Raw genomic sequence first — 72089 nt, 5'->3', positions numbered from 1 at the left:
TGCTGCTGATGTTTTTGCACCAAATAATGATCATGGAGAAAGTGAATATGTACAACTACCTGATAACGCTGTGATCGTGATACACAGAAAAGAGGAGGACTTCTTGGATCATGAAAACGACGGCTTGCTCAAAATATCGGAAGCCACTCTAAATCCTACAATTAATTCTCCAAAGGACTTCACACAAAAGCATCAAGATATTCTTAATGGAGAGGTTGAATCCAATAATGGAGAGATTTATGCACCAAACAGTAATGATGAATACGACGATGACGTTAAAGGTACTCGACTGCCACACGTTTCATCAAATAACCCTAAAAAGCAATCTTTATTTCACCACGCCACAACAGAAAACGCTTTGAAGACGCAAAGATCTGAATTAACCACTTCTCCAGACGATTACCGAAAATATTCTAAAACAGGTGGCGATCCCTACGCCCCAAATGGTGACCATGAATCGGATGGTCACGATGTTGGACTATTTGACTTGGTTGAAGTTACCAGCATTCCAAATGCCACCGTAACACTGAATACAAAGAAAGATAATGACAAAACATTAACGAGATTCGAATTCTCCACTGTGGAACCTTATTCTCAACCTGATCACCATGACAGTAGAGATACCACAACAAAAATGTCAAATGAGACTGATTATGCGTCAAAGGTTGACAATAGCAACGAACATATTAGCAATAGTAAGGTCATACAAGGGACTCAAACATCAAGGGCAGGCGACAAGCATGAAGATAAGGAAAGGACATATGGACTATATGGTGAAGAAACTGATGCTATCAACACACAGGAAAAAGAATCCGATATCTATCACGTCACATATACTACTCCGACAATAGATCCAGCTCCAACATTACCACCAGAACCCCACAGAACTACATCACATTCCAAAATAGATCCAAATATAATAGTACCAACAGCTCTAACACTAGATCCAGCTGTAACAATACCACCAGAATTCCGCAGAACTACATCACATCCAAAAATAGATCCATCTATAACAGTACCAACAGCTGTAACAATAGATCCAGATGTAACAGTTCCTCCAGAATTCCGCAGAACTAAATCACATCTAAAAGTAGATCCAACTGTAACAGTACTACCAGAATTCCGCAGAACTGCATTACATCCAAAAATAGATCCAGCTGTAACAGTATCACCAAAGTTCCTTAGAACTACATCACATCCTACAACAGATCCAGCTGTAACAGTACTACCAGCTGAAACACTAGATCCAGCTGTAACAGTACCACTAGAATTCCGCAGAACTACTTCACACCCAAAAGTAGACTCAAATTCAAATTTTGATCAAAGTGAAATGTCTTTAGAAAACGTTAACAGTGTTTTCAAATCTCCAACAGTTTTAGGCCTTGCAGAATCGGACACATTTGGAACAATAGCCAGTATTCCAAAGGAATCGGACACTGAAAATAATCCCACGAAAACCAGTCGAGAGGAATCATCAAATGATGGAAACACTCAACTAATTGGACAATTGGATGGCCACGATTCTTTAAACCCCCCACCAGAACATGAAGCAACAGTTATTGCCCTCACAAGGACAGAGACTATTGTCATAAATCGTGGTCAGCCGCACCATGTTTTACCTGATATCAACGATCAGAATGTGCCAAGAAGAGAACACCAAATTGCCATTCCTGACGATACAACACAATTAGATACTGAATATGATAACACTAGGTTATCAGCTAACAAGGATGATATCGGTAAAGAAACAGATCTAAATGAAATGAACCCGGGGGGGCCACTCAAATATAATGATGTAAGCATGCGTGACCAAAAAAACGCGTGAAAAGGGGTGTTTTTCTTGGTTGGGCACGTTACGCGCGTGACGCGTTAAGGGGGTAAAAAACGGTGATTTTCATGAAAAGGGGTAGTTTTAAAATCATTTGTAACGCATTTAGGGTACCATTTTAATCCGCCGCTTTTCAAATCTGCTGAAACTCTGATTCCGAAAACGTTTATTCCAGTGCCGGCATTCCCCGTTCGTACATGTATGTTAAATGTTTACAGCATACTCCAAACCTAAAGTGTCACTATGTTATGCAAATATATTTCATGACGTATTACATGTGATTTAACCATGGCCTCGTACGTCTATGTAAAATACCGTTCATATAAAAATTTATTAATTATAATTAATGACGTCATATAAAATTATGATGGGTATATAGTTCAGTGGACAAACGGGGAGACGAAAATCCGGGACGAAAATATCATGTATTTCAACTTGAAAAGATTTTCAGGACCTATTACAGATTCCTCACATTATTTACTACTCCTGCTGGTAGATTTGTGAGTTCCCCTTCTCTGGATTACATTAGGAAATTATATCATTTCAGTAGAAAGCATGAAAAGGGGCACACGATACAGGGACACGATATTCAACTTTAGGTGCCGAATTCGGAATCAACTACGATGTGAATAACGTTGCCTCTGGATAAATTACGTTGTATATTGGTATTTTATATTCTCAAAAACTACTTTACGAGAATCCAATCAGATTCATGTAACAAGTTACGAATCTGAAGACCTCATATGGTAGGCCTACACTCTGAATTCATTGTGTCAGTATTTATATTTTAACGAAAGTGGTATGGTATACCTGAGGGGGTATATCCAGGAGGGGTAGACTTTTAGTGTTCAATGACAAGTTAGTATGCTTACAAAAAATTGTTCAATTTGTCAAAATCCACCAAAACTTGTAAAGTGGGTCAAATTTAGACAAAAACTTGTTTAGCGGGTCAAATTTAGACAAAACTTGTTTAGGGGATCAAAATTAGACAAAAACTTGTTTAGGGGGTCAAAATTAGACAAAAACTTGTTTAGGGGGTCAAATTTTTGGGGAAAGCGCGCTAAAAACTTGCTTAGGGGGTCATTTTGCTCACAGAGGAAAACTTGTTTAGGGGGTGTTCAAAAAATTTGGTCACGCATGCGTACACTCTCATATTTGAGTGGCCCCCCCGGGGAAATGAACAACGACAAAGCAACTTTTGTCACCAAACACGGTCAGCTTACGTCCACGCAATACCAACAGCCACAAAACGTGTCCCCAACATCAACAGAAAAAGTGGTCAAGCTGGTGGTCACAGAGTTACATGACTCATTGCCGACATCAGATGATGTAGTGATGACAAAAGCTACCGACTTAGAAGATCTAGACCTTAAATCTAGAACCCGAATGGTAGATATAGACATCAACAACGAGAATGACGATACTGATAATATCAACCAATTCAGACCAACGACACTACAGGCTACAAACCAGTACACGGAGAGTCAGCAGTACCCATCTAGTACCACTCGTTCTCCACAATCACCAATCTTGATGACGACTATACATGCTACTGTGACCCAACCGCAAACATCTATGTTAACAACAATTAGCGCCGATGTTAGTGACAGTAAGGGAATTCAACAACCCCTTGAAGGCGAGCCAATCATGGAAAAAGACACGTTGATTCATACAAGCAAAGAAATTGAAAGAATTGTGACAACTCCATTGAATACTCAAGTTGATAACATTATCCCTACTGATGGTGCACGTGAAACCATGTCTACATTCGAAAACCATATTCCCTCACTTCAGACAGTAACTACTGAGTCAGTTCGTCAATCTCACCATCGTGGAGATGTTACACAAGATAGTTCTCAAGACATTTACGCGTCGTCTAAATTAGTGCAGTCCAGTATTCATCCAGATTCGGCAGGAATCACCTTAAGTACAGATAAAACTGAACGCGTTGTCAATGTAAGTCATTATAGATTGGTGAATGAACCCGAAGCGGCATCATCACATCTGGATAATTCTCATGATCCCGAAGATGTGACGAATGTTAATGACAGTGACGAGGGGGTAAACCCAGTGAGAGACATTATAACACCAGATACTCTTACAAACACATCGTCGTCTGTCTCATCCGGAAAGCAACAAACAGACACAAAAAATATCATATTACAAAGCAAACTTCCCGTGTCAACTAAAAGTCCTTCCAGAACTCTATCAAGTAATGTTCCCATTGTAACTAATAACGAGATGATAGCGAATATTACAGATCGTGAGCGGATACCAGACACGACCAGTCAACCTAAACATGATGAAGGTGATATAGAAATTGTCCCAATTGAGAGGTTATCGCATGCGCTTTTAGCTAATCAAAGTACAGGTATGGCTGACATTGTTCATCAAAACAAACGTCCAGATTCAGCTCAAAATATAACAGGAATTGAATCCACTAATGCCCCCATTGGTATTGGTGAAGGTCAAATACATATTCCCGAAAATAATGCAATGCCAGAGACGACCGATCTACCTGGGAAACCTAAACTTGTCATAGACACGCCAGTTGAAAGTCCATCGGATACGCTTTTGGCAAATCACAGTATGGATAGTATCGGTATTGTTCAAAAAGACAACGCTCAAAAAGTAACAAAAAATTCTGAAAACAAACAATTGACATCAGCTTCATCATACGATGTTGCTTCATCAGTACAAACTACAGCACAAGTGTACCATAAACATGAAGGGTTATTAGTTGACCAGGGTGGTGTTCATATAGGTGATTATGGTGATGAAGATGATGGTGCTCACGATATCGACGATAATGATAATACTGAATATGATGATGATAAAGACGTCAGTCAGGAAAAACAAGATGACCGTGATGATTACAATGACGATGACGAATTCCAAAATCAAGACGTTAACAAAAGTCAACCAGAAGAAAATGAGGACCAGATGTCTCAATTTTCAATTGAACTAGTGGGAGGGGAATCCGATTTCACAGATTGGGAGGATATCTTGCAATCTTCTGATTACACGCAAACAGTCACTGATTATACCACACCAACAAGACATACAAGTACATTATCTACAAAAACGTCGAGACCTTTACTTGAAGGTGAAGAACATGGGATGTATTCTGAAGAGAAGCCGCGATGGAAAAATTTAAAGTTGCAATTGTATCCTGACGGGTCTTTACCGGTTAAACCTGATCGACCAACTCCACTAGCGAAGGCTGAGAACTGTATGGACGGGTGTTCCTGCTTATATAATAAAGGCTTTACTAAGAATGGTGTGTACTCCATTCCTAATCCGCCATTATCAGGAAAGCGTGGAAGAAGGTTTTCTGTTTCTTGTGAAATGAAAAAGGATGGTTCTGCCTGGACAGTAATTCAAAGACGAGTGGTAAGATAATACTGTAACAATAATTTGAGTTATTCAGTAGAGCTCCCAGCCATTTTATTGGCCAGACCTGATTCTACCCCTTATTATTCTTTTTTAATCCTAATTAAGATACAAATATCTTATTTTCTTAACTCTAATCCTAATCTAATAAATACCTTGCTGCTGTTGGCTTTCATGGTGCAGTGTCGTGAACCATCAACGGGTACCTGCTACGAACAGTTAAGAAATCATAATAGCCTATAGCCTAGATGTACACTAACAAAGGGTAATTCCGCGATAGTTAAAGCCATTTGGTAGTTGCGATTTGCTGAATCAGAACACCAAAACATTCATCCAATCAAAATTGCCCATTTTTGGAACAATAGATGTGATAATGAACCGAACAAAATAATGGTAATCGTGTGAAAACAACCCGTGAAAGACAAGATCTGACATTCAAAATGTAACGTGAGATGGTATGATCAAATTGGCCTATATACATGTTAGAGGAACAGTTGGAAAAAACATTTCGTCTTTGTTTTATTTATTCTTATAATACAATTTACTAGGATGCTTCGACCAATTTCTTCAGACCGTGGGACCGATATGCCCATGGCTTTGGTGTTCCTGGCAGTAACTTCTGGATTGGAAACAACTTCCTGCACGCATTAACACGTCGTTTTCCCTATCAACTTAGGGTCGGTAAGGAATCAACTTGTTCTTGTCAGAAAAATACCGTATTGAAAACTTGATCATTTTTAATTACAATTACATCATTTTGTAAATTAAATCATCAAGTAACCATTATGAACTCGGAAACCTGTTATACCGTCAGCCTGCTACGCTAATTGCCTAAGTCATTTTTGTACTTTTGAGAACAATGAACAAAATGTGGTTCAAACATGCATCTGTTACGTAATCACCCTAATTATTTTGGATTATTCCCTTTCATTTGTATCATTATCATTTGTTCTCGTGAAAGGACTTGTGAATAAATATGTTTAAAAGCGTGCTTAAAACATTTTTTGTACTTTCTTCACACAATTACAAAAAATGACTTAGGCAAAAAGCGTTGCAGGCTGACGATACGCTGTTTTATATTCCTATTATCTCTATCCAAATCTACATTATGTTCCGAATCCAAAACATTCTACCCCAAAATTTAAATCTAACTTTTCATCAATGATGGTACAAAGGGGTTTCGAAATTAGGCAGCTTTGTGATCTTCATTAAATTGGGAGCAAGTAACTAGAGTAACCTGTGCAGTAATACCACCTTATGAGGAACACAGAGAGCTCTAACCATTTTAATTGCAGTGCATCCTCAAACAAGAAGGAAAATATTTCACTCCAATTATGCAAAACATATTTAACAACATGTTTAAAAGACACACAGGTTTTTACACCAATTTCGTGTGATAATGTGATTCTTATAATTATATTTTTCCACAATTCAATATTTGTTTCTTTCAGAATTCACTGATTGGAAGGACAAGTTTGGTTATGCTGTTTACGATAAATTTGAAGTTTTAGATCAATCTCGTAATTATCGCTTAATTCTTGGTACTTACATCAAAGGAAATCGAGGTGATGCGTTATCCTACCACAACAACACAGAATTTAGTACAAAGGTAAACATTTTCTGAAACTATCAGTGAAATAAATAAATAAATAAATAAATAAATAAATAAATAAATAAATAAATAAATAAATAAATAAATAAATAAATAAATAAATAAATAAAAAATTAAAAATATATTGTTCCTATTGCTTTCACACTTAGATATTCACCATACACAGGGTGTCCCAGAATTATTTATACTGGGAAAGTTAAAAATTTTTAGGTATGAAGAGCATTAGGAATTTTAGATTTTAGAAATTCGAAGTTTCTAATAGAAGTTACAGGATATTGCGTAAAAATGGTGAATTCCAAGTTTTGACAAAACTACCTATTTTGAAAACCTGTAAAATTACTAACCGTTCAGCACAAAGTTATTTGGAAATGTTATGCAGTATAATTATTTGCTGTGTCCTGTTCTTACTTCTACTAAATAGTTGACATCTATCGACTATTTATGATGTTACGAAGCAATCCTTGTATGGAATAAAGGGTTTGTTACGCTTGAGTGACCTTAAATTATTCTTTCTTTGGTGGCAGTTTTGAAGACAATTATTGCGGCGTGTGAGTTTCATCATTTGATGATTTGTCATAAAAGTATAGACGAATCCAATTTCACGCATTCCTATACCTCAATGGCAGCCATTAGCTGGGTCCCCGTCGGCTCTATCTCACCTAAAATGTGAAATGATGCGGCTTTGGAGGGTATTTTAAACTGCATTCTATCACCCGTGTTACACGTAGACAAAAAAATGATGACAGTTTACAACACAAAAGAATCTAACATCGAATTTTAAGCGGGTTTAATCCACCCAATTTGGCACTCACAACACCAGTTTGGTGCATGCGGGGACCCAATAATGGCCGACCAAATCCTGACCATGAATTGGCTCGTTGGATTCGTCTATAGACAAGGTTCTTCCTTAGTGTCACAGCATGTATTTATGTCCACAGTATATTTGCAAACCTACAGCTACGTAATGGGGAAGATTAAAATTTACTGCGGAGGATCCTTGAGGAAGTTATATCCTCTCTAATAATGACATTTTGAGGTAAAATTGTGGTAAAATCACATAAAAAGTATTTTTTCAACCTAAATATCTGAAGTCATATTGAAATGTTTCGATTAACCCCATATTATTCAGCATTGTAAGCTCCACATCTGTGCCAAATTTGGTGTATTTCCTACAACAGAATGTAGGATTTCTCTAATATATTGCACAGTAAATATTACACACATGCAGTTTTCGTCCATTTTCAGTAATAGCAATGTCAGGCCAAAACGAATCAAGCTATTTCCACGACAGTCACAAAATAAGTAGGAGACACGTGTGTCATTGTATTGCACTTATTAAAATGAGCTAGACTGTTGACTATATATTTTTGATATTTTGTTCAAACACGGTATAAATCACTCTGGGACACCCTGTATGGCAAGAACTTGGAAGCTGTCATTAGGGTTTGTTTGCACCATTGCATATCATTAAACTTATGCTAGATGTAACATCAATGAATGCTTATTGCTCCTGACCTTACGACAATGTTTTAATTAGGTGATGAGTAAGCCTCACATTTTCAAGATATGACAACATTTGATTGACAAGACCTTTCAGGAACACTGTAAAAATAGTTTACTCACCATTGAGTAAAAAGGTCGTTTGAGTTGTGACCTATGAGCTCAATGTTGCGTAATTTTTTACTCAACTGTTGAGCTGTGACCTTTTTACTGTTGAGTAAAATATTTTTTACAGTGAAGAAAGAAAATCTATCACGAGTAAATTGTAATACAAGTAGTAAAGTACTAAGTAATATCGGTGATCACTGTGATGGTATAAAGGCCATCAAAAATAATTTGCGTTATTAAAAATAATAAAGAACATGTGTCACAATCGGCGACGACATCATTTGCTATGGACAGACCTTTGTTTGATTGGTGTATTCTTCGCATTTAGGTTTTGCAGTTCCTGTTAAAAAGTGAAAAGTTGTCTTCATATTGTGACGCATATTTTAAGAACCACAATATCAGTGACCTTGAAGTGACCGTACAACCATCTGCTACTTTCCACACAGCTTCTGTGATTTTCACAAACACAAAATAAATGTCTCACATACTAACTTTTGACTAGCTTTTTGAAATATTTTTATCGAAGTTTATCTTTGATCAGGTTTATCATGAATAATAATTTAATGATCTCTTTTTTTTCAGGATCGTGATAACGATTTATTGCGTAATATAAATTGTGCTGAATTACGACAGAGTGGTTTCTGGTTTAAAGCATGTAATAAGGCAAATCCAAACGGAAGATGGATTGGTACGCACGAAGCTAGGGGTCTTAAAGGAGGTGTTATAACATGGGGAACCTGGCCACATCATGGATTTACATACGCTCTTAAAAGTTTCAAAATGATGATAAGACCGGTATCTGAGTACGTGCCGTCATGATTGGTAATGATAAGGAAGGCGTGATGGAACTACGTGGTCCGTTCACACAAAACACGGAACATGTGAATTTGTTGCCTATTGAGGTTTTGATAACGTTAAGAAAATAAGCTTTATAAAGTTAAGAAAAATAAGCTTTAAAATGACACCAAGTGTTTGAATCATGTATTCAACTTTGTCAAAGATGTTTTTATGTGAATGCAATTCTAAAACTACATGGGAATTAATGTATCATTTCCTTTAATACTTGTGTTTTTCCATAGATAAATATGGGTATCACATTAGATTTTCAGCTGAAATTGACATAATTTAAAAATTATAGTATGTGGTTATCGCAAGCGCAAACGTAGTTTTGCCAACATCATCATCAACAGCTATCAACATGTTCTATGATTTGCGATAACGGCTCGCAAATTTCATTCTTGACATACTTGAGGTGCAAATCAAGATAATGAAATATTCAGTGAATGACGGAAGCTCTACGTTGATTAAGTTTTACCGAAGATGTTGTCCTGTAGAACTTTACATGAAGGTTGGGACTGAAACATATCAATGTATCGCGGGGTGATGTAGAGGCTTCATGTGGCCATGTGTAATTGGCATGGAAGAGACCAGATTCCGCTACACACAATAGAAAGAAAACAGAATACTCAGCATTCTTACACACAAATATTACACCATATATGTTGCAATATTAAAACCGCATTAGCTTGATGCACATTAAAGGGACATTCTGATTATATAATATAAATATGAAAACGGTTTTGGTCAAATTTGACAAAATCATCAAAATAATAATTACCCTCTAAATATACTTGATCGCATCAAATTTAATTTAATTTATAGTTTACAGCAATCTAATGATATTGTTATCATGGCGCAAACCTTTACAAATTACGGCGTTAACTTTAAAGTTGTGACGTTTTAGCTATACTCATGAAGCATTACCATGATTACTAAACTTTGTAAAAAGTTAAAACTTCCAACAACTTCGTCGAAAATATGCTTCTCTTTGTCTTATTATGTTATTTCTTATTTCTCTGTTTCTTTCTTACTTGAAAATGTGTAGTGGATAATGGAATTGTACAATCTAGTCGAATTGGACTACAGATTAAATAATAAATTCGACCAGAATTCGTGTAAAATTTGACAAATCAAATGAAATTTGACATCATTTTTGATTTTCTGGTCAAATTTGATTAAACATTGTGGGTCAGAATCTAGTCAAATGAGACAAGTGAACACGTGTTTGGACGTATAGGTCTGAATGAGTATTATGTCCAGCAATGGGTTTTATTGTTGTGCACATACACTTTTGGGTGTATGTTCTAATTCTCCCGACGATGATGGTATTATTATTGTACAGCTGCTATTTCTGTTGCTAATAAAATGACATAATAGTCGATATGATGTGGTTAGCATATTGTTGTTATTATTGCATACGTTAAATTGTCGTGTCATCGTTTCTATTTGAAGCTATTTTGTAATATTTGCTGTTAGGGGAGGACGCCCTCAATATTTTTCAAAATTGTGTTTTTTTACACGATTGTAATTTACTTCGTCAAGACTTTAGGTGCTGTAGTTGTTTTGAATAAACGACTGAATAAGACCTTTAATTATTACAACCGAAATATTAGCGAGTATAGTCGAACACGTACGCGATGTTCACAACACTGTACGTACATGGCGTATAACATGAAAAGAACCGTACGCCATGTACGTACAGTGTTCTGAACATCGCGTACGTGTTCGACTCTAAATACTCGCTAATATTTCGGTTGTAATAATTAAAGGTCTTATTCAGTCGTTTTATTCAAAAACAAAAACGACGTTAGTCACGTTCGGCGGAGTGACTCGCATTGCCGACATATGCGCCGCGCTGGTATACAATTTTTTTATTGATTTTCTTTGTATTGCCTCATCTGTTCGGGCAAAAATTAAATGGGGGCATATCTGACATTGAAAACTAATATTTTGTTGAAAAGAAATACAATTCTATTTCATATGGAAATGTTATGGCTTTAACATTGCAGTTGCTACGTGACCAGTGTTAGTGACTGTGCCGATTTCTGATTCATGACCCATGATCCTAACAATATGTCATAACTCAAACTAATCATATTTATCATACATTTCTTGGTAACATTATTTTATAACAAAACCCAAAACAAAAAACAGTATCTACAATATTAAAGAATGGAATACTGAATTTTCATCAGTTTCATTTATTTATTAGCTTTTATTTTTTGCGAGTAAAAGTACAAAAGAATTCCCACCACATATAAACCTTATTGAATTTATTTACAAATTGGTGTATGAAAATAGGCTGATACGCAATGTTCACCCCCTTGCATCACGGGAACCAGATAGGTAAACACGCCTGATATTTACAACAAAATATTCAAATTGCCGACTTTGACTTGACCACAACATTGGAGCAGTGTGTAATGACGCGGGCCGTATCCCTGATTATTGCCCTGGGATTATGGCTTTGCCTAGTTACGATGTGGAAAATGGCAAGCATCGATGGCCTCTGTCAGCTCGGGTTCTTACTTTACGTACTTATTATACATAATGCAATCTAAAATTAGATTATAAAAAGTGGAATATAAAAAAATACTTTTATATACACCATACTATCCGTTGAAAATACTTTAATTTACTTAACTCCTCAAAAAAGTTTGGAAACTTTAAAAAACGGCCGTATATCAGAAATTGTTGAAATCTATCTCCATATTGTTTCATATCAGTGAGACCATTGTTTTTTCCTCATTTGTGACAATAACTTATTCCACGGCTTAGTAACTTTCTTTGAAAGACAGAGAGGTCTCAAAGAAAATGTGCCAAACAACCATTGTCTGCGCTCATCTTGTTGCTTTGAATGAATGAACGAGTGGTTTAATATAGAAGAACCAAGAAAAACAACGTCTGCAGAAGACCGGTACATCAGACTGGCAGCACTTTGAAACCGTTTTTAATGAAATAGTGTGATATTCCTTATTCATCTTTACTGATGCAAATGGCGCAGACGATGACAGATCTGGCACATTTTGTTTGAGACCTCTTTGTCTTTCAAAGACAGTTACTCAACCATGGAATAAGTTATGGTCACAAATTTGGTATCATTTTTGACAGGAAAGAACAATGTTTGTATTGATATGAAACAATCTGAAAATAGACCTCAAATATTTCTGATATAAAGCCGTTTTGGAAAGTTTCCAAACCTTTTTGTAGAGTTTATCTACTTTTACTATCCACAAGAAAGAACACTGATTTTTTTTGCAAAGTGTAATTATTTAACTGTGTAAAATATTATCGCAAATAATACGGTCCTCCTCTTTGTTCGTACGGGGGAGCCACTGCTGGAGTGAGTTCGTATGGTCTAGGTGCAGGTGCCAAGTATTGTCTAGATCTACTTAGTCTGTTTGCATTTGATATGCGCATACAAATACAGACGCCTGCTACCAAAGCAACCAATGCCAGCAATCCAAAGCCAGCTCCAAGACCAATGAATACGATGGCAGTAGAACCTATTGGAAGAAAAGACACAAAACAATAAGCACGTGAAAATATATAGTATTGTGGCAAACATGATTCAAAAATGACTCCCTCCGTGAAGTAGAATCAATATGTCTACTCGATCTGTTGATTGCCCCTTCCCCATTATTAGGTTAGTCAAATTGAAAAATCTTTCAAAAATCCATCATTGCACTCATCATAAAGATTCAGAAAAAGTATGACATGTCTCCGACATACAGTTCTCGAGTTATAGGCAAAAAGGTTAAGGGTCATATTTCCAACTGGTCTCAAATTGTTCAATTGGGAAAAATACATCAAATTGAGAAAGCTGCATTGTTTTGGATGTTCCGTTTCAAAAGGTAACGTCACAAATAGGTCAAGGTCAACTGGGATCAACGGATTTGGATCTTTTTTGCTGAGATATGAGATATGACAAACTATTCTTTAAAAAAAAAATGTTCTTGCAAGTGGAGTAAATCAAAATCAGAGATTTTCCTACTTTGTCCTCTGTGGAATCGAGATTTTGATATTTGACCCTTTCCCCTTTTAATAGTCAAGAACTGTACACCAGATATAGGTCGAACTATACTTTTCCGAATCCTTATGACGAGAGAAATATATTGGTTTTTATCAAGATTTAACCAACTTTGAAGTTTCACCCGTGGCGTAAGCGGCCATTGTGGATTTATGCAAATTAGGCACTGTTCCGCTACGGGGATTTTCAGGGACTTTTGATTTATTGTTAAGTATGCTTTTCTGAAATGAATGATGATTAAATGGATTCTGCTGCAATTAGTGGTGGGTGATTTCATACTCTGACTGTCATGCACCTATGATGTAAAGATCTCACAAAAAGTAACTCGGTCGTTACTAATACGCCTACAGCTTTCGAACTATTAATCGTACTTGCGATATTTTAACATACAAAGAAAGGAGGTTTATGTATGCACATAATGATTATGATGATACCCTATTCGCCAATATCGTTCATTATTAACAACGCAGCAGTACACTTTTAAAGAAAAAACCCGAATTCAAAAGTTGTACTTTGGTTATTAAACGCAAGCATTGTGGCATGTAAAACCCGCCATCACTGGCCATTATCTTCGCGCTGAATTCAAATCAATACAATTTACTTCAACTTCATTGAACGATATTTTGCGAACGGGGTATCAAACATGTCAAATGCGCGTATATAAACCGCCATTCTTTGTATGTTGACAATTATGAATACGATTAATAGCTCTGAAGTTATAGGCATATTGGCAACGGCTTGGTAACATTTTGTGAGATCTTTGTGATATATGCTGTACGTACATTATATAGCCTACTTTTGAAAGATTAACAACCTATATTGGTAAGATCGCACCTAAGTAATCTGTGCATCAAATTTTTTAGCCTGAATAACAAGAAGAAGCCCAATTTATATTCTGCACGTTGTGATATCTCATTTGTTCTAAAAAGGTTAGCATTGCTACTCTTTGAATGGCCAGAGATGCACAGCATAATTCCAAGATTTGCTGATTTGTACATAAATCGTACAATTGTACCTAAATCCAATTAAATCAAAATTCTACACAAAGTAGTTCCAAACAAAGGCTCCCCATGTTAATAATACTAGTAATCCTGACACCAAACAAATGCCTACATGCATGCCATGTCAATAATAAAGACACAAATGAGCTATTAAAAGTATGAAGCACGTGATTTGTTCAGTCTTTTTGCTACTGTACTTCAGTCCGAAATTTTGATGCAAAGACGTTAATGTCATACCTAATGAATTTCCACTTCCATCAGTTTCATCCTCTTCATCGTTATCAAAGATAACACCTGATGTCATTGATGGTTCCACTACCTGCCCATTGGATGGAGCTACCAGTTCTAAGTTAAACGACTCAGTAGTAGCTTCATCGATATCATCATCAACGATAGTGATTCGCAAAAATACTTCTGATTCTCCTTGACCAAATGTGATAGTGTCTGGAGCATAGTAATCCACACCCTCCTCTGCACTACCGGGATTATCTGAGGAGACTATGGCATCTGAATATGAAATGTGTGGTACATAAAAAAAATAAGAATGCTTTAAGAAGATATGATCTGCAAGAACAAGGTAGCAAATTAAGTATGAAGCTACATTGACTTGTGTATCTGGGTATTAAGCTATTACCATGGTTACTTTGGTAATGTTTAGGCAAAGTTACAGTGATATGCAGGTTGAAACTAATTGTAAATTATGCACAATATTTCAATTTCTTTACAAGTGTATAATTAGGCTTTCACTTACCAACCGAGATAGGACCCATATACCCTGCACGTCGGACGGGTATATTAAGAACACCAACTCCTTCAAGAGTAGCATATCGGGTATCTACGAAGGAAAGTGTCACTGACAAAAAAAAAAGATTTTAGTAAAATATGTTAGCATTCTGAGGAATGCTTTTTTTAATTTTATGTGAAGAACATTATAAATATAATAAACCAAATGCATTGTGGAAGCGAAGCACCTGTTAACATTAAACAGGCCACATACTAACTCCAGATGCTGTAATGTTGTATTATATTCCCACAGACTTCATTTGGAACATCCAGAAAAGCTATTTCTTCCATCATTTATACCAAACTAGTACAACTGGAAAGTCACAGTTCTATTTAAAAATATCGCATTATCTTACATTCACATTTATAGCAACAGAGATTTTATACTCATTACGATGCAATGCAATGATCAAATCGTTATGAATTCGGCAGAGGGCCGAATCCGGATTCGGCTTTTGGTAAATTCATTTTACGCATGCATTACTTTTGAATTTGAGAACAAGGGATCAATGCTGTACATAATAGAGGGCAGCATATCAATTTTATAACGGAGATCAGATGGTAACAGCACAGTAAGTATTCAAAAGAGGGCAGCATATAGGGTAAGCTAATGGTGCATCGCAGTACGGTCAACGACGATAACCGTTAAAAAATCGATATGCTGTCCTCTATAGGTAAAGCATTGATCCCTTGTTCTCAAATTCAAAAGTAATGCATGCGTAAAATTAATTTACCAAAAGCCGAATCCAGATTTGGCCATCTGCCGAATTCATAACGACATTATCATTTATGTTACTTGGGAATTCCTAAGATAATAATAGATCTACATTGTAACTGACTTTGTTATTGTGATTACAAGAGAGGGAAGTCCCATTTCTCATGAAATAGTCATGATAGTTTAAAGGTAAACAAAGTGAATGATCAAATAACTCAGGGTACATCACAACATGCTCGCAGAAACACAGGCAATAATTGTTGATAGGTGGGAGTAAAATTGCGGTGAGCGCAGATTCACAAGAAAGACTCTAAATGGATGGAGTTTCTATCAGACAAGGCTGCTTATTCTCTCCGTTATATATATACTCTAAAATCATGATGGATATGTTCTGGGAAGGAACATTGTCAATTGCAAGATTTGCAGATGTCATTGACCTATTGGCATATCAATGGAAGTGATTTAATATAAAGACTAAATAATATGGAATGGAGATAAGCAAAAGAGTGACAATGGAAAAGACATCTAAAACCTACTCTCAAGAAGTAACAGTCAAAGGAGAGAAGCTAGAAGAAGTGACATCCTTCAAATAACTAAGTACCATAACAGTTGATGGCAAGTTGTACCAAGAAATAAAAACAGAAACTACCGTGGCCTTATACGACATGTTCGACGAGAGCAAAAATATTTCCACGAGAACAAAGATTTGCGCCAAATTGACCAATTCAGCATCGATTCTGCGCACCTCCAAGCGATGAAAGTCAAAATTTTCACGCGCTTCACGCGCATTTCAGCACAAAATCAATTGAAAGAACATTTTAAGACCGATATTCGAGTTCTAGTAACCAAAATTAATTAGTGGTATGTCTTATTAATTTTGTCAAACATTTCGAGCGCTCCGCGCGCAATTGTTTCAAGAATTGCCTGCGTCTAAGATATTCTCGGGGGGAGGAGGTAGGGGCGCCAATTTTGTTTCTTGCCCCGGGCGGGTGCTACCAACCCTAGTTAAGCCACTGATCCACCTGCCGCGTGTTGATGTTTTCTGTACTTGAGATGAAATGCTATCGTGCGTGCTTACCATCGTCATCAATGATATTGATGATTGCTGATTCTGGTGTTCCAATCTTTCCACCCAATGGGAAGAACAAATCTACGTGAAATTTCTTGGGACCTTCAATGACATTGTCGTCTCCGATGATTTGAACGGTTGCTGTCTTTGACGTCTCCCCTGGTGAAAATTCTAGCTTCTCATTGAGCTGAACGTAATCCTCAGATGCCCTGGCGTCACCAGGAGTAGAAAAGTAACCAGTAGATAGTACTGAGGAATAAAGGTAAGACAGTATTTCCCTGGATTATTGCCCGACATTATAGTCATGTAATATTTAGTTATGTTCAACTGCTTGTGTGTGGGGAGGCAAGTGAGGTATGTATGCGTGTTGCATGTGTGTATTATGTATTTGCGCATGCTTCTATCTTTAAAATATAGATTTAAGTTGCTCCGGTAGTACAAGAAAGGGCCAACCCGGGGGCCAACCTATAAATATAATACGTTTTCTGCCTTTGCTTGTCACGTGGTAGGCCTATGTTGAAGTTGCGATTATATGTTCAAATAAGTTTCACATGGATATAACAACAAGACGAGTGGCCGAGTGGTCTAAGGTACGGAAAGCCATATCGGATATTGTTGTATGATGATGAAATTTTGCACACAAGTCTATGGAGAGTTACATCATCATACAACATTTGTGTTGTACGATGAAAAATGTGTTGTATGATGATGAAATTTGGAAAACTACGCACGACGTGAAAAAAATGTTGCACGATGATTTCACACTCTTCGTCAAATTTTCATTGGCTCATCATTATTGTATGTCTGATGATGAAGGTGTACGATGAACAGTGTTACGCACGACGTAGTGTCGAACGCTTTCACATCATCATACACACGCCACACGTTCGTCATGCGTGGCGAAAATCCACATCGTGCATCACCGATTTTTTTCATCGGACATCCACCTGCACAGCTTCCTCATACAACATGATTCACTTCGTCAGACATACTTCAAGTTCGTTATGCGTGGGGAAAAGTCCACATCGTTCCCGGGCATCGTTCATCTTCATCATACATACATTTGAAAAAACATGCAATGTGCATCATCGTACACTTCACCATCATCGTATCGTACACTCAAGTATCGTTAAATAGTAATTTCAGAAAGCATGTTTCACAAACTACAAAGTACGGCGTGCTATTTCCTACAAACCTGTTTCAATTAAAATTTTCTTTAAGCTGAAATTTGTGTCATTTACACTCAATTTTGGCCCTTAATTGTAATTAAATTGCATAAAAATGGGCAGATACCTATTTCAGTTTATTGTTTGCACTCACAAAACGGAGTAATCCCAATCATTAGTCGAGAGGGGTTAGTCTACTGAATGTCAATGTTTTGTTTCTTAAATAGCGTATAGTATTTTATGAACTAGTAAGATGTTGAAACAACTTCCAGTTGAGATGCTTTCTAGCCTATAAAAGAAACACTTTAGGAAGGTTTTGTGATCATAAGGGGAGGCTCAATTTTCGGTTGTTTCTGTCATTTCTGCCTTGAGTTGCTGAATTTTCAGTGCAGTAGTTGTAGTCCTTGCCCTATAATATACATATCTTATTTGTCACCAATCTGCTATAATTTTTAAGAAAAATGCAAAAATAGGCACAAAATTTGCCAGGGGTGTAGTACCCACTTAACACTACAGAGATTCTAGAAGGAAGTAGATAGGCCTAATACGCATACTCCACAGTGGTACGCACGAAGGATACTTTTTTTTAGGAGCACACCATTTGATTTCCACTGAGGGGGGGCGGGGCATGGGCACTTCACCCACTAGTGAGACGAAAAAAGAACTGCGCCTCCCTCACTGATCCCACCCAACTCTGTATAGACCCAAACTCACATGCCCCCCCCCCCAGAATCTATGGTGCGTCCCTTATCATGTTTATGCTGAAAACATAATTTATGGTGTCCTTTACTATTATGTAACACTTTTTTAAACATGTTTGGACCTTCAAAGTGATGTAATCCCACAATGGCCCTACAGAAAAAGGATACTTGACCTGTACGACCTTGTGTAATTGTTTCTGGTGCTCAAGAGAACATGCATTAGCATCATCACTGGTATAGCTCAATATCTTCAAGTGATGATGAGGGGAAAACATCTGTTATCTTCAATTGCTTGATATTTTAGCTTTATATTAAAAATAAAGAAGTTTTCACAACTGTTACAGTCTGTAATTTTCCAACAAGCTTAAGGGCTGTATGCATTCGGCCCTTCTCGGAGCTTCTCGGCCTGCCAAAAATCTTTGCCCTTTGCACATGCCAGATTTATGGGAGCCCAATGAGCTATTCCAGATATTATCCACCCCCCAGATGACACTGGGATTATCCTTCTCGGAGCTTCTTGGCCTGCCAAAAATCTTTGCCCCCCCACCCTTTGCACATGCCAGATTTTTGGGAGCCCAATGAGCTATTCCAGATATTATCTACACCCTAAGATGACAATGGATTTCCCATTCCTTGTTCTCGCAATATTACATGGGAATTCCCATTTGTAAAATGTTTACATTCTACAATTTCTCCCCCTTTCTCTCGTCCCTTCCCGCACATCCCCCGCCCAATTTTGTTGGTCATTCGCGTGACATCAGTCATTCGGGGGGGGGGGGAGTTGGAAGGTCCCTTTTTGGAAGCAAAAATCTCTGAGAAAGTAGGATTCCTTGCCCTTTAAAAACGCTAAAACCCCAGAGCTTCCACTGGACTCCACCAGGGACCCCAAGCCGCTAGCAGTGCCCGCACCCTAACCACACTCCATTCGGGGGAACTGAACAACCTGGCCCCGCCACTTTGAATCCTGGCTTTGAATGTGCTGCACGCCACTGCCACGGTTCCTTTAAATTACTTCCCCCTAAATTACTTTCCCTTCTCGTCCTTAAGTTTCCCTTCCTTCTCTTTAACTTCTTCATTATATTTATATTATATTCCAATTTCTTCCCCTGTCTCTCATTCCTTCCCCCTTCGATTACACTCACTTAAATTACTTCCCCTCAAATCACTTCCCCTGTTTTTTCTAAGTTACCAGACTATACTCAGTTCAGACTCGGGGGGGCACTTAACACAAATGACCATGCGGGTATGTTCCCCCGGAAAGAACCCCCTTTTTGGATTTCGTAGCTCTGAAAGACCCCCTCTATTTGACTAAAATAGAGCTCTGAAAGGCCCTTGATGTTATAATTTCATAGTAAAAGACCCCAAAATTGCTCATTCGTCGTACATTGTCGTATGTCTGTTTTTTGTCAGCAGATTTTCTACAAAACAAAAAAAAAGAAAGACCTTGATTTAGATTGTTCGCAGCTCCAAAAGAACCCCTTTTACCGGTACGCCGTCAGCTCCCAAAGACCCACCACCTCAAAATACCGGGGGAACACACCCACCAAAAATTTTGATGAGCCCCCCAGCAGCCCTCCCCCCCCGGGTTCAGACTATGATCACTACGGTATCTCACATGGTGCAAGAAAACGAATCGCGAAAGTCTAGTGACTTGGGCCCGATCTTGGGTCATGTCCCTGTCTGCTTGAAATGTCCATCAACAGATAAATTCAAAAAGTCCCCCTCCCACGTCACATCATCCATTGTGAGGTGTTGGGTCTTTGGGAGCTGACGGCGTACCGAAAAAGGGTAAAAATCAAGGGTCTTTCTTGGTTTCTGGAAAAGACCAGAAATGTGAGGAATGGGCAATTTTGAAGGTATTTAAGGCAGCTGTGTACTCACAGACATGCACATGAGGTGACGGTGGGAAAAGGGTAGCTATGAGTGGCGTAGCGTGGGTCATCCGATGGGGGGGGGGGGGGACACCGACCATATTTAGGTGGCACCGGGTCTGATTGGGGGGCACAAGTCGTTTTTGGCAATTCTCTTGTGGGATTTTCTAAAATTTGCAGTCGATGGGGGCACGTGCCCCCGTGCCCCTATGACGCTACGCCACTGGTCGGTATCCCCTCCCGCAGTGGCGTAGCCAGCACTTTTTCAGCGGGTGGGCAAAGAGAACAAGGGGGGGGGGGGCAAACCAACTTTTAAGGGGGGAACTTTGACCCGGGAACTTTGACGAAAATAGTCAAAAATTGGCTAAAAATCTTACATATCAGTATGATCAGGGCGGCCAGCATCCCACTGTTGGGGGAGGGCAAGACATCTCACCGGGGGAGCTGCCCCCTTCCCCCGCCCTCCCCGCTCCTTGACTACGCCACGCCACTGCCCTCCCGTGCTATTAACTTTAACAAAATTATTTATATTTTATGCAAAATGCTTGAAATTATGTTAAACGCCCCGGAACAATTGTCAGTGATGGGGGATAAACTTATGGCGACCAACCCAAGGGAAAACGAATGTTTCAGGTAACAAACATGTCGATGTCGAATATTGTGCATATTCGATTCTTTCCCTCAAAATTGGAAACTTTTCCTCAGGCATGTCAAGACTACAAATGCCCATTCGTGTTGCCCCTATTTAAATGAGGACACAGGCGGCAAGTCCATAAATGAGGGACAAATACCCAGTGGCAGCGCCACGGGGGGGGGGGGGATGGGGGAAAAATTATATCCCCGTCAGAATTCTTGTCCCCTGTTAATGTTGCCCCCAGTAAAAACCCCAAATTAGGAAAATTTCCACTTTTTACGGCATTTTTGCGCAAAATTGGTTGATTTACCCCCCATTCACTTTTTCCCCAATGCCCCCCCGACAAATTCCTGGCGCCGGCGCCACTGCAAATACCCCGCTGTCTCCTTCATGCCGCCCTTGATAGGGTGCAGGCAACTGGGGGAGCCCAATGAGGGGCAACTGGCGGCAAAGCCCACGACCGCGGTGGGGGTGGGGGATAACCCAGGGATACCCCGATGCCCCTTAGTGTTATTTTTCTTTCATGTCCTTTGATAGTTGTTGGGGCAGTAGGACCCTATCTGCATCCCTGCAGTTGTAAATAGGCCTACGTATATCACTAACATTCCGTCGTACCATGATATCTGAGCATTCCAAATACTCATGATATTGATAATAGAGAACAATTATTAAATTCGATACTAAACGACTGGTAATAAAGACTAAGTACTACTCAAATACTGAAATTCAGTAATTGTAAGTGTGCAGAAAAGTTGTAAGATGTTTAAAATGGTTCACTTCGCATAATCGCATCTTCCTGCTTGCCGTTATTCATGGTTAACAAATGCTAATTTGCTTTATTCGTGGGGTGGTGGGGGGAAAGGAGCCTGGGCACATAAAAAAAAATGATGGGTTTGTTCCCTCGGAATTTCAGGTGGTGGTCTTCGGGAGCTGGCGGTGTACCGGTAAAAGGATGTCTTTTGGAGCTGCGAACAAAATGAGAACTTTTGGAGCTGTAAACAGTCAAAATCAAGGGTCTTTCTCGGCTTTCTGGTTGAAAATCGTTTGAAATTTAAAAAAAACCAGAAATATAAGGAATGAGCAATTTTGGGGTCTTTTAGAGCTGAAATTATCAAAATCATGGGTCTTTTGGAGCTCTATTTTGGTCAAATATAGGGGGTCTTTAGGAGCTGCGAAATTAAAAAAAGGGGGGATGGTCTTTCCGAAGACGTATGGTCATTTGTATTAGGTGCCCCCACCCCACATCATGCAGTTATTGTTGCCTACATGTATGCACACAACACAGGTGACAGGGACACTCACAATAGGCAATTGACCCCTACTGGTAGCGCTGTGTTGTAGATATAGGAGATGAACTAGTTAGCGTCATTTATATCAAAAAGTATAAAAGCTATGATTTTAGTACTTGCCCTATCATGTCTATGTTTCAATTACTTATTCTTTTCAAAATATCTGAATTTTCTACCCGGTACAAGCTTTAATACCGGGGAAGCATGTACATTTTATGAGAAAGAAATCCTATCATCTATCCAAACTCCCGTGTTATTCCAATGTACATTTTACTCCCGGGGGGTGGGTCACTCCCATTGTGGCCTGTACACCATCCGCGATAATGAAAACGCGTAAAAAGGGTCGTTTTCCGCATAGACATACGTTTGTCTGGGGTTTTTCGTGGGTAGGCACGTTTTAGGGTGTCAAAAACATGAAAAATTGGGAAAAAGGGTAGCAAAATTGCAATTGCTAAATACGCGGAAATGAAATTTAGGGTATGAAATTTGATGTTAGGAATGAAATCCCTGTTTAGGGTGTCGTTTTAGCCAAGGGTTAAATCCTTGTTTAGGGTGCTTTTCAAAAGTTGATTATCGCGGATGGTGTACGGGCCACAATGGGAGTGACCCCCCCCGGGATTTTACTTCACCGGGCAGCCCTGGCTTGGTCGTATTTGGAAGATTGGTGTCACGAAACCGTAATAGGTACAAATTTAGTACTCTCTGTCAATCAAGTATGGTTTATTCTGTACATGTCAATCCTTAAATCATTAGCAATTTTTAGAGTTTTGACTTGAACAGAGGGAGATGCGTTGGGCACAGCAAAAAGTTGCCAAGAGGAGGGGGGGGGGTCAATTTTTGGCAAGCCGGGAGGGAGAGGGACAAGGAATATTTGGCACAATGCTTACAAAACACTAAAAACCGTTCAAATATTTCAGATCGGGGGGGCAAGCAATTTGGGCAGACCGAGTCGGATGTGGGGGCCGTTCTTGGCACACCATTTGAAAAATTAAACGGGGAGGGTCTAATAATTATTGCACAGCCCCTTGGCTACACTAAAGTTAAGAAATAATTAGGCCATAGATTAAAATAAGAAATCATGCTTGATAAAATAAGAAAAAAGAAAAGGGAGCCAAACAACCACCTCAGAACATACGGGGTGGTGTTGAATTCCCAAAATGAAAAAAACAAAACAATGTGCCGCCACCCCTCCCCCCCCATTAACCACGGGGTGTGGGCACAATCCGGCACATGACTAGTATGACCACCCCTAAGCACACTTCTCATGTCAAACAGCCCAGCAAACACAAAACGTTTTCGACATCATTCGCAAAAGGTTATAAAAGGTTGTCAGAAAACGTTTAAATGTCGGGTTATAATAAAGGGTACATTAATGGTATAAAACGTTTTCATAACATTAAATAACATTAATTTTTTGTTGGTAATTTACTGCACAGCAAACACAAATGTTGTTTTACAGAAAACATTTAAATGTCGGGTTACATAAAGGGTATAAAAACGTTTTAATAACATTCCAAAAACATTTTTGAAAACTTGGTACAAATCATTCTAAACAGAATGTTATTTTGGAGTTGAAAAAATATTTTGCAAAAAATGTTTACAATAACGTTTTTAAAATGTTTTCACGACCTTTATATAACCCGGCATTTAAAGGGCATTTCGTGATCCACAGCCTCATCCCCCACTTTTCCCAAAAAAGTTGAGATTTTTACACCACTGGATACCTCAGGCTACATAATGTTTATGTACCAAATATTTCTTGCAGATTAATTCGTTTAGCAAAAATATCGCCAAATTTGAATTTCGTTCTGGTGCACCAGAACGAAATTACAACGCACTGTCTATGGAGCAGTGTAATACACATAATCATGCATAACTCGTAAACGCAAAATCGGAATCAACTGAAATTTTGGAAATAAGCTTTTTTCGTGGATATCTACTGAAAAATGTCATAAAAAGAGGATGCTAGGATCACGAAATCCTCCTTTAAATGTTATTAAAACGTTTTGTAAAAAACATTTCTGTGTTTGCTGGGTGCAAATATTTTAACACAATGTTATTTTTAAATAACATTATGTTAAAATATTTGCACCCAGCAAACAACACTTAGAAGTGTTGACAAAATATTTGGCCAAAAATGTTTGCAAAAATAATTTACAATGACATTTCGAAAACATTTTAAAAATATTGCTGTAGTGTGTTTTCATACAAAACGTAACGATTTCATGACCTTTATAACCCGACATTTTAATGTTATTAAAACGTTTTTACCTAAACCAAAACCAAAATATAACTTATTTAAAATGTTTTAAAAACGTTTTTGTGTTTGCTGGGAGGGTGGCCATAATCAAATAAAACATTTTCATAACTAAAATTACTATTAACGTATCCAAGATTAATGCTTTTTGGCTTTCTCTTCATCATTTAGCGCCTTCATCATCATACATACAATTTTTCATGTCTCACATCATTCTTCAACATATCCGAAATGGCTTTCTGATGTACGACGTGGAGTGTAGTATCTGTGGTCATACATACATCGTTTTCTCATCATACGTTTTTTTTTCACGTCGCACGTACACTCTTCATCATCATGCGGCGAAGCATCTCGCATCGCACCACACCAATTTCCACGTCGTGCGTACACTCACTCTTCGTTATACGTCGCCACAATCCACATCGTACGTCGACGCATAACGTGACCATTCATCATTCTTCATGAAATCAAAGGTGTTTCATCATACAACGTTTTACGGAAAGCAATGTCGGATATGACGTCCGTGGATTCTTCATTATACAACATTTTATTTTCATCATTCAACGTCTTCATCATCATACATACAATTTTTCACTGTTCCACATCATCCTTCAACATATCCGATATGGCTTTCCGTACTAAGGCGCTAGGCTCATAGAGTACTAAGCGGTGCGCCGTGATATTTGGGAAAATGTAACTGGGAGAATTTATGTATGGCGTGGAGTGGTGTGCTAGTGCCCAGTTCTAGATATTCACCGATATGTTTTGTTCTCCCGTGCATTATATTTTACTACTCTTCATAGCAATGTTATCTGAAACCAGCACGATAAACAATAACAAATAACATGCACGTTAAACAATAGATTTGAATGCCCCGGCGGGAGCCTCAGAGGGAGCAATAGTAAGTCTATACGCTCAAATACTACTAAAGATACTAATCACATAACTTGTTTTTTTTTTCTTTTTTTTTCGATTTTGTTGACGACGTGTTTTAGGCTATTTACGCCACCATCTACAGTATAATACCGGTATATTGCACCTTCATAACTTAACAATCAAGAAAGTCCAGAATTAGGAGGAAACCAAGACAACCTGTGGCATCGTGTGTGGACCGGAAACCGAACGAGGACAGAACCGCTACGCTAACACGTTAATTAACAAAACATTTGATAATAGAGACAGGAGGTGATTATAATTATATTCTAATCAGAACATGGCATCTGCATCATTATAAAACATCGATAATCGCTAGTACTGTACAAATTGTAAGATTCTATTATCGTGTGTTGTAATACAAGTAATATTTGAAAAAATGTTTTTCTAATATCTTTCAATTGTGTCATAATATATTTGAAGAAGGTAATAGATATAGTTATCTTCGATTCATGCAGTGATTGGTTTTCCTGAGTTATACATGTAGAAACCTTACCTTGCTAAGTTGCCACAAACTATGAAACAAGGTCGGCAAACTGACAGCGATGTAATTTAAGATATTTGAATTTATCCAATAGGGCTACCTATCAATGGAGCAATTAATTTCCTATTGTTTTATTATAACTGATTGTAATATAAAAGTATATGATGGATAATGAAGCTTGAGCAAATGCATTCGTCAAGATAATCGCACTTGGACCCAGAGTTATCGCATTGAGGTCTCTTGACCTATTTGCGATAACTCACGGCAAGTATCTTGGCTGATGCATTGCGTTCAGATTTTAATTAAAACTGTTGAGATACTCACTGACAGATCCAGCGTATTGTGCGTCTGTCCTTAACACGGTCACCTGTACGTCACCCTCAGATTCCAATACTTCATACTTGTCGTTGCCCAAGTAGAAGAACCTCTGCTCTGCCTCTGAGACTTTTAGGTAAAGAACATAATTATAAATTATGGTAAATTTTAGTTAAGCGGAACCTCACTCAAAGCAGAAGTGAAATCATAATTATGCATGTCAATAAGATATTCTCTGTCATTCGTTTCCCACAGAAACAAAACGTGTGTATAGTACGGGTGTTACCAATTGTGTGTTCAATGCATTTTGAATAAGTTGTGCATTTAGCAAAGCGACATATTTTAGAATCATTTACTGGTCCCTATATTGGTGTTGTGCCTAATTCGCTTACCATCATCATCATATATAAAAACTTCAGCGGTGTCTGGATCCACAATCACACCATTTGTAGGATTGTACAGTTCAACCAAAAAGCTTTCGATCAATGCTTCGCGTATATTATCATCAATGAGGTTAATTTGAACTTGTTTTTCTACATCACCGGGTTCAAAGTTGACTTCCTGGTTAATCGCGATAAAATCACTGGCATCAGCAGGTTGAGCATTGTCCGTATCTTCAATTCTACTACGAATCCCTGAATACAATAACAAAGAAACAAAGAAGGTGTTTTAACCAAACTTCCTACATGTCTTACAAGACACCGCCTAACAGCCTTTAATTTGTAGCGCATCAGGCAGTCAGTATTGCTGATGACTGAGGAGGGTTTCGTCGAAAACTCCGATTAAAACTATTTCAAGTGACATTACTATTGACAAACGTACACGGTCTTCTTTTGTCAAGTAAAGCGTGCATTATTGTAATTCTTCATAGCTATATAAGTTTGAACTAAATTTAAAATTATGATAATTAGCCCCTTCCCCGAATGATTATGAGAGATGTAGAGTGTGTGTTTTTGTATGGGGTGTGTGTTTTCTTCAAAAAGTGTTTGATAAGCAATGGCAACTATAATTTTGTTTAACGAGAAATGTTAAGTGCACAAAAATAATGTAACTGATGTTTATAGCTAATTGTTTGTTTATGAAAGATTCCACTTACAAACGGAACCAGTTTGTTGGAGATATCCGTCTCGATCTACTACAATGTTCATTGTTTGTGTGCTTCCATCTTCACTGAACGAATACGAAGGAAGTTCCAATGAAAAACTTGCTGTTGAGGAATGAAATGTATTAAATGGGCGCAAAACAGTATATGTTAGACAAATTTGAATATTGGTGGAAAAATCACAACTGGTTAACAATTTGCGCCCAAGTCTACATAACGTAACAAGAACGTCATGAATTTGTAGATGTACGCAGATAAAATGTGCATCTATTATTTAAAGGACAAAGAAACTATAGCGGAAGTAAAGAACAGTTACTTTACTTCTCCGACACCTGTTTTATCATCAGATGATAGTGGTTGAAATATTGAAGTTGCATAATGAAATCAGTTTCATTTAAAAACATCACCTTGCACTCACACAAAATGTGCTGTACGAAGATCATTAATCCTATAACTACGAAGGGGGAGGGGTGTACAAACCCCCTAAGGTTTTTCATCCGTCATAAAAATATGCTGGTCTTTACGGCCAAACGACTTAAGGTAATCGTAGATCCATCCTATTTTACCCCAGCACATTACCAGGGGGTAGGACCGACCATCAGAAATGAGGGGTGGGTTAGTGAGGCCCGCCATATAGGTTTCTACAGTGAAATCCATGATTTTCATTTCGCTCTTATAAAATTATTCCAAGAGATAGTGAATTTTTACTTGTTAGATAGTTTGAAATAGTTATTTCCTTTTATAATTAGTAGAAATTCGGTGAACGCTGCATTGGCCGAAAATCAATTTTGCCTCTACTTTTGTACATAGCCAGAATTTCACAATTTTGAAGAGTGCCCTCACATTATGACCTCATAGCGACATCATGAGCTATCATGTGGCAAATGTTTGTACTTGCAGTTTATTTACAATGGTGTAACTGGCCTTTTTGTCGGAGGGAAGAGGGCAAAGTAAAAATGCACAGTGAGCATTATTCCAGCTCGCATTTGCTGGGATATATGCGGCGCAGTGCACGAAAATTTTCAGTTTCTTTCTATTTGACGCGAAACTTTTGGTTCATTTCGCGCGAAGCGTGCAAAAATTTGCAATTTTATACCCAATTCAAGGTGTTTACCGAATGTGTGCGTACGTATTTAAACAGAACTAAGAACAAGGAATATTTCTTTAAGAAGGAAATAAATTATTCAGTTCCTGTTGATTTAATATTTTAGTCGGCTTTGTCATGTGTATCTGCGTCCTCATGTTCTGCAAACCTTCTGCTTCAGTCTTTTTCCTTTCTGTCGCCGGCGTACCAGATATCAGGGGCATTGTTCACGCGAAACTTGTTATACTATTTTAGCCAACAATCAGAGTGAATTTGAATGTACAGAAGATGAAGTGCGCGCGGAGCCCGAAAAAATTTCAATTTCATACTATTTTAGCCAAAAATCAAAGTATAAAACAGGATATTGTCTGTATTTTTACTGTGGGCCTAATTAGATCAGGGAAGTATTTGGAGGGGGGAGGCATTTGATATTGTGTCCCCCCCCCCATCCCAAAATGTGGAGGGGACATGTGCCCCTGTCCCCCGGGATTGAAGCCCATGTCCTACGTACCATCATTATCTATGAGAGATACAATAGCTTCATTGCTATCGCCAATATTCACGCCATCACCATTGAGTAGATGAAGCCTAAAGGTCTCTGCATCTTCGAGGATGGCGTCATCAAAGATATCAAAGATGAAGGTTCCAGTCAGGGAGGTACCATCGAAAATCACCCACGTGTTTCGTAAATGGTAATCGGAGCCATCCAAGGCGGTTATTCCTTGAGCACTAAGTCCTGTAAAAGCAATAATTTATTATTCAAATTATGTAATTTCAAGTTTTTGAAAGAGACACGATGTGCATGTGCTTAGTTGAGACATCTTCGCCGCTAATGTACGTGTTTCCGGTCGCCGTGTAAACCTGACTTTAGAAAATTTACGAATGCTTTTGAGCCAATGGCCTATGAGCATTTTGGAGTTGGCATGAGCCACCTCCTCATATTCGTGCTAATAACCTTGACGCACTCAGGTTATTGAGTAACTAGTTTTAGTATTGTATTAGGGAATCATGTTTCCTACCAATAGATGTTCCCTCTGTAAGACGTTTCTCGCAAATAACGGTCACTTCGAGAGTTCCCTGAGACTCCAATGCGCTGAAACTTGGCCTGGAGATAGAGCATTGATCTGAAGAAAAAACACACCAGACGAATGACATATCGTATCTCAAGGAAAGATAAGCTCTCTTCATTAGTCCTACAGGAATATTCACTACGTATTTATAAACACTGAGTATGGTTTTATTGTAATTATAATATTGTGACCCGTTTCATGGTTTCTACAAGACCAGTGTCATGGTATGCATTTGAAAATTGCATGTTTATACCATTATAAAAAGTAGACTTTCAGCTTCAATTTGGCACCTAAAACAACTAAGCCAAGGAAGTTCATTTCATAAACAGAAAGTCGTGCGTAGGATTGACAAACCACTTTGAAAAATATTTATTTATATATGGTGCTCTTCAAATCGGAGTACAGCTGTTATTATATGGTAAATATCAGAATCAGATAACTTTCTCTTAGTCTATATGAGCAAAAGAACGACTTAATTTTGAGTTTCCAAATAGCAACGAGATGGATTGGGACAGTCAGGGGTAAAACAGAACGAACGAATGAATGAATGAATGAATGAATATGAGTAAAACATTCTACTCTTTTCGAAACTGACTGTGATATACATGTATAGGTACGACTCTCTATACACGGGACCGACGATTTTACATCTCCCCCGGAGGATGCAACAATTGCGTGTGGAGCGCGCGGAAATTTGCACCAATAGGCCCACCACTAATTAAAGGAAGGTGACCTGATATATTTAGAAGTTGGAATTCTTTAAAATTGATGTATAACATAGAATGTAGTCCCTTTGAAGTATTCATGCAAAAAGAACATGTACATGTTTCTTGTAAATGGAACTAATTCCTTATGGAATTACTGACATTTGTGTGATAATCATGATTAATATAGTATACAGCGTTTTCATTAGTGATATTCATGTAATGAATTGATATCAAATGAGCGATCCTATTTTTCTCATTAACATATTGAAATTAGGGGTTCCAAATCGGTGTATTTCTGAAGGTATCATCAAAAAACTGTCGAATAAGTATGAAACGTGGTACACCACAGTTAAGACTAGTTCAATAGTATTTTGGAAATATATCGATTCGGAACGCCTAATTTCAATATGTTAATGAGAAAAATATGAGCTTTCAACTGATACCAAAATCTGGTGGGTGATGAGGCTGTCAATCAGGTTACCCACCTTTAATTTGGTTATAATAAAGATGAATTTCAGTCTTAAATTAATCTTTCAAATGACTATTTGTGCTGAAATACGCGCGAAGAGCGCAAAGATTGTGACTTTCACGGGGACGTTCATCGCTTGGAGGGGCGCGGAGAATCGATGCTGAATTGGTCAATTCGGCGCCCAGAGCGCCCAGGGTACGTACCATCCACCCCGGTCGCTACACCAGTGGAAAGCCAGATAGCAAATTGCTCTTTGGACTAATTTTGTTCTAAAATAGCTTGCAATTACTCATGGATTTTTTTTAATGGAAATGTTGATTCGTTTTCGAAATGGGCAGCTATTCCCACGTAAAGCACATACATGTTTTACTTCCAAAACACAAAAAATAAAAAAACAAAAAACCCAGTGATGTTAACCCCTTCAAATCTTTGGAGGAGCTTATCTCAGTTTGAGAGTCGCATAGTTTTCCGAGATTCGAGGGAACGAGTCACTTTGTCTTTTGAATATCAACATACTGACATAAACATGTGGTACACCTCTGCACACTTTACACACTTACGGTCATTGTCCACTATAGTAACGACAGCTTCAGTAATAGTATTACAAAGTTGGGAGTTCCCAGAAGGCCCAGAAAGAACCACTCTGAAAGTCTCGTTAAGTTCTGTTACCCTATCGTCTGTGATCCCTACAGGTACATTAACAGATCTGACACCAGGTCCGAACTCGACGAGGTGATTAGTATAAACCTCATAATCAGCTGCCGCCGTAGCGTCGATTGGAAGCGTGCTCAATCCTGAAAGAGGAAGTGAATAAAACGGCTTTAAGGTTGGTCTGAACCCTGGAATTATGAAAACTTTCGGGCCTCATAACTGCTAAATTATTAGTTTAAAGAATATAAAAGTATACATTTTTAGAATGGAAATGACTTGATGAATTCATCTGTGAGGTCCAATTTGGACCAAAATGCTCATTTTTGGAGAAAATCCCCAAAAACGGTTTTTTTGGCACAAATTTTTTCGTGCAACGTAACAAAAAAATTGTTTGGCCAAAAAATTTTTTTATTAATTTTAAAAACTAGATAAAATATCTACGGACCGTTTTTTTCATTTTTTGAATTTTGACCAACTTCACCAAAAATATTTGAAATTTGGGCGAAAATCAGGCTTTTTTATGATTTTTTGAAAATTTTGCATTTTTGACCATTTTTGGTGCAAATTTCTCAAAGTTGGTCAAAATTCAAAAAAATAAAAAAACGGTCCGTTGATATTTTTATCTAGTTTTTAAAAATTAATAAAAATTTTTTTTTGGTCAAACAATTTTTTTGTTACGTTGCACGAAAAAATGCTCATTTTTGGAGAAAATTAAAAAAAACGGATTTTTTGGCCCAAATTGGACCTCACAGATGAATTCAGCAAGTCATTTCCAGTCTAAAAATGTATACTTTGTTTGGGTTAATCATTTGCAAATCATTTGGTTGCACAATATGGCACATTCTTTAATGAACCTACTGTGGATACGCTCTTAAATATTGGCATGTGATATAATGGATACTTACTAACGGACCCAGCGACACTCGGTGGTAATTCACCCTCAGTTGCTCTGAATACAACAGTTATGTTGATCCATTTGTGAATAAGTGGACTAGAACTTGGTTCAACCACTGTATACACATTTCGAACCAGTTCGAAGCAACCATCTATAAACACAAACATGCAGTTGGTTAAAGACCGCGGTTAAAGATAAGTTTTAATTTTGTCTGTACATCCCGAAACAATTTGCATATATTTTGTACTAATGAAGTTATATTTAAAATTCTATTACCCCCACGACCCATTATTCAAAATCGCGCACTGTGATTTGTTGGAACGCGTCACGTGACAGACCATTAATTAGCGATAAAGTGTCAGGGCAACGAACTTTATGTTCTTCTATCATCACAGCGCACAGCAAAGCGCACAGCACACCTGCTTATGTAGGGGAGAATGGAATGCCAGGGGTGTGTTTTTGTTTGTGCATACCTGCTTATAGGGGAGAATGGAATGTTAGGTTGTGTTATTGGAATGTGCATACGCTTTGGCTACGTGTAGGCGCTACACCTTGAGGTAAACAACTTGAAATATTTGGGCAAAAATTGTGATATTTTCTCTTTAAATCGCACTATTTTGTGGTAATAGAATAGAAATAAAGGGTGTAGCATTATCCTTTACATGCAAATAATGTGTCCTCGGCAGTAAAATCGTTTAAATAATGGGTTCGGCTGCGCCTCACCCATTATTTACGTTTTACTGCCTCGACACATTATTTTCGTGTAAAGGATCATGCATTACCCTTTATTTCTTAAGTATAAGTACCGTTGATTAATATTATTGTAACCTATATTGTGTACACCACATGTTGGTACGGGGTAATCCGACTAATCGTCGTCAAGAAGATGTGAAATCAAAATGTATTTTAAACCGAAATGATTCTCGTTCCCGGTCCCACTCATGCTAATAGTGAAATTTTATTCATTAGACACTTTCAGTTTTAGATTGGAAAACCACTTATAAACAACTGTATTGTTTCCACCTTATGTTTTATTTTTTTTAATATAATACAACTGCTATAGACCACATGTACTATTTTGACAGCTTTTTGGACCAATTTCTTCTACATTAATTGGCTCGGGCATCACACAAAGTGATCTGTTCATGGAAGAACTGATCGTTGAAAAATATTCACAGACTAAACATGCTAAAGTAGACATGTATTTTACATCCAAAAAGTCCACAACCCAAATCCCGAAAAAAAACCTAAATCGACCGTCACTCCTCCAAATTTAAGATTCATGCACAGCATGTTCCGAATAACGAGTCAAAAATTAGTGTTTGTAAGCGGAGCGATTGACAGTGCTTTACGCACATGGACGACGCCCAGACGCGCACACCCTTGATATTAGAGACCTTGCGAAATGAAGTTAGAAACCACAAACTTTAACGTCTAGAGGATTATACAGGATTATGTATTCAAAACCACTCTGCCATTAAAGCCGCTTGAAGTTAAAGTTAACGCGAGAATCTACAGTGTGCCGTAAATTATGATGAAATGCGTCATAATTTAGAACAATAGTTTGCCTATTTTCTCATAGACTACATAATTACCACTTATGTATTATCCAGTTAATAGACCAATTATTGGAAATCTAATTTGGTTGGGTAAAAAACATGCTACATGTTGCTGAAAATTATTGATTGAATTAGATCAAAATAATTTTTGTTCCAAACGTCACACTTGATATATAATTTTGTGTGTGCTCATGGCGTACACCAAATCAGCTTGCGGAACCAGGTTTTTAGCTTGACTTCAACGCCAAGGGGATTAAGTTCCCGTAAAATGGTCTGGTTTTACTTGAGCCAGCAGTATACGATACTTCTGGAAGAGTAAAGCAGGTGCATAACATTTTTAATATAACATGTCAAAATTTAGGTTGTGCCTGGTAAGAGAGGGGTAGGGAGGAGGAGAGTGAGGGCATTGGAAGTGGAGGTGATTTGCTGGTAGCCAAGGGGGGTGGGGAGGCTCCCCCGTGGGACATCTTGTCTTCCTTCTTGACCCTCCCCTTTTGGATGCTGGCCGCCGTGATATTTTACGCTTTTAGGCCTTTTTCTGCCATTTTAAGCCCATTTTTGTAAAAACGTTTCCCTTTGAGAATCGGCCCACGCCGTCCTAACAGAAAAACCCTGACAAAATCACTGGGGAGGGGGAAACAGGAGTGTGAGTGGGTAATTATAGGAGGGTCAAGTTTGAGAGAGCGAGTACAGATAGAGGGGAGAAGGAGGGAAAATAAGGAGAATGTAGGGAAGGGAAACAGGAGGGAAGGGGAGAGAGATTCAGAAAGAGGGAAAGAAATAAAGAATATGTATTTCATTAGGCTTTGCGAAGTAAATTGGAATATGAAATTGACAAAGCTGACGAGCCTTTAGTAAATAATATTATACATAATAGGCATATAACTATCGTAAGAATATTACTTGAAACGTATAGGGCCATAGCTAGTTTCAAAATAATATGATAAGGAGATTAACGTTGGGTTCCGACATAATCCATGTTGAGTGGTATCGCGAGTTCATTCATGTTTACTCAAACGAAGCTCTTAAGGTAGAGTCTTTTGTCTTGAAGTGGGACTAATAACCACTTGACTAAACAAAAGAGAGACATTTGGATGTAGTCGTTTACAAGCTCTTACACATGCCCTTCTTTTGAACGCACATTGATACACATGTCCCGAGTTTAAGCGACAAGACGCTGTTGTTGCAGTAACCAACCATACGTTCGCGTTGGAGCAAATTTGAGCAAGAAATCCAATCGATATTTCTGAAGTTGCCGTTCCAGTTAAAGTAACTTCATTCCGCAAAGTCATTTACTTTCCACAGTCGTCATATTCCAGGATCAGCTGACCGAGTTTCGTACGGGGTACAACGAGACAATAGAGAGCTTGCGGAATGAAGTTACTGGAACTTTAACGGCAACTTCAAAAATATCGATTCGATTTCTTGCTCAACTTCACTTCAACGCGAACGTCAGATTGGTTTCTGTACCAACAGCGTCTTGTTGTTTAAACTAGGGAAGTGTATCAATGGGTGATCAAAAGAAGGGTATGTAAAAGCGACTGCATCACATTTCTCCCTTTTGTTTGCTGAAGTGGTTTGTTGGTAACACTTATTACAATAGGCGCTTAGTTTGAATAAACATGGATTACATCTCTTGGCGATGGCCAATGCAATGGGAATTAGGCCTATGTTATGAGCTATACGCTAATATTATACTTCTAAACATGTTTCAATTAAATATTCTTGTGATATGCCTATATTATTGTCCCGGATAATTTATTATAATAAAAGCTCAATTATTATTCCAGTAAACGTCAGCTTTGTCAATTTTATATTTCCATCAGGACACAAGCCCATTTTATCTGTTTGCTCTCCCTAGCCCCCCCCCACCATCACCACCTCTCCATATCATCCACTCCCTCCATCTATTCATCTATCCTCACTTTCCCACTCCCCAGTGGCGTTGCCAGGAGTTTTCTTTTAGGAGGGCAAGGACTCCTCTTTGCATTCTGATCGAATTAAATATATCTCCCCGAATGATCCTCATTTTGTTCTTTAAAAACTCCCAGAATTTTGAATTTCAACCAACATATTTCTGGATGCTCCTTTTCTGACATTCTTATTTTTTGTAACAAATAGGCCTCCTCTTTTAATAATGAATAATTTAGTTGACATACAATACCCATAGGCCTATAATATGCGTATAATAGCGTGGCACATGTTAGACCAGCTTTCTGCTGAATTGGGGTACATAATGTAGGCCTAAATGAATAAAATAATAATTAAATAAAATACCTGAACAGTACAAACATATTTGGTTATATAGAGGTGTAATTATAAGACACGCAACGTTGTAAAAATTTTTTCACAGTAGCTGCAATTCGCAGAAGTTCACTACACTGCTGGGTCCCGTAAAATCAGTCCATTTTACTGGAACTTAATCCCCTTGGCGTTGAAGTCAAGCCAAAAACTTGGTTCCGCAAGCTGATTTGGTGTACGTCATGAGCACACACAAATGTATATATCAAGTGTGACGTTTGGAACAAAATTTATTTTGATCTAATTCAATCAGTAATTTTAGCATCATGTGGCATGTTTTTTACCCAAACCAAATTAGATTTCCAATAATTGGTCTATTAACTAGACAATACATAAGTGGTAATTATGTAGTCTATGAGGAAATATGCAAACCATTGTTTTAATTATGACGTATTTTCATCATAATTTACGGCACACTATAGATTCTGGCGTTAACTTTAACTTCAAGCGGCTTTAATGGCAGAGTGGTTTTGAATACATAATCCTCTATAATCCTCTAGACGTTAAAGTTAAAGTTAAAGTAACTTCATTCCGCAAGCTCTCTAATTAGCAGTTTGTTCCTCCAAGGGAATTTCAAGCTAACATTATTTTTACACAATATCCTACAAACCATAATAATAACTAATAAAATCATGAGTTTGAATGTTTTATTTTAGCTTAAATATAACAGCAAAATTAGCACAGAAAGACTTACCGTCATCCAGTATATTAACTCGATAGGGATTGAAGCTCAGTTCCGCGACATCTAAGCCGACGACGTTGAAAAACTGAACCGTGAAATACTCGGTGTTTTCACTCACGAAATCATCTGTTATTGGGATAACTATTTGATGGCATTCGGCGCTTCCACCGTCACATGCTTGAAGCATATCCATGTAAGTAAATGTTTTGGTAACTTCCATGAAGTCGTTTCCAGTCACCGCAGAACCAGCGGTAGTGGTTACATCTATCGCAGAATAAAGCGAAAATTAAATAACGATCGAAATAAAACCCATCACGTAGGCCTACAGGGGGGGGGGGTATTATTGAGTGTCTGAGTTGGTCACATCGAGAAGGTTAATAGTTTGCAAAGATCAAAACTAATTTAGATTTGTCAAGTAAAGAGTATGTCGTCTTTTAGGGAGTGGGCATTGAGTGGTATATAATCTACAAATTAGTCACTTTGAGCTTAACGTTATGAGAGTTATTTGGTGACAAGAGCTTACAGAGGTGGTCTAAGCAATATCCCTACACCTCGTGATATTCGGTTACTCCTTCACGTAATTTTACACGAAATTGGGGTTAGGCTTAAGGTTAGGATTAGTTTAGGGTTAGGATTAAGGTTAGGGTTAGGATCAGGGTTAGCATTAGGGTTAGGATTAGGCTTAGGGTTTGGATTAGCTTACACGAAATAATTACACGAAGGATCGACCTTATACTCCTCTGTTTGTAGGGTCGATCTCCAAATTCATCCCATGTAGAGATACAAGATAGTACACTTAACCATAAAATGGCATTATATCAGCCAAATTTAGTCTTTATTTAGTCTATATTTTTATATATATTTATATATATATTTATATACTTTTCTTCCGAGTTGGCTCAATTGAGTTAGCTGAGAAGGAAATGGCATTCAGTTTTGGTTAACGTTATAAGAGTGTGTGGGATAATAGGTGTGTTATGTTAGGGCGTATGCTTACGCATCTATAATAGCTAATGTCATATAAGAATGCCTTACCAAATCTGTAACAAGTTGGAGAAAATTCACCCGGTCCTTCCCAATCCAGTGCAATTTCAATGGGTACCTCGACAACATTTTCGAAAACAGTTTCTTCTTGCATTGGAAAACGAATCAGTGGAACATTCCTTCTATATAAGTCTAATTAAAACACACAGAGAATACAAATGTTAACCATATATTTCACGACCTTAATCAACAGGGCAAAATTAATATATTAATATTAATATCGATTACCAAGTAGTGGCAATAATACAATCGCCATTTCTCACCTGGAGTAACCAAGCATGGTTTGGGGACAATTAAGCATAATTCAGGGACGCACCTTTATACAGGCGCAGATAATTATCATTAGGGGCTGTGCATGCAATAATGAGCCAGGGTTAACATTTCCAAACGGTGTGCCAACTATTTACTTGCCCCCTTCTCGGCCTACTAAAAAATAATTCCCCCTCTTTGCCCATGCCAAGTTTCAGGTTTCGTCACAAATACAGGATCTATAAAGCATTGTTGATTGCTGGGTATTAAAGAATATTTCAATTATGTAAAAATAATAATTTAGCGTTATTAGAACTTTATCACACAGAGCTCAAACATCCGTCACTGATCATGATCAACAAGGGCGGACTAAAGAAATAAACCACAAGGGTGCTCCAGGTAACTGCGGTAAACATGGAAGCTGGTCAAATACTACATCAAAGTGAGTATCATACTTGCCGCGATACTGAACAAAAGCAGTACAGTTGAAAGTGGAACAATTGAGTCAACGCATGGTCAACGTGTACCATGTCTAAAATCAAAGTTCCCGCTTAAAAATCAATAGCAGTACCAGGTCGTGTACTAAGTCCTGACAATGGGCTGTGTTATATTACCGCAGTGCATGACTAGTTATATGAACACAAACAGATTTTATAAAATCCCTACGTAATGGTCAGAATGCTATCAGTTTAATTTATACAATTTTATTAAAAGTATGTAATTATGTGAAAACCTACCGATTAAATGTATATATATGCTAGACTTTCAGATAGCAGATTTAAAACAGAAAATGAAATGAAATACAATTTATTTTACGCAAAATGTAAAGATAATACCAGACTCTGGAACATTCTGGTCAACAGCAATTTCGGGCAGCCCCGGGCACATAAATAGATGCGGTATTCATTTTATAATGTAAAGCATGTGCCAAGTGCGCATATCAATTATTACCGCTAATTAGCGGTTTAGACGTAAATGCATGATTTCCAATATTTTGAAGTTTAAGAAAATCTGTAAGTATAGGGTAGAAATCGATATTTTGATTGGATTTCTGTAATTATGGATTACAAATCTAACATCCCTGTCACTTTTTCCGAATAAAAACAACATACTTGAAACATAATCAAGAAAAACACGATTTTTGCTCAAAATAATAAACCTGTAAATAAACGAACTGGCAATAAAGGCGGCAAGTCTGATCCACATCAAATACACGCTGGCTACATTGTTATCACAATAGCTTGATACGTACCCTCTATAGAATGTTACGTAAATAATTCAATAGGTGTTGGATCGACCAGCTTCCATGTCTCTTACTTCCATGATTTAACCAATAATCTGAAAACGCTACCGGAACTTGCAACGCAAGCCGCCGCCTACCTATACCGCCAGCCAAAATTGCAGCAACGTCATGGATTTTTCATTTGAATTTAGCCCCATACCAATCAATACTCTATTTTTGTAGACAGAAAGTTGACGAAACACACATACTTTTACTGGATCTCAAAAGATGCACTCCCGTGAAATATATAACATAAAATAAAACGAACCAAGACGGGAAACAGTTGTACATTAGCAGCAAATTTACCGAAAATTTGCTGCTAATGTATAACTGTTTCCCGTCTTCGTTCGTTTTATTTTAATCAATACTCTATGTGCATGGTAAGTAAAACCGTGTGCAGCTACAAAAATGGGTCGTTTTATTAAAATGAGTATAACTCAGGTTTGCTTTTGCTATAGAGGAATCTAATTTCACGCATTCCTGCACCTCAATGGCGGCTATGAGCCGCGACGCATAATTTCTTTCTGCAACCATAATGGGCCGCAATATATCACTAACCGCATCGTCCGAGGCAAGGTTCATTATTGTCAGGGTTAGGGGTTAGGGTTAGGGTCTTATGGTTAGGGTTATGGTTAGGGTTAGGGTTAGGGTTAGGGGTTAGGGGTTAGGGGTTAGGGTTAGGGTTAGGGTTAGGGTTAGGGTTAGGGTTAGGGTTTAGGGTTTAGGTTAGGGTTAGGGTTAGGGTTTAGGGTTAGTGTTAGGGTTAGGCTTAGGCTTAGGGTTAGGATTATATTCGTATTTATTAGTACTAATATACTAGTAATAGTATATTGTGTGTATGCACTTTATTCCGTAATCAATAAGTATCATAAACAAACATCTTTCTGGCACAACGAATCATAGCACAGTCGTGTAGGCATTAGACTATGGATACATAGGTTGTGGGTTCGAACCCCAGGTAAACCTTTGTAGATGATGACAAAAAATAAACTAAAACTTAATGATGACAAAACTGAATTGCTCATAGTATCTTCCAAAAACTCTCAAAGTAAGATTCATCGTAACAGTATTCAAATCGGATCCTCAACTATATCTGCTTCAACCAGTGTGCGAAATTTAGGCGTGTGTTTTGATTCTACACTGTCAATGGATAATCATATTAAAAAAGTGTGTCAATCTGCTTATTTTCAAATCCGCAACCTACGTAGTATTAGGAAACTTCTGTCAAAGGATACTGCCGAAATACTTCTTCACGCCTTCATTACCTCGCGCTTAGACAATGGAAATGTTCTACTAAATGGAATTACTGAACAACAGCTTAGGAAACTTCAACTTGTACAGAACTCTGCCGCACGCGTTTTGACAAACACTCGCAAATATGATCACATCACACCCATTCTTATGAATCTGCACTGGCTTCCCGTACGTGAAAGAATTGTATTTAAAACTCTTCTTCTCACATGGAAAGGATTAAACAACATTGCACCTTCTTACATCACGGACCTTCTTGTTCCATACACACCTGTACGCACTCTCAGATCGTCAGACAAATGTCTATTAAAAATTCCACGATCTAATTATTCTCTGGGAGACGGTGCTTTTTCTACTGTTGCACCAAAACTTTGGAACTCGCTTCCCTATAATCTGAGACAATCAATTTCTGTTGATCAGTTCAAATCTGGACTCAAGACTTTCTTATTCAATGCTGCGTATAATGTCAGTGTTTGATTTATCATGCTTTTATACTGCTCTGTATTTTTGTTTTACATGTATTTATGGATTCTTTGGTTTCATGTTGATTGTACATGTATTTTGTATGAAATTGTATTGAGCTAACAATTTGGATAGCTGATTTGTTTTAATCAGCTATACTTTTTTGTAAACTCTGTTTTCATGTTTACTTGTACGTGTATCTTGTTTTCTGCGCCTTGGATTAGATTTAATTATCTAGATAAATGGCGCATTATAAATGCTTATTTATTATTATTATTATTATATTATTAATTTTAATTATATCGATTTCTTTTTATTTTATTAAGTAAGAGGAAATAATAATGGTAATAAACTCGTGTTATGTCTACATGTAGCCTCATAGGCCTATAATTACATGTATGTACTACGTGTTATCGCATTGCGGCCCATTATGGTTGCAGAAAGAAATAACGCAGCCGCGACGGGGACCCAACTGTCTCACCAAAAATGTGAAATGATGCGGCCTTGAACATGTTGAAGGGTATTTTAAACTGCATTCTATCACCCGTGTTACACGTAGACAAAAGAATGATGACAGTTTACAACACAAAATAATCTAACATGGAATTTTAAGCGGGTTCAATCCACCCAATTGGGCACTCACAACACCTGTTTGGTGCATGCGGGGTCCCAAATATGGCCGACCAAATCCTGACCATGACTTGGCTCGTTGGATTCGTCTATAAGCAAATGCAACAATAAATAAATTATGTTTTAATTTAGACGTTCAGAATCTGCTCTTTTCAACGATATTTTCATTTACAGCGGATTCTGACACATTCTGCGATTCATTTAGAAAATTGATTTTGTACCTCGTGGTTGTTTGCAGATGTATCCGTAAGTAGGACCATTGCAGTCCGTATCGTACCACAATCCGTCTGTTCCTAAATAAACACAGTCATTGGTGTTACCTCCGGTTTCGTCGGGGCGGTTTGAAGCCCAAGCTGTAAAATCAACCTGAAAAAGAAAAGAAACAGTCATCAGCAACAAAATACGGAAAGTAAATTTATACAGATTTTGTGGTAAAATAGGTCAAATGGTATACGTGGGTCATTCAAAAAGTTCTACCTCCATCATCACATCTCTGTTAGCTTACGTGCCAGGATATTAAAATCCCCTCGGCATGGTTATACTCTTAAATCTTGGCTACAAAATAAATGATACTTGATTAAAATGTGAATTTGGTTGTTACGATGTATTGGTTAAAGTGAATACAGATTTGGTACATCGGAAACGGTCTAGAATGAAAGGCTAATTTTGATTTAAAAGGTTACCAACATCTATGTGGAAATCATTAAAAAAATTTTATGAAAATGATCAAATTGCTTTCTTTTTGTTCAAATAATTTAATTAATATCTAAGGCTTGCAGATAGTACAGCTATCATGTCTTTTGCACAACAAAACCGATACATATTCAGAATAACCTTCGTTTCGACCCTTTTCCATAGGTTGTTAACTTAGATCGAGTGAGCCCTTGTTGGTTCAAGTCATATTAATAATGTTCATAAGTTAAAATCAAATAAGCTTTTATGCACAGTGTTTGTATTCTGTAAATATATACAAGGTTATTAACAAATTGTTGATCTTATTTCTACGTCAAGATGCCTCCATTGCTTAAAATAGGACGTAATTACGAATTACCCTTAAACGTGCATGGTCCAGTCGAAATATGGCAATTTCCATTAACATTTGCGTGTCTGTTGAACCCCTCGATGTTTTATAATGTGTGTATGTACATTGCGAACATGTAATATTCAGTAGAATCGGTAATATCTTGGCTAACAGAAAAACTTAAGTTGGTTTCTTTCCTAGTTGAGGTAGAAACACTATGCCGGATATTACTTAATCGCCCTATTTGGTCCACTTTTTCCCATGTTCGCACGTTTGTACCGCGTAAAATGAACTTTCATGCTTATCGTCAAAGATTTCAGAACAAAAGCAAAGGTTTACCCTGTTTTCTTTCACTTAATTGACATAAGTAGATGAAAAATATGATATTTATTTTAAATGTAGAAATTAGAATAGCACTTCAAATGTCCAATTGTTTAAAATTACCCATGTTAAGAGCACCGACCATGCGGTTCATGAACCAACTCAATTCAGTCACCTTTGCTACACAAAGACACGAAAGTGGCCAAAACTTTACATAATTGACCATATCTTCGCTTGTTGACCACTGATGTTTTTGAAACAAAGCTTATGTAGTAGCTAAAGAAATTACCTTGACGACCCAGTAAAACTCAATACAATGCCTATTACTATTTTCTAAATAGTTTCTTTTGTTATACAACATGTATACGGTATCTGTTTTTGGTATAGCGTTGCACTTCTACTATCTTTTACCACATGCTGGTTTGGTAACTATGCGCCGCATAATAAATAAAATAATGAATACTGAGAAAGGCACCAACTCAATCTCGAAAAATAAAATGTAACAGGAAACTGGAAATTGACTTTCATTAACCTTAATGATAGTATAAAACCCCGGGGGGTCACTCCCATTGTGGCATGTACACCATCCGCGATAATCAACTTTTGAAAAGCACCCTAAACAAGGATTTAACCCTTGGCTAAAACAATACCCTAAACAGGTGTTTTCACACCCTAAACAGGGATTTTATTCCTTGCATCAAATTTCATACCCTAAATTTCATTTCCGCGTATTAGCAATTGCAATTTTGCTACCCTTTTTCCAATATTTCATGTTTTTAACACCCTAAACGCGTTACGCGCGTATCGTGCTTACCCACGAAAAACTACCCTTTTTACGCGTTTTCATTATCGCGGATGGTGTACAGGCCACAATGGGAGTGACCCCATAAAACGTTTTACTTACAGCACTGGCATCTTGCCACACAAAAGTTCCTTCATCAACTTTATCATTTAAACCAATCCATAATTCAGACGCGCCTGCTGTAAAAGCTGTCAATATGTAAAAAGTTGCATCATTATATATCCCAGGCAAAAATAATTTATGGGTATTCCCAAAATTCGCTACTGGTTGCTATGCAAATCATGCATGAACATGGCAAGACATTCTGATTCTTTTGTTTTGTATATGGCATGAAAATCCTCTATCAAGGATTCATGGGTCGTTTATTTTGAACCCATTAAAATTGTAATTGACGCCCTTGAATAACAAATTAATGGGCATGGAAGTAGAGAAAATTTGACATTGACCATGATTCATGCCATGAGTTACCCATGAATAAGGAATTTATGGGCATGAAAGTAGGGAGAATTTGACATTGACCGCGATTCATGCCCAAGAGTTACCCATGAACATGCCCTGAATATGTCAAGGCTCTGACTACACGCATGACAAAAAAAAAGCATGCAAGGGCATGAATATTCATGGGTGAGCATGAACAACCCATCAAAATTTGCCAAATTCATGAAAATTCATGCCCGTTGCTAGCGAAAATAGGGCATGTTCTTGGCATGTCCATGGGCATGACTCATGCCTAAATTTTTTGCATGATATAGGCCCTATATACATTATATATATTACTATTCTACCAAATAAAATATGGTTTGCACCGTTAATTCCAATGGTCAGAAAAGAAAACCATTACTGCATTAAATTCAGCTTTAAAATGAGTAGAAATTTGCATTACTTTGGCTAAATATGGATTGGTTATAATTAATAATGGTAAATCCGACAAATGTACCACAGATAGGGAGATCGACTAATTTGTAATGATTTTAATAAGCTTTTTTCATCTGTTTTCTGTTTAGAAACTCTAGCGTGATTTTGCGTATAGGTGATTTCCATAGACTTTTAAGGACCAGACGTAAAATATAATGACGGTCAACATATCGTCGGCCGCGTCACATACTGACGTATTTGCAAAATACGCATTTCGAGAAAATCGAACTTGAAAATTTAGCGATTTTCATTTGCCTCGTAATCTTGATTAAAATAATATTGTCGATTAAAACCAGGTTAACAGTAATGCAAATATACCATATTTTCAATATAGTTCACTTATCACTATCAGAGCATAACTTAATCTGCAAAAAAATCAATATTAAATAAAATACGTCACTATGTGAAAAGGACAAATGTCAATTTCGGCGTTCAAATGACAAATACGTCGCGCAAATACGTTAGTATGTGAAACAGTTGCGCAAATACGTCAGTATGTGAAAAGGCCAAAATAGCAATTTTGCCGTGAAATTACAGAATCGCGCAAATACGTAGCGCAAATACGTCAGTATGTGAAACGGCAAATTCTTCAAATTGCAGATACGATGTACTGAACTTGCGCAGTATAGGTGATCGGCAAATACGTCGTTATGTGATACAGACAATTCAAGGTTTTGTAAATACGACATAATTAAATTAATTAATATCTAACTAATTAAGCAACTTTGAGGCATGGTTTTTTTGTGAATATATAGATAAGAACGTAGCAAACTAATATACCAATTTTCTCAAAAATGTTAAAAATGTCGAATACGTCAGTATGTGATACGGCCGACGATATTACTTATCCTAGTCAGAGGGATCAGACACGGGCTGATTTGAACCATCGTAGCTGTCGCTAAGCTCTGAGTCGCTCCTGTGAAAAATGCAATTTCAGCATATGCAGATGACCTGACAATTATAGCAGGAAGTGTCGATGGATGTAGAGAACTTCTCACCATGGTCGAAACCTTCCTGAAGTAGATCAGAACGATGGAAGCTAAACCGACTAAATACAGAAGTCTAGCCAGGAAGAAGTCAAACATTGTCAGGACAAATCGTCGGCTGTATTCCATAGTGGCGTATAGTGATTTTTGGTCATTTTTTTTTTAATTGGCACATATGTCTTTAATGATGTTCTCTTTAATTTTTTCTAAGTCACATCAGTCATAATTAGCTAATTAATTAGTAATTAATTAATTAAATGTGGCGTATAGTTACAAAGTGACATTTTTCGAATTCCATAGTGGCGTATCGACCATACGCCACTTTTTATACACATTTTATAATCATGAAATATCGGCAAAAATGAAAAAAATCGTATGTCATAGTGGCGTACGCGTATCGGGCCTATACGCCACTATGGAATACGAACGATGAAAAGTAACGCCATAGGGATTACACGGCGACAGAGGTGGCGTACGGTTAACGTAAGGTTAGGGTATTGCGTTTTGTTCGTTTTCCATAGTGACGTATAGTTTTATTGTCAGTTTGCCAGCAAAAGTATGTATTTATTTCTTTTGAAAAATATATAACAATAAAATCTATTTAGTTTACTACAGAAATTTCACAACATTTACAAAATGTAATGAATGTCTGATTTACACAACTCGATTTTAAATTGGCATTTCTTCAAACCCGATTATCTCAAAAAGTTGTTTATTCGCGGCGCCCCACTATACGCCACTATGGAATACGGACGACGAAATGGAAGGACATCAACAACCTATGCACCATATGACCCACAACTTCACATCAGTGGGAAGGACATCCCGTTTATCAACCAATCATCCATGCGTTTTCTCGGTCAAGAGATATTCAAGGATCTGAACGACAAAGAAGTTCGATATGGTGTTGAGTCCAAACTGAAGACTCTCCTAGAGAGAGTAAACAATAACCAAGTCAACAGCATCGCTAAGATGTGGATATGTGAAAACCACATTGTGAGCAGGATATCTTGGGAATTCATCATCTACTGTTTCCCAGTGTCATTCGCTCCAAATCTGTGACTACACGGTACCTCAAGAAATGGACAGGCCTGCCTAAATGCACCAACACCTCTATTCTCTACAGAAAGAGAGATAACAAGGGCCTCCAACTAAAAGCTTTAACAACGCATTTCAAATGTATGCAGTTGGTGAAGTACCACATCATGTAATACTCTGTGGACGAAGAGACACAGTTCATCTATGGTCACATAGAGCAGAGACAGAGAGGAAAGAAATAGTGGAATGGTGTGAAAGAGCTGCATGAAAGAGAAAGACATCTTTTTTTCTTTTCAACGAGCTATGCAGAGGGCAACATGGTCGCCAGGACCTGGAATTTATCAAGGGTCAGAAACACCAAGAGCAGATGTCTAAGCAAGAGCATAGGAGCACGCTATCATCCAATACCAAAGATGTCTCAGAAGAGCACCTACTTGTCTCCTTATATGGAATGGCAAAACAAGGTCGCTTCCTCGGATGGGAAACAGCCATGCACATGGACACAAGATGGAATAGTCTCCTCTACTCCTTGTCACCTGAGATGCTGAAATTTTACCTCAACTCAATTCAAGATACACTACCCTCACCTGCCAACTTGAAGACCTGGAACAAACACCCACTAGGTCAGTGTACTCTCTGTGGCTACTTAACTGCTGCACAATGCTGCACATATTTAACTGCTGCCAGTACTCTCTTAGAACATGCCGTTACAATTGGAGACATGACATGGTACTCCGGGAGATAGTTCCTGCTGTTTTGAAAGCTAGATGTGGGACAGTAGGCGACGGTGATCAACAGAAAGTCACCGGCATTGTATTCAGAACTGAGACTGGAACGAAGTACAGAAATGTAGCATGGCACAGAACCCAGAAAGACAACAATACAATACAATACAATAAACGGAATTTATATAGCGCCTTAGCATAAGTATGAACAAAGCGCTTTACAATGATCTTAAAAGTACAACTTACACTACATCTTAGGCTACAGTAAAATGTACAACTTAATTAAAAATAAAAAACTTAGTTTGGAAACAAATAGGTTTTCAGATTAGATTTAAAAGTGGCTAGACTATGTGAAGTACGAAGTTCTACAGGTAATTTGTTCCAGAGAGCTGGCACAGAATTGCAGAAGGCATTATTCCCATATGATGTGTGAGTTCTTTTACATTCAAGCAGACTGCCATCAGCATGTGATCGGAGGAACATACCATCAGAAAATGTGTGAGATTTTAGGAGATTTTGTATGTACAGTGGTGTTGTTTCATGTCTGCTTTTATAAAGCTGTGAGGACTGACAAGTAGTGTGGGATGAAGACAATCACCCAGCTATGTTCCCTCCAGAGATTAGAACAACATCGAAAAGGCCAGACATAACTGTCTACTCATCATCAAACAAGCAAGGCATCATAATTGAACTCACAGTACCTGCTGAGGAGAACTTAGCACAGGCCAACCACAGAAGGAAAATGAAGTATGAAGATCTAATCCAGGAAGGACAAGCAGCAGGATGGGAACTGAAATACTTCCCAGTAGAGGTGGGATCAAGAGGATTCACAATCAACATACTTCGAACATGCTTTAAGTTCTTTGGCCTCACAAACAAAGAAACCAAAAAGGCACTGGATACTCTGGCGAGAATAGCATTAAGAGCAACATACACTCTATGGCTTGCACGCAACAACAGACACTTTGGAAACTGGCAATTGGTGAATCGTCCGTATATGCTACCACTCGACTTACCTGAAGTTGAATAAATGACCAAGCTTTACTTCCCTACATGGGACCAGGATCCTGTGACCAGCCTAACCTCTAATGGAACTTGCACACAAGATGTTCCCGCAGTGCAAGTCCTGCCCTGCAGATCCATGACAAAATGTTAGCTTGGTATACTAAGGGGTGCTGGCTTGGCACGTTGGTTTCAACACCTTATACCAACAGTTCCTGGTCTGAAAGAAGGGAGTAGCCACTACTGTAATGTGATTCACTGATGTCAACAGTTGCTGCACTGGAGAGGGAGGGTTCCCGGGAACGAAGCGCTCAACCCACCACCGCCCGTCCCAAGTCGGGGCAGTGCGGCAGGATGTTAGATTGATGGAACAGGATTATAATATATCTACCTGGGCTTGATACAGCAAACAACAACTTGCTTCATCTGTACACGTCCTTAAAAAACGTCGATTGCAGATCAAGCCAGGAAGCAGCCACTCCACGGCTATGGAATTTCACTCTATGGGAGTTTTTTGGTGGCGTGAAATCTTATACCACATATGAAAGATGTTCAGAGATCTTTAATGATTTAAAACACCCAATTCCTATTGTTTCTGTCAATAAACCCTCATCATGCAGGAGTATTCACAGACATTTATCGCGGCCCAGTCGTAAAAAATGAGGGAACATTGATGTATGTCACATGGGCCGCGCCAGTATAGAATAATTGCCGTGTTGTATCGCTAAATCTGCATTGGATAATAGATCTAATCAGTCCAAAGGTGGCAAATGTCAAATTGAGATACAGTCAGACATATGGAGCAAAAAACAATCAAATACGTGAAAGCTGTCATTACTTTGCAACCAAGTTCATTATGCATATAATATAGGGATGCGAGATTTGCAGCAATAACACACTTGGATATAAATGTTCAAATTGATGGTGATCATAAATAAATGATCAAATTGTTTGATTTGGTCTAGATGGGTCAGATTGTGCCACATATAATTATTTACTGTACATAGTTTATAAAAATATAAAAAATATCAATTTTTGATATTTTGCCATAACATTTGTATTCTATCGCGAATTTCAAAAATATCTAAATTATTTGATATCAGATGGGACATTCCTTGTATTCAGAATGCAAGTTGATGTGTTTGATGTGCTCTCATGTCCCACAAAAAATACTGTACAAACGTTGCACGACATAACAGAAATGAGTGCCGATCGAGGCGAACGGTTATATTATTGTCTGTTATATTCGTCATTACTCGCTATGATTGATAGAAGTAAATATTATTGGATGTCATCACATGTTTGGTACGTTATACTTCGACTGATCACAATCAACACTTTTTCCTTGTTTTTCCTTGTTTGCTTGTTTTTTTATTGCAGAAATATACATGTCCGCTCAAATAAATTGATACAGGCAGTAGGGACACGTAAAAAGGAGTTTTATTCCAATGTTATCTTTACATTTAGGCATAGAAACTAGCGATATAAATAGGTACAGAGAGTTTAGAGACATTTTAAAAGCAACTTGTACTCGTATGAATAAAGATTAAATCAAGGGTCGTTAACCTCAATAAAACGGTGATTTTAAAGAAAAGGTAAACTTAAAATTACCAGAAAGAAAGTCCAACTCCGCTTGGCTATGGATGCTTACTAAGTCACTTCCAGCCGGACAGGAAGATTCAATGTTGTTGTAGGTATTTGCTGCTGAGAAAACTTTATAGCACGACTGTCCAAAAGTTGACCATGTTACAGGACAGCAATCGGGACAGTCAGCTGAAAGTAGCAAAGGTGGAAAATTAAAGTTAATTGTATATTAATTTTGCAGTTTGTAATTTTTAGTACCGCCTATACCAATACTATTCCATATCATCTTGGAGGCTGGGAAAATACTAAAGATTATGGACCAAGTCTCGACCAATGTCAAAAATTGGCTTGTTAGGGAACATAATTAACATGGATATTATTTATCTCTTCCTAACTATGCATTATAGTAGAGCCCTGCAATGAGCCCCTCAGATGATTATAGCACCTGCAAAAATGCAGATTACTCTAAATGAATGTGAAATGAACCATTTATAGTTGTAAAATTTGTTTTTTTATACTTTATTTGTATTATATATATTATTATATATGTTTTGACCATATCTTGTTGTAAGATGAATGTCAATAAAATCTGAATCTGAATCTGAATCTATAGGTATACTGCAATACTTCTATTACCACCATGACCACTGCCTACAAGAACAAACACTATTCTATCTTTACAAAAACACCACCACCACCACCACCACCACCACCACCACCACTAACAAAGGATTAGAAAGCACACTAGCAGTTTTGTAAGTCTTGATTTTCCATATATATTTTAACACATTATTAAGAAACACAAGGCCTGCTATAAAGTGCATTATTTGAACGCCGTAGAACATGCTTCATTAAAGGACGTCTCCGGCAATCACAATATTATGCCTTATATGTTAGAAAAATAATTACGAAGCACGAATCATGTGGTTTATTTTAAACAAATAAAAAGAGCCGTCTCTCAGCACGCGATATTCAAATTTCCCGGGCACTGAAATTGCCTGTGGCAAAGACGTCCCAGTAACACAATGAAGGTTGACGACAATTGATTGAGCACAAATAACAATGACGTCATTGCCCTAGACAATTTCGGCGCGGAAATTTTGAATATCGCGTGTTTAGAGCCGGCTGTCTTATTCGTTTTATGGCCAATATGAGTTTATTTTACGAGGGTTGGTCAATAAGTCCTCGCAACTACTACATATCTCCGCTCAAGCATGACTTTGATGGCTGTTACTTATGTGATTCGTGCTTGGTAATTGTTTTTCTAACATAATTATAAGGCATAATGTTGGGATTGCCGGAGTGTTCCTTTATGAAGTATATGTTGCTTTTCATATTGCTGATGTGAATTTTGAAACAGATCACAAAACCTTTAAAAAAGGTTATCGCCTAGCATGTTTGCGTCTCCTTATTCACGAATAATGTCAATGATGTTGAGTTCCTACCTGCTTTACCAAACGCAAACACTTCACAAAGTACAAGGGTATCCGGAAAGGTAGTTTCTGGATGATGTACATAGATGTATCGACCATATCGTGGAGGATCACATTTGATTGTTACAGCAAAATTGAATTCTTCAGCCATCGCAGTGGTAACAGCTGCCCCACACTGGTTATTATCAGCAATCGAAGGAGTAGCACCGTTGTAATCGACAGTTCCCGTATGGTCACAAGAACCAACATACACTTCAAGACCATCTAGCACAGGTCCTAGAATTAGACAGAAACAGCATTCGAACATCACAGGGACACACCGTCAATCCGAAATACCGCCAATCCGAACCCCCGTCAATCATAACCCTAACCCTTACCCTAACGGGTTTTCAGACTGACGGGGGTTCGGATTGACGGTGTTTCGGACTGGCGGGGAGACCCCATATAATGAGCTCTGCAATAATGCATGACGAGCAAGACCGATTTATATTATCACTGCATTTACATTATTAACTAGAAGGAAATAAATCATATGAATATCCTACAGTTTGTCAAATTCTCCTATACACTCTTATTTTGCCACATACGAAATCCTTAAACAACCTTATGCAATCGTAGCAACGGGTGCACTACATGGCGCGGTAACCCGTTTATTGTTTAAAAAGTGTAACTCTCTTCACTGTTTAAGAAACCTAATCAATGGTTCGTCATATTTGTAACTTTTGACATATTAAACAACCAAATTCGGCGTAAATCATCCCGAGTTAAAACGTCTAAACAACTGAGTTGTTTACAAAAATTAAGCACAATAATGTTTATATTTTATTTATATTTATTCAGCTATTGTTTTCAATTCTGTTAACATCTGATGTAGCTGCCAGGCAATGATCATAAATTTGCTTGCATATCCTAACGACTAATTTCCTTCTGCATATCTTCTGTCCCATGTGCACAACGAGGTCCATACATATGTTAATAAACATGATAAAGCAAGGCACTCATTTGGGATGAACCAGACCAAAACAAACAAAACAAATATCTCTGTTTTCGTTGCACATAATAGGCTATGCTTTCACAACACACTACACACAGTGCATCGATCCCGTATCGAATGCCGTGTACCGACGTAAAACTTCCAAAAACCACTCTATATCGCCTCTAATGGTAATTCAGTATTATCCTATTCCTGGGCTTCCTGGCTACACATCTGAATAATGTAGATGGAAATTGAAGTATATATTCCGATAAATTTTATTATCATTGCTCGACAGCTACCACGCATTAGCCGTGTTCAGACGGGCTTAGGGGTAAGTTCGTGTTAAGCTAACACGAAGCTACCTCTGAGGTAGCTTCGTGTTAGCGCCCGTCTGAACAAGTATCGTGTTAACTACCTCGAACGAAACTTAACACGAAAGATTTACCACAGAGAAATCTCTGTGGTAGCGCGCTAACACGAAGCGATCGTTCCGTGTTAGCGCCCGTATGAACAAGATTCCGGGGTAAGCTTGACCTTATGGATACAACACTTACAATTTCGCAGTATTTTAGCAATAAATTCACAATAATTTGTCTCCGTTTCTCACCGAGAATGAACATGATGAAAGAAGCAAAAAAAAAACGAAAAACAAACAAACAAACAAACAATAACAACAACATTTAACTGGTCAAAAGAAGAAACGGAAGAGCTGATAAGTGTCTTGAAAGACAGAGAAACTGAGTGGAGAAAAATAACCGCTAAAAACACGTGTAGGACATAATTGCCCTGAAACTAAGAGACATCGGCTTCCTCAGTGTACTTGCAGTATACATATCAAACGGCCCTATAACTTCCAGGAAATTCCTATATTTACCACGAAGTAAAGACCGAGCAGTGCAGCTAACACGGAGTGCTTAGAGTTAAAGACCACGAGGAAGGACCGTGTGGACAAGTATCCGTGTTAAGTCATGACCTTGCACTACCTCCGTGTTACGGTAACACGGAGGTAAGCTCCCGTGTGATCATGCCTAATGCCTTGCAGATGCAATGTCCACCATTTTATTGTACTCTTTAATCAATCTTCGATTAAAATAAGGGTTACGCGAACTTTATTACTGAAATAAAACAGATGTTGTTTAAACGCATGTTATTTCTTTAATGAAACATGCTGATTAAAGTATTTACTTCGCTAATGTTTAAACAATATCAATAGCCCTTGATTAACCCGAAGAAAATATATGATGTTTAAAGCAAAAATTCGTAATCAGGGCAAAAATGTTAAACACTTCTCTCCTAAACAGCGTTTTCTTATTATCAGCGATAAGAGTGTATTCTGGGCATGAAAAGGAAAAAATGGGCTCAAATTAAGGAAATGTTCTTAAGGGCTGGGTATGGGCAAACTTGAAGTACTGGTAACTGGAGAGAGGAAGCGACGATTTACCCCGAATCACAGCGGCAGGTAGTAACTGGGCTGCCGAGTGCGAATAAGTATTTATTTTGGAAGGTTCGTGTTTGTTTTAAATTTTGGGACGTTTTTCCAAAACTTGATATTTTTGGTGATATTTCAAAACAGCAACATGCCAAAGACAAATCTTTATTATTGTTAATACAGATTTTTTCCACATACTTACGTTACCATTCGCTTTGTTGATTTACTAATATTATATATTTTGTGACTGCAATTTGGCGTTTTCAATGCGTTTTATTAATTAAATTAAGGCTGATATCTGGTCAGGCTCCTTTTAGAATTTCTGTCTGATTTTGTAGGCAACAGAATGCAGATTGGCTCAGATAGATGTCGTATTCCTCTATGTGGGTCTTTTGATGATATAATTACAATGTATTCATTGTAAAAACATCCAATTTTTCGTCTGGAAACAGGGTTCCAGACTGACTTCGGCGCCGTATCAAATCTTATAAAAAGGGCACGACTGGCGATTATGTTTTTTATGTTTCTTGCAAGAAAGCTTGCGTCTACGTCTAAAATAGTATACTGCTTTGGAAACATTGACGTTTGACCATTATTTTGATTTATACCTGTCATCAAACCTATTTTGTGATTGGCACCAAAATGAGCATGATGAGGTATCTCTTTGTATATTCAGTAAGCCGGCCAATGGCTGACCTTGGCTTAATTGGCTTAGTAGTAACGCATTGAGGTTTAGAACCGAGAGGTCCCGGGTTCGATTCCCAGCTCTGCCTACTTTTATTCATGGCTGGGAAAAATTACACTTTCTGAACTCCTAACCTTTGGCGCGCGATCTGAGCTAGTCCTTTTGTGATGGCTGTATCTCTTACAGGCACAATCCCTCTGGAATCCATACCAGGTTCCCGCCCTTTACACATCCCTTAAGCAATTATGGAAATTCCCACATCACTGGCACGATTTAAGAAATAAAGGGTAATGCAGTATCATTTACACCCCAATAATGTGTCCGACGCAGTAAAACGTAAATAATGGGCGAGCCGCAACCGAACCCATTAAACGTTTTTACTGCCGAGGACACATTATTTGATGTAAAGGATATGCTGCCCCTTTATTTCTAGTATAATACCACAAAATAGTGCAATTTAAAGAGAAAATATCAAATTTTGCCCAATTTTTTTAGGTTGTTTACTTCAAGGTGAAGCGCGTATGCGTAGTGACGGCGCGTATCGCGGAAATATTGTACGCGTAACCCAGCGTAATGCTATACGTAGAACATGTAGAATGTGTTACGGCGCTTGACCCATTATTTGGAATAATGGGTCGTGAGGGTAATATAATCATCAATAGATGTAGATGGTCTAAATAAACTTGACAGCGATAATCATGTAATACTCACCTTGGCGAGTTTTACAGATATATCCATACGTAGGACCGTCACAGTCCGTATCATACCATAATCCACTTGGTGTCAAATAAACACAATCATTGCCGTTACCCACGGTTGTGTCCGGACGAAATTGACCCCAAACAGTACCGTCCAACTGCAACAAGTATCAGAAACATAGAGCAAATATATACTTAACGTAATTTATTCTTTCACGATTGTTTCCCTCAAGGAGGTTAAGGAAAAGACAATATATGACCTGCTATCGCGAAATCAGCGTAAAGTCGCAAGGAGTTAGTCCTTTAAAATGCCCTGGATACTGCATTGGTGTTCACTCACCTGTGACATACTAAGTATATACTCTGTATGTCCTTTGTGAATGGGGGCACAATGGGCCATTCACGAAGGATAATACTATTGGCTTGTACAGGTGGCTGCAAACATAGAGCATCAACTCGAAACTACCAACTCAACAAAATGAGTATAAAGTCTCGTCGACTTTACGTTGATTTCGTGGTAGCAGGTCACATATCATGCTTGACTAGGATTTGAAACAGGGACCCCTGGGTACTAGAACACTGAAGGAGGCACTGAACTATAAGCTTCCGCGATCGGAAGTACAATGTCGGTCTAGTCCCGGCAGTGCCTTAGAAGACCCTTTAGGATAAATAATGTGCGTATGTCCACCAATATATGTGTATGACATCATTGTAGGATGTTTTGTAAAAGATTGCTAAAATATTGTTGCCTATGGATGCGAAAAATTCACTTGAAATTTGTTCCGTGATGTGTAAGCTATCCGACAATGCGATGCGTCGTGAACCAGATTTTGAGAGATGAAAAGCTTGAGATTGAGTTAAGAAAGAGAAATTTGCGAAAATCCTACACTGTCGATCTGTATGCAAAAAAAAAGAAAGATATATTGAATTTAATGAGTGTTGCTCCCCCGGGGTTGCTCCATCGCCAAACAGTTCAAATAACCCCATCAGTTGTATTTTCAATGGCGACGCTTACTATTCAGTGTCCCCTGAACCAAAGATGGTAGCTTAGTCAGTGTTAGTAGTTAGTCATGGTAGTGAACAAAACAAACAGGCAAACGTAAAACATACTTAACAGTGTACTTCGGTTATACAGGGTGTATCAAAATGATTGGTACCGCTATATGTGACATTTTCAAAAATATATCAAAAATATAAAATTGCTAATTAACATAGCTTTTGTACTATAAATAGAAAGGGGCATATGTTAACTTATTGATCTAATAATCTTAAGATAATAGGTTGATGTATCTGGCAGCTATTGTCATGTAAACTAAGATCTATTTAGTGAAACTTCTTTCACCCCACCTAAAGTATTCAAGTCTATAAGGTATTACGGCTTTGACATTACTCTCAACCAATAAATATTGATCAGAACATTATACATCATGAATGAAGAAATAGGCAAGGAAAAAATTAAACATTTCCAAGATTTTCAACATATCATTCTCACAAGGTATTTGTAGTAAATGGAGCTTTGAAATGGTGCGCTATGGATCCAGCGTTGCAATGAAAAGTGTAAAAACACCTACTTTCCTTTACAATCATGTAACTTCTGAACAAAATGTGATATCGTTATGACCTAAAATTCTTAGAGAAGATAAAACTACTATATTTTCAAAAATATAAATAATTAACTCCAAACTGGTACAAAAAATAGTAAAACAATTCTGCAAAAATGAGATGTCATCGGTACCAATCATTTTGATACACCCTGTATTCATTAATGCGCTTTTATAAATACGCACGTGACCACCCCCGCGCTGCCATAACAGCTTGTAGGCAGTAAGTCTCGAAGTGACCTTCTTATAGCGGGTGGTCTTCTTATACATTTGAATGCAAAGGCGGAACAACTAGAGATTACTGTGCAGCAACATTGTCTATTTTGTTCAACTTTGTGGGTACAGGGCGTTAGTCCGACACGCCGCTAGTCCAACACTCTGCCAGTCCGACACGCCGCTAGTCCGAAAATGAAAACCACTGCGCAAGTCCGAAATTGAAAACCACTGCGCTAGTCCGAAACTGGAAAACACTGCTTCTGTCCGACACTGTGCTAGTCCGAATCTAAAAAACAATGCGCTAGAGAATGCATGGCTTTGTGTAATACTATATCGAAATTAATACTGGCCTTGATATAACGGGTACAGGGCGTTAGTCCGACACGCCACTAGTCCGAGACTCCGCTAGTCCGACACGCCGCTAGTCCGAATCTGAAATGCACTGCACCAGTCCGACACACCGCTAGTCCGAATCTATAAAAAAAACCTGCCAGTCCGACACGCCGATAGTCCGAAACTGAAAAAAAACCCTGCGCTAGTCCGAAACTGAAAACCACTGCGCTAGTCCGAATCTGTAAAACATTCCTACAGTACGACACTGCGCTAGTCCGAATCTTAAAAACATTGCGCTAGTCCGAAACTGAAAACTATTGCGCATCCGAATCTGAATTGGGAAACACTGCGCTAGTCCGATATTCGGACTAGCGCAGTGTTTTTCAGATTCGGACTAGCCCACTCTTTTCAGATCCGGACTAGCGCTGTGGTTTTCAGTTTCGGACTAACGCTATGGTTTTCAGTTCTGAAAACTAGCGGCGTGTCTAACTGTTGCAGTGGTTTTCATTTTCAGACTAACGCATGTTTTTTTCGGACTAGAGCAGTGTTTTTCATTTGGTGCAGTGCATTTCAGATTCGGACTAGCGGCGTGTCGGACTAGCAGCGTGTCGGACTAGCGGCGTGTCGGACTAGCAGCGTGTCGGACTAGCGGCGTGTAGGGGAGAGTGGGGTAAGTTGAGCCAAGGGGTAAGTTGAGCCACCCCCTATAGAAAGAAAAGTAAAAACTTGTTTTACTTTGCAGTTCCACTTATTTGTATATGACATAACAGAGGCTTCTCAAGTGTAATATGGAATCATTTGCACATAGGATAAGAAAGCTGCATTAGAAAGTTCAGTTTTCGCACTTTTGTTCAACTTTTGGCAAAAAACAATTTTTTCATGTTTCACCCAGAAAGAAAAAGGCTAAAATGATAGCATTCTGGGTATTGAGGATGTGGTATATGAAGACTATTTTAGAAAACTTTTTACAACGGTAACAAGTTTTAGTCAGGCGGGGGCTTGATTGTTGACAAAAAGGGTCACATGGGGTAAGTTGAGCCACAGGCCATGGGGCAAGTTGAGCATAGGAAAAACCTGCAGAATTTCCCCAAATTTTTTATTCAAAGTAAAATCTTGTCAGAAATTACTTGTATGCAATATTTAGATCAAACTACTTCTAAACTCCTCAACGAAAGTTTGGAAAGTTTTTTCAAGCATCTGTATCTCCAATTATTTGTGACATATTCATATCGTGTTGCATATCACTGGATAGCTACAATACTCCCCTTTACAATGACACCCCATTTGAAACAATAACATTTTTCACGGCTGAGTACATGCCTTGTGATTGTAGTGGGGTCTCAAAATGAATTTGCCAAATTGACCATTATTCTGTGCAGCAAGCTGCAATCCCATAACTTCACAATCTGGGACCTAATGCAATCCTCCAAGATGACACCGCTCGCCTACATAGCCACAGTAGTCAACGACTATCTACAGATTATGGGAGTAGAGTCAAAATGGCCTGCTATCAGGCCAGACCCGGAGATCAGACCTCAACCCGATTGAACACTTGTGGGACCAGCTTGATCGCGCTGTGCGTGCCAAAGAAGCCCATAGGCAACCACATTGAATGACCTGCGACGACTCCTTGTGGAAGAATGGAATTCCATCCCACAGTAACGTGTAACCAGGTCGGTGAGCAGCATGAGGAGAAGGTGCCTGACTATTGTGGCTGCCTTTGGTTTTTCCACCCGCTATTGAGGTTAGTGGCTAGCTTTGTTTGAGCACAGAATAATGGTCAATTTGGCAAATTCATTTTGAGACCCCACTACATTCACAAGGCGTGTACTCAGCCGTGAAAAATGTTGTTGTTTCAAATTGGGTGTCATTGTAAAGGGAGTATTGTAGCTATCCAGTGATATGCAACACGATATGAATATGTCACAAATAATTGAGATACAGATGCTTGAAAAAACTTTCCAAACTTTCGTTGAGGAGTTTATATCAAACTATTTTTCGAAATAAATACCTGAAAACAACAATTTAAAAAAAAGGCCAAATTGGATTTAACAGCTATGGCATATACTGTGCATTTCTATGGCGGCTCAACTTGCCCCCGCGAATGGCTCAACTTACCCCACCGTTGGGGTAAGTTGAGCCAATTTGCAAATAATTTTTGGCATCTCACTGTGAGAAAGTGCAAAATATTGATTAAAATTTTGTGGTATCATAACCAAGTAAACATACACATAATTCATTTGTAACACTGCATTTGAGTCCTGCTTTATTTATTTGAGCGTAGTGAAAGAAAATGTAAAAAGTGGCTCAACTTACCCCACTCTCCCCTACCCGGTTTCTGCATGTCGTCGATCACACGGTAGATGGCAGCAACCGCGCCGTCGCGGAAGACGCTTGTTCGAAGCGCGAGTATGTTGTGCGATCTATAATAATACGCGAACGAGATCGCAGTACGCGTAACTTAAACGGTAAACAAGTTTCGTTCATTCCAGAAAAAGGGGAGTTTTCATAACGGTAACTCAATTTTTGCTAAGGCAATAGAAACAAATTAGTTCGATCTTTCGATCGACTATCGATGCTTAGTCGATCCTTATTATTTATGAAATCAATTGATTTACTGTTGTTAATTGTGATACAATAGTAATTTGTGCCGGTAGTTATATTGACCAATATAAATTTAGCGTTAATTCTGATTAATTAGTTGATAGTTCATTAATAACAAGCATCGAAGCAGTATCGACGGGCGATCCAAAGATCGAACAAAATTGTTTCTGGTGCCTAAGGGAGGACAGTTTTTATGGTCTACTTAGCTCAGCAATGCTCTGCTGTCTTCGATAATGGTTCATGTACGCTAGAGCGTTCGATAGGAACAACCGAACAGTATACGAGTTTGCTGATATCTATCGGAGCGTTCAGCAGAGCAGCAGGATTATAAACACGGTCGATGGTAAAACCAAAATCAATTTCCTTTGTGTTCAGTAAGTACATAACGACCCACTCATCAACTTCTCAAGTGGTCATTAAATAAGCCTGTCTCGGGTCGTGTCTGCGGTCAATAGAAAGTAAATAATGTGTGTAAGTTTATGTTTACATAAAAGTGGTGTAATTAGGTTTCAATGGGTTGTTAATTCAAGCATGGTCGTAAAATTGATTCGATCGATATTTTGGTCAATACGTTGTATCGGAGCAGAGTTGTCGATTGAGCGGAGCCTAAAAGAGTTTTCTACATGCTTTAATGGGTTTGGGCTTTGATAAAAGCCAGGTACCTCTCCGATACAATGCGCTATCGAAGACAGCAAAGCATTGCTGAGCTCAGTAGACCATAAAAACTGTCCTCCCTAAGGGTTTATAGTTATTAAAATAATATTTAACTGACTATTCATGAAAATAAACGATAGGAATGTTTGTTTTTACTATCCTCTAGAGTGTGATAGACGACAGGTTCGTCTATCACACGTCATAGTAAAAGCAAAAAATTCCTATTGTTTATTTTCTAAGTATAAGTTACAACACTGTCACGTGTAATTTTCTTGTAAAACAAATCACTTTTACACTTACAGGAGATCCGTCTTCCCATGCAAAGGTTCCCTCGTTTGCTGCATCACTCAAACCAATCCACAAGGGTGCTGATGTTGCAAAAGCTGTCAACATGGGAGAAAGTATATGAACAGATGAAATTATCACAGAATAAGCATTATCTGATGTGTTCTGGAAGCCTATATCATTATCTGGGTGCAGAAATTGATATCGATCTGTAGGTCTCCATACGTAGAAAGAACCGCGTGAATATTGCAGTAGTCCAAGAAGAGATATATATGGGTCAGCAGATCATCGATGTATTCCGGAACAGGTTCATTAATGATTTGCATACACCATGCCACTGATGATTAGCGCAATGGTTTAGGGGCCGTCCATATGAAACATTTTATTCATTCAATTCAATAACATAAGAAAATTTTAATGAAATTGTTTAACAAATTCTATAATATACCAATAGTGATTTTATCTTGAATGTTTTATTTCGAGTCTATTATGCATTAGCGGTCCTATGCTGAATACAAAACTTTATTATGGCACTCTATACAGCATCGTACCTTTTAAAGGAAGGCGACACCTTGATTGGGAAATCAAATTAATTCTTTAAAACTTACCTATAACATATAATGTCATCGCTTTCAAGTACTCATGCAAAAAGAATGTGTAAATGTTTTTTGTTGTTGTAAATATGACTAATTCCTTATGGAATTACTTATATTTATACAGCATGATATTGGTATTCTACATGTAATACGACGTATATGGATTTCAAGTGAAAGACCCTATTTTTCGCAGTACCATATTGAAATTAGGCATTCCAACTCGGTGTATTTCCGAAGATATCATTAAAAACTTTCTAATTCGTCTCAAACGTGGTATACCACAGTTGAGACTAATTCGACAGTTTTTTGATGATTTCTTCGGAAATATACCGAGTGAGCTACATGTGCCTGGTTGTGATTATCACATTAGATCAATCCTTAATCCTTTTATTGGCGTGGTCACAGCTTGGATTTGATCCCAGTCATCTCTGAAGTCTCTCAGCTGACTGTGAGCGACCAGTAAGCAAGCTTAAAACAGTAAGCTTAAACCTGCACATTAGCTTTTACTTTGGTTCACATACACGAGTGTAAAAACAATCAACAATGGCCACAACACATTGTATGACAAAGCAATGGCCTTTTACTTGGTTGAAGGAGTGGTATGGGGGCAAAAAGTCAAAAACTTCCCCACTTCGAAGTCTCACTAATGATGGCGAGGACACACCGGAAGCCCAAAGGAAAACAGCAGTCCAGAAAAATGCCGCATTGGAACTGATGCCTTTACAAATAGCGAACTATTGTCCAATTATCTCACGAAATACCATCCTGAAAAACTGCACAAGCCTGAACGAGATATGACAAGCCATCCGTCTCCATTTTGGCTTCCAAACAGGTGGCCACTTCCTGGAGTTTGACAATATCAGCATTTACCCTGATGAATGCCCTGAGGACTTGTACCAGCGTTTAGTAGCATTCACCGAAGACAACCTCATGCGTCAAGAAAGAGGCATCAGTCACTATGACCAGGTCATCGATGAAGATGAGGAGATTACGCCTACACTAGAAAACTTTGTAGTGTTAACGTGGTTGCGTCTTATAAACCCTGGTCTGCTCCTCTTAAGGTAGTTGGCGAAACACTCCTCTCATTTACTCGTGACAGACACTCCTTTGTCTTTAAAGGTCTAATTGTTAGAGACCTCGATGAAGAAACCCTAGGTATTCCCATCATGAAATGCAATAATGTCGCAATCCGCCCTGCTAAGAACCAAATCATCTTGAAAGATGGTACAATCATTACTTATGCGCCAACAAGAGCCCCAAATCCCAGCACACAGTTCGTCGTGCCCATATACATCACTGAGTCAGATGCTACCTTTGCCGTTGAGCCCCTTGTTGATACCCCGCTCGGTAGGTTCCTACCGCCCAAAGAAGCCTGACCCAAGCCTCATGTAATCACAAGTATTGCAGGCAGGGTTTGCATTCCCAACAATACTGGTGTGCCACTTGTGTACAGAAAGCATCAGCATGATCAGAAAGCATGAACATTTTGGCCAGATACACACTGTTTATTCACCATCACTGGTTTTAAGCCACCACACACTGCTGCAGCAGCATCAGTCAATGTTCCAAAACCCAGTTCACAGGTTGAACTGTTGCCCTTGACCCAGATGGTATACTTAGCACTTGTGAGCAATCCAACTTCCGCAGTCTTCTCGACGAGTACGATGAGGTTTTGACCCTAATTTCCCAGGTTTCAATGGTGCTGTCGGCCCTTTCAAATCTGTGGTTAATATGGGACCGGTCAACCCCCCCCCCCACACGCAAAGGTCGTCTCCCATTGTACGCACAGGATAAACTCCAAGAGTTGCAATCAAAATTTGATCAGCTTGAAAAAACAGGCGTCTTTGCTAGACCTGAAGATGTAGGTGTGTGTGTCGAATACCTGTCAAGAAGCCTAATGGAGGCTTTCGTCTGGTTACTGCATTTGCTGGTGTAGGTAGATATAGCAAGCCACAATCCTCTCTCATGCCCAATGTGGACTCAACATTGCGTTCAATTGCCAAATGGAAGTACTTGATTGCCACTGACTTGACTAGTGCTTTCTACCAAATCCCTCTATCCCATGAGTCCATGAAAATACTGCTACATGCTGCTTTTCACAAGGCTCAAGCAGCACTGTCTACCGCTAGGGCAGTCACACTTCCCCATCCCAATGATCAGCTTTGGATCATTACTGATGGATCCGTGAAGAAACATAGCATTGGGTCGACATTGTATATTTTCCGCAATGACAAACTCGTCTTCGCTGGGTTCTTCAGTGCTAAATTGCGTGATCGACAGCCAACATGGTTACCCTGTGAAATTGAGGCGCTGTCTATTTCTGCCTCCACCAAGCACTTCAGTTCCTATGTTATTCAGTCCAAACACAAGACATGTATCCTCACTGGCAGCAAACCTTGTGTTCAGACATATGAAAAGCTCTGCCGTGGCAAGTTTTCAGCCAGTCCTCGCGTTTCCACATTCCTCTTGTTAAACGAGAAAAGGAAGCAACTGTCCTTCGAGTTTCCGCACAAGACATTCTGTCTGGGAAAGCAAAGCTCCCCTTTGCCAGCAAAGCAGCCTGGCATGTTATTCAGCAGGAATGCCCGGATCTGCGACAAACACATGCTCATCTAATTCAGGGCACTCGCCCTTCTAAGAAAGCTACTTCCGTCAAAGATGTGAAGCGCTATTTGCAGGTTGCATCTATCGCTAGAGATGGCCTACTTGTTGTTCGTCGCGATCAACCCTTGTCCCCAACTCGCGATTGTATTGTTGTTCCCAGGCAGGTCTTAAATGGTCTTCTCACTGCCCTGCACATCCATCTTGACCTTCCCTCCAAACATCAGTTCAGTTTGGTGACCCAGCGTTACTTTTATGCTCTTGATATGGACAAGGCTATTGATCAAGTGACATCAACTTGTCACCAGTGTGCTTCTCTGTCCAATGCCCCTAAGGCATTGATCGAGCAATCCTCAAGTGACCCTCCCGATACAGTTGGCATTTCTTTTGCAGGTGGTATCCCGAAGCGTAGCCGTCAGCTAGTCCTTGTGCTTCGCGAAACCTCAACTTCCTACACAGCTTTTTGCATTGTAGAGAATGAACAACATGGCACATTGCGTGATGCTCTGATTCAATTGTGCATTGAACTTCGTCCACTTGATGGCCCCCTTGCAGTCATTCGTACTGACCCAGTACCAGGCTTTGTTCGAATCGCCAATGACAAACTTCTCACACGTTACCATCTATCGGTTGAGATCGGTCGTATTAAAAATAATAACAAGAATCCTGTTGCTGAGAAAGCCATTCGTAAGCTTGAAGATGAGTTGCTCAGACAAGATCCTACAGGTGGTCCGGCTACACCATTATCACTTGCCATTGCTACTGCTGCCCTTAATACTCGCATCAGATCCCGGGGTCTTTAAGCCCGTGAGATGTGGTTTCAGCGAGACCAGTTTACCAATGAGCAAGTCCCTTTCACTGATTGTCAAATGATTCAGGCCCAGCATGCCTTGCGAAAAGCCAACCACCCACACAGTGCTCATTCAAAGGCCCCATTAGCCTCTGCCTCCCCAACAGCAGAGTTGGAGGTTGGTGATCTTGTCTACCTCTACTCAGATCGCAAGAAATCTTATATAAGAGATCGCTACTATAGTCACAACTATCGAAGGCACATGGTGCAACATCCGCAAATTTGTGGGGTCTCAGCTTAGGAATACTTCTTATCGTATCAAGAAAGCTGAGTGCTTTAAGGTCCAATATTATCCTGACCAGGACTCTCGTCCCTTACCCAAGTCGTCCCCACTCACTGAGGATTCCGAGATTGTTGATGTGGTCCGGTCCCTGAACGTACACCTCCAGAGCCTCCTTTCATACCTTGCGAGTTGTCACCATCCGCTACTTGTGACCCCCTGCCCGGGAATGCTAATCCCTCACATCCCAATTCTGAGTCAGATCCTCGCGATCCCCTGCGCGATAGCGGCTATAGCTCCAGCAATACCTCCGGTTTGGTTGCGCAGTCTAATCCATGTACCGGTAACAGCAATGTGGTTGGCCCTGAGATCATGCCACCATTGCTCACACAAAGGCGTTCCGCGCGCTCTCACAAGCTCCTGAGCACCTGACTATGTGTTAAATAAATGGGCAGGCAACTGTGTTTAAGACATTTTTAATCCATTATGGTAATTTTGCCTGTGTCCTCCCATGGTCACTTCATTGCACACCTTGATTTCGGATAGTTTGTTTGAAGTAATATTATTTTTTATGTTTTATTATGTGGAAGTCTTTTAGACCAAGAAAGAACTACCACGCATGCCATTAGGAATGAATGGTGTTAAACTTATGGGGAAAGAAAATAATGTTGCAAGAAGACCTTCAAACCATTTCGACAGTTTAATTTTGGTTTATACAGCCTGTCTCAAAAACATTGTGCAAGTGAAGAGCGCCCTCTTTGGCAATTAGGAGATACTGTTATGACATGATGCTTATATCAACGTCAAGGGCATATTCTTAGCTCTCAAATGCCGTTTGTTCTGTTCAATTGTTTTAATCTTGAGATATGTTTAGTTAAGAAGGAAAAGATAAAACCACAATTTTGTGCCACTTTTACTAGGGAAGAGGGCACAGCGGTTTCGCCATACATAAATTCGCCCAGTCCCATTTCCCAAATAGGAAATTAAAAAAAAAGGGAATTTCAGTTTGGCAGAGGTGGGCCTCGAACCCACACCGAAGCTACATACAGAATCCCCAAGTCCAGCGCGCTAATCCATTGGACCACATGAGCTGTTGGTAGCCAGATCGAATTTTAAACATATAGGCTATAGGCAACTCCAACATTTCTCGGGTATAGTATTTTGACGTATATACAATTGAAATAAAATTCTCCCTCTCCTAAACAACATCAACTGTACCACAATTGGGTATCACGAATCGTTCTACATGTTGTGCAGTGATTATTCATATATTCCTTTATACATAGGATGCTTCAGTTTTTACACACAAAATATTTCAGCGAAAACCCGCCCATTCGGCTATTTTATAAAGATAATCATACTTCCCTAGAAAATGTAATAATTAGCATTAAAACCAAGTTGTTTTTACGCATTTTAAAAACACTTTGGCCCGATGGCGAAGCCGCTGTGGGAAGAGGGCTATACAGGTAAATCAATGATAACATCAAGTAATATCAAGAGTTCCTTCGTGAAACCAAAAGAATACATCAAAAGAATTACACAACAGTACAAAATTGTTTTTACTGTTTTTATCATGATACAGATATAATTATTCTCTTTTTCCACTTGAAACAGATTAAAAGATAAATAAATGTTTCACATTATGCGAGTTATGTAAGCTATCCACCAGTGGAGCTTCTGCGACCCCTACGCAGAACTTTCGATAGTGGATTAACTGCGCACGGTGGACGCAATGAATCCACTGACGGATTTTCTGCGCAGGTACGCTGAAACGACCCTCCGTATATATAGGCGCCGGTGGAGTATTTCTGCGCACGGTCGCAGGGACTCCACAGTCGGATTTTTGGCGCACATGCGCTGAAACTCCCCTCCGTATATAGCGCCGGTGGAGTATTTCTGCACACAGTCGCAAGGAATCCACTGACGGATTTTCGGCGCACGTGCGCTGAAACTCCCCTCTGTATATAGCTCCGGTGGAGTAATTCTGCGCACGGTCGCAGGGAATCCGCTGACGGATTCTCGGCGCACTTGCGCAGAAACTCCCCATTATCGGAGGTTCTGCGTAGGGGTCGCAAAAGCTCCACTGGTGGATCATGTACATACATGGTTATGCTGTAAAATGAAATACAATGTGCATGTCAATGATTTTATCATGGAAAATACTGTTCTCTTTGTCACTCAAAACATGTTAAAAGACAAACAAGTATTGCACACTTACAGGGAAATGAACGCATATTACTTGTTGGGAGAGAAATTAGACAAAATAATGTACGCGCGCCAATGTTGATGCGTCTAATGCACGAGCCCCGAAGGGAGGGGGTGCATTAGACGCATCGACTGACTCCTTTCGTACAGCGCCAGTGAACCATGTGCCCGAGGTGTGTCTAAAAGACTGCAGAGAGCGTTTAAAAAGCATGACAACCAGTCAGCGATCCGGGTCAGCGATGAAGCCATACAATACGCTGAAATATGCACCCCAAAGACTAAAATAAAAACCACAAAAACTTGCGATTGTGAAATACCATCCAAAAACTGCAAGAAGTCTCGCGCACATCGGAGAAATCAGCAGACCCTTTGGGACAAGACTGAAAAAACACTTAAAATAATTCGAATAGTTAACAGGGAGGAAACTCAACTGAACTGTACGAAAGGTATAAGTTGACGAAATATGTGTCACATCAAAACCATGGCGATTGATTGAGAGGGAGCAAAAGTTATCGACAAAGACTGGATCAGAGAAGAACTAGGGATCACGCAGTTGCATCGATTCACCCATTTGTCATTAATTAAAAATACTAAGACTGAAGAAAGTTACCTGTAAGGAATACCCATTCTCCGTAACTATGGATGCTTGCTAATTCAGTACCAGTGGGACATATATTAGAAGCAACATCGTACGTGACTATATCGCCGGATCCGGCGTTTGTGAAAGGCTTGTAGCAGTACTGTCCAAATGTTACCCAGGTGGCATCCGGACAGCAAGTGGGGCAGTCAACTAAAAATGAGAGTGGGAAAGCCAAAGCGTTACTACGATGCACTTTTGTTAGGCCAGTTGCACGGACATCTTAAATAATAATAATAATAATAATAATAATAATAATAATAATAATAATAATAATAATAATAATAATAATAATAATAATAATAATAATAACACTATTAATTAAAATATTTAAAAATAATTCAATTAAAAAAAAAGAAACAAAAAAGTTCCAAGGCCTTTATCATACGCAATTTACCGCTTAAAATTCCAAAAGACCAAATTATCAAGAAATTCCTAACACTACAGGAGACGATGTTTCCTCTCTTAAACTCGCCAATCAGTCGGTAAAAAATAGTTACGTGTACATGGAATTTGTAAACAGCTAAAAATATAGGCTATACTTACATGCATCAAAGAGAACTACTTGATCTATACGATATTCGCCGCCTAAATCGACTCGCCAATACGGACCGTCACCACCTGCAATGGCATCAGCTAAAAAATAGAAAAACCGGGAACTTTAAAATAATGAATCATTAATATAATACCACTTGGCGCATATTATGGGAATAGCAGGCACATTTCTAATTATTCTGTTGTTGTAATACGTGAGTGTGCTCTTTGTCAAAGACAGCTGCATTTTCATCCGCTGAAAATGGAAGAAAAAAACAACAACTCGGGATCTTTAAAATGCGTATTGACCTCATGTATTTGACCTTAAAAATGGTGGGCATTATCAGAGAGCCGATACGGCATTATCAGTAGAGGGGTGACCGAATATATGCCGGAAGGGGTTAGTGTTAGGGCTAGGGTTAGGGAAAGGATAGGGCTTCCGGCAAATACGGTCATCGTCATGACAACCAGGCACATCGAAACTTATTTATTCTCTTGTTGTAAATACGTGAGTGCAAGAACGAATTAGTTAACATTCTGATTTTTTTCTTCAATTTTTTAACCTCATTCAATATTTTGTCCAGCCTGAACACTTCAATTGTAACACTATTTATTTTTTATTTCTATGAGCGTGTTTATATTGGTTGTATACTTATACGCTATTATCGCTAAAATTCACGCCTCGTCATGCAGTTGAGACCGTAATTTTTTTCAAGGTTTTGGGGAAAAGGTCAACATTTTCAATTGATCCCAGCTACATACACTTAAAGTACATATCATTAGATTTATAAAGTTTACTTCGAGGACTGTTAACTTTCAAAAATTATTATTTTAAATCATTTGCCATAAAATGTGTATTATATATCGCGAATTTCAAAAAATTCAAAATTATTTGATATCAGAAGGACATTCCTCGTTTTAAAAATGCAATTCGATTATCTCTGATATGCTCTCAAGTCCAACAAAAAATACGTGAAAACGTCACTTTCCGAGCCCTTAAAGCCATATTGTAACATTTGCTGAGGAGGCCAACATCAATATTTTTCAAAATTATGTTTTTCTTTTACACGATCGATTGTAATGTACTTTATAAAACTAACATACCTGCAAAAATCAAGAATTAAGGAACCGTCGTTTAATTATTAAAATGGAAATAGTAGTCGAACGTGTACGCCATGTTCATAATTAGTGGCGTGGCGTAGATTTCTTTTTGACCGGGGGGGGGGAGGATGGGGGAATTTTGGCATATTGAAGCTAAACTGGTGAAGTATGGTACAAAAGTGGAATAAATGCGCGCTTCGCACGCAAAATTGGGTTTTTTTAGATTAAAATGGCCTAATATGAGGTTAAGTTGGTCCGAAACCCACATAAAGGCGTCAAAATTTGGGGATGATTGTATAGACCATCCCCTTACAAAATATTGGGGGAATTTATCCCCAACCCCACGGGATCTACGCCTATGTTCATAACAGTAGCACGACCGACGCGGTGTGATACGCATTGGCGACATTGGCGCTGATAGTAAATTCCAATTTGCTTTGCTTTACCTCTGTTGTTCGGGTCAAACTTAAACAGGGACATATCTGACAGTAAAAGCTAACATTTTATGGAAAAGAAATACTAATATATAGTTTATATAGTAAATTCCAATTTTCTTTGCTTTACCTCTGTTGTTCGGGTCAAACTTAAAAAAGGACATATCTGACAGTAAAAGCTAACATTTTATGGAAAAGAAATACTAATATATTTTTTTATGAAAATGTTATACAATATGGCTTTAACAGGTCTCCAAGCAGTCGTTATTTTCAAGAAACTAGAAACAACACCAATCATGTTGGTGGCCTTGGGTTGGGTCAGGTCCAATGCCTCCACCCCATATTTAAAATCCGCAGGAGCCTATATAAACTTGGGCCTTTGAATTGAAAATAATATTTTAGCGAAATAAGCAAGCTTTTGTGGCAGTTGAAACCCTGGTGAAAAACATCTTGCCAAAAATTATGAAAAATAGTTAAATCACCCTCTAAATGATTAATACTCGTTAAATACGGTATTAAAAATGCTAATCATTGCATTTATCATTTTTGTCATAGAAGCGAAACAGAGACCATGTGGCACCATATAAATAAATTGTTTTCTCATTTTTTCTCAAAGTGGCTTCATTTGTACGTATTAATACTTATGATCGATCTTACTTGTTATGGCACACTTGTTATCGTCTGTATCTGTGCTCTCATCCCCGTCTATAGCACGGTCAGAAACTGCACCATCGTCTGTAGTATCACTTTGTAGAGAGTTCTTGCCAACAAGATTGATGGCAGGAACTGAAAGAGACAAAATGTAAAACGAGATGGTGTGTCTTTAATGAAACTGATTTAGAACAGTGTGTTATAATTTTATTGAAATTATGATATTCATCAATTTATTCATTCATCAATAGAGCCTATAGAAAAATCCCACAAGCCAAGTGATGGTCAGAATTTAGTCGGCCATGACTGGGTCCCCGGCGTACTACCAAACTGGTGTTGTGACTGCCCAATTGGGTGGATTAAAGCCGTTTAAAAATCGGAAAAAAAGAGAAATTCAATGAAGGTTGTGATAGCTAAGGTACAGTCTGAGACCTGGATATTCAAATTTTGTCATTATATTAAATGTAAACATATCTAATCGTAATACTTTAAATCAAATGTATTGATTAAGCACCATATATTACAAAAATTTAACAATTCAAATGTTAGTTTTGCAAATGAAGTTCAGCTGGTACCTGTTTGACATATACAGGATGCCCCCCAAAAAAAAAAAAACAAAAAACAGAACCCTCCTTGCGCATTCCGTTCAGAACTTACTTGATTCTAAAGGAAAGTATATGTTTTTACACTTTTCATCGCAACGCTGGATCAGTAGCGCACCATTTTCAAAGCTCTATTTTACTACAAATACCTTTTATGTGAGAATGATATGTTGATAATCTTGGAAATGTTTTATTTTGTCCTTGCCTATTTCTCCATACATAATGTATATAAAATGATCTAATTAATATTTATTGGTTGAGAGTAATGCCTTTTAGGACAGTAATTTAAATTGTAGTATAAGATGCATCGAGATTACTAAGTGGATGGTGTGGGAGAATTTTTTATATAGACTGTATATAGTATGGTCGTTGAAGAGGAAAAA

At 38.4% G+C, this 72089-nt stretch overlaps 5 protein-coding genes across 5 annotated transcripts; 3 read left to right on the top strand and 2 right to left on the bottom strand.

The window, feature by feature from the left end:
• Positions 1–3004: 3004 nt before the first annotated feature.
• Positions 3005–10652, top strand: LOC140155950 (uncharacterized). The gene is made up of 4 exons (XM_072178983.1): positions 3005–5221; positions 5770–5902; positions 6673–6830; positions 9024–10652. Exons 1-4 carry the CDS (start codon positions 3005–3007, stop codon positions 9258–9260), a joined length of 2745 nt encoding a protein of 914 aa, XP_072035084.1. The 3' UTR covers positions 9261–10652.
• A 1849-nt stretch (positions 10653–12501) lies between these two features.
• On the bottom strand, positions 12502–32497 carry LOC140154738 (FRAS1-related extracellular matrix protein 2-like). Its single transcript, XM_072177304.1, has 11 exons — positions 32467–32497; positions 31522–31755; positions 29735–29839; positions 29227–29451; positions 27626–27736; positions 26922–27164; positions 26539–26658; positions 16889–17128; positions 15064–15165; positions 14550–14819; positions 12502–12787 (listed from the first exon to the last, which is right to left on the bottom strand). The coding sequence occupies exons 1-11, from the start codon at positions 32495–32497 to the stop codon at positions 12570–12572; spliced, it is 1899 nt and encodes a 632-aa protein (XP_072033405.1). The 3' UTR covers positions 12502–12569.
• Positions 32498–46753: 14256 nt separating this feature from the next.
• On the top strand, positions 46754–47074 carry LOC140154737 (uncharacterized). Its single transcript, XM_072177302.1, has one exon. The coding sequence runs from the start codon at positions 46754–46756 to the stop codon at positions 47072–47074; it is 321 nt and encodes a 106-aa protein (XP_072033403.1).
• A 1305-nt stretch (positions 47075–48379) lies between these two features.
• LOC140154736 (uncharacterized) lies at positions 48380–48805 on the top strand. Its single transcript, XM_072177301.1, has one exon. The coding sequence runs from the start codon at positions 48380–48382 to the stop codon at positions 48803–48805; it is 426 nt and encodes a 141-aa protein (XP_072033402.1).
• A 652-nt stretch (positions 48806–49457) lies between these two features.
• LOC140154735 (uncharacterized) lies at positions 49458–61902 on the bottom strand. The gene is made up of 6 exons (XM_072177300.1): positions 61884–61902; positions 61291–61373; positions 55596–55740; positions 51807–52070; positions 50389–50550; positions 49458–49525 (listed from the first exon to the last, which is right to left on the bottom strand). Exons 1-6 carry the CDS (start codon positions 61900–61902, stop codon positions 49458–49460), a joined length of 741 nt encoding a protein of 246 aa, XP_072033401.1.
• Between the last annotated feature and the right edge of the window lie 10187 nt (positions 61903–72089).

This window comes from Amphiura filiformis, chromosome 6 (assembly GCF_039555335.1).
Source record: "Amphiura filiformis chromosome 6, Afil_fr2py, whole genome shotgun sequence".
Taxonomy (NCBI): domain Eukaryota; kingdom Metazoa; phylum Echinodermata; class Ophiuroidea; order Amphilepidida; family Amphiuridae; genus Amphiura; species Amphiura filiformis.
Note: the sequence above shows the minus strand (reverse complement) of the source record. Positions and strands in the feature narration are given on the sequence as shown.

Excerpts from the sequence above, each read along its gene's own strand:
- LOC140155950 (XM_072178983.1), top strand. The coding sequence starts at position 3,005 with ATGAACAACGACAAAGCAACTTTTGTCACCAAACACGGTCAGCTTACG. Across the intron at positions 5,222-5,769 it reads CAGTAATTCAAAGACGAGTG|GATGCTTCGACCAATTTCTT; the intron begins GTAAGATAATAC and ends ACAATTTACTAG. Across the intron at positions 5,903-6,672 it reads TCCCTATCAACTTAGGGTCG|AATTCACTGATTGGAAGGAC; the intron begins GTAAGGAATCAA and ends TGTTTCTTTCAG.
- LOC140154738 (XM_072177304.1), bottom strand. The coding sequence starts at position 32,497 with ATGCCAATATTTAAGAGCGTATCCACAGTAG. Across the intron at positions 26,659-26,921 it reads TTTTATATATGATGATGATG|TCTCAGAGGCAGAGCAGAGG; the intron begins GTAAGCGAATTA and ends TTTACCTAAAAG. Across the intron at positions 15,166-16,888 it reads CAATATCATTGATGACGATG|TGACACTTTCCTTCGTAGAT; the intron begins GTAAGCACGCAC and ends TTTTTTTGTCAG.
- LOC140154737 (XM_072177302.1), top strand. The coding sequence starts at position 46,754 with ATGGAATACGGACGACGAAATGGAAGGACATCAACAACCTATGCACCA.
- LOC140154736 (XM_072177301.1), top strand. The coding sequence starts at position 48,380 with ATGTTCCCTCCAGAGATTAGAACAACATCGAAAAGGCCAGACATAACT.
- LOC140154735 (XM_072177300.1), bottom strand. Across the intron at positions 55,741-61,290 it reads CATGGGAAGACGGATCTCCT|TTGGACGGTACTGTTTGGGG; the intron begins GTAAGTGTAAAA and ends TACTTGTTGCAG. Across the intron at positions 52,071-55,595 it reads TATCTGTAAAACTCGCCAAG|GACCTGTGCTAGATGGTCTT; the intron begins GTGAGTATTACA and ends GTCTAATTCTAG.